The sequence below is a fragment of the Helianthus annuus genome, chromosome 11 (assembly GCF_002127325.2).
Source record: "Helianthus annuus cultivar XRQ/B chromosome 11, HanXRQr2.0-SUNRISE, whole genome shotgun sequence".
NCBI lineage: Eukaryota > Viridiplantae > Streptophyta > Magnoliopsida > Asterales > Asteraceae > Helianthus > Helianthus annuus.
Genome location: NC_035443.2, coordinates 149309735 through 149381334, shown reverse-complemented (window position 1 = coordinate 149381334; position 71600 = coordinate 149309735). Strand labels below are relative to the sequence as shown.

Here is a 71600-nt window from a genome sequence, read left to right as displayed (position 1 = left end):
ATCAATAATCAAGCTAATCAAATCGATCATCGAACTCAAGTGTGGGGATTTTAGTACTTTTATACGTGTGTGTGTGCCTTATGTGTTACTTGTGCATGTTTACTTTTATGTTAAGTGTGTGTGGTGAATCAATCAAATCAATCAAGACTCAAAGGTGAATCAAACTCAATCGAAATCGAACCCGAAATGGTTGTAAGGATGCTTGTATGTTAGATATAGTAGTTGGAACTAAAAGTAATTTGATTAGGAATTCTATCATCCTCAAACCATCGTTCATCGAACTCGAAATATCGAAAATCGTCGCGAAACACTCTAAACCAGGCAAGCCGATCGAACAGGGCAACCTGATCGAACAGGCTAGCCGATCGAACAGGCTGTTCGATCGGACAGCTGCTCGATCAGGGATGCTGTTCGATCAGCTGACCCTTTCCTCTTTTGGAAGTCTATAAATAGGGCTGTCCTTGTCAAGCTTTCCACTTTTGGAAAAGCTCTGACCGACCAGCCTCTTCTTCTCACTAAATCTCAGATTTCTCTCAAACCGGTAAGTATTTCACTCTAATCCTTGTACGTTTTTGTTCATTAATCGATTCTACATCTTTCTATCTTTCAAAATCTGAATTTCATCCATGAAATCACCAAGATCTAGGTGTTCTTGAGTGATGTCATCATGGTGTTCTTGGTGTTCATCAAGAACTTCATGTTCTTGACTTCATTCAACCATGAATAAGCTAGATTTAACCGATTTCCACATCAATAACCTAAAATCTTCCAAAGATCTTAACATTTCACGGTGGAAAAGGATTGGAAGATGGGTTTTCATCTATCTTTCAACTCTTTTACACTCAAAAAGGTGAAAACGAGACTTGAACCGATTTACAAATCAACCTAAACAAACACATGGTTCAAGATTCGGGTTCTACCGAGAGATATACCGATTCGGGTTAAACGTTAAACTTGGGTTCCAAACCGTCTCTGACCGGGTTTGGGTGATTCCTGCTCGAGTCAGTAGGCTAAGTGGGGACTTCAGTTTTGTGGTTCAACTCGTAGTCAAAATATCTCTAAAACATCAACAAATAACGGGAATAACCAAGTGTTAAGTAATAGGTTAACCGAACCGAGAAGCTGGCCGAACGGCTAGGCTGTTCGATCGAACAGCCCAACCGAACGACTACGCCAGCCGATCGGCTAGGCTAACCGATCGACTAGCACTTAGTCCCACAAACTCATGAAGTGTAGTATTGACGAGGTACTGTTCGATCGACTACGCCACTCGATTGTAAACATTACTGCTCGAATCATGAGATACTATACTTCAAAACACTTAGACTTTTCGAAACATTGGAATATCACCCGATCGAGTGACATATTTGAAAACAATGAAGTGCTAGCCGATCGGTTGGGCTAACCGATCGAACAGCTGTTCGATCGGCCAACTTGAAAGGTAGTACAAACCATCATACACAAACACATCCTTCACATCAAAGGAAGAAACAATCCACTTGAAGGAACCAGCCGATCGAGCCAGCCAGCCGATCGAATGGATGTTCGAACGGACTCTCAACCCAATCGAACAGCCCACTCGATCGAACTGCTGTCCGATCGAATGGCCTACTCGATCCAAGTACATTGTTTACTTTTTCCGCGTTACTCATCGTTGTGTTATCGAACTATTCAGGCTAACCTATTCTCAGTGCTCCCTTCAATCCACAACCAACCACTGTGAGTATACTCGATCCCTTTTTGCTTTCAGCACTTTTGGGTGTTACATACGTAATCTATCAAATTCACAAACAACACAAACTATTTGAACGCTAACCTACTTGCATGTATTACTTGTCTAAATGATTGCTGTTATTATGTTTACACGTGGAGTGCTATCTGCCTGCTTTAGCAACGTAGTACTATAGTTTGGACTCAGCACCCGTTCACACGGGGGTTGCTAAGGACAATTACTTGCATGGATTACGGTGGTAATCATGTATTGCGAACTGTCTCGGACAGTCAACTCGAAGTCGTTGGTATCGATGGTCCCATGTTGATAATTTACATGCATCGTTTGCCCTTGTGTACGTGCTTGGTTATGCGTAAACTATTCGAACTCTATATGCTATATCAAACTTGTGTACTCACCTTTACATTATATGTATTGACTTTTATTTTAACGTATGTGACAGGTGTTTAAGCTACTAGCGTGCTAGGGAAGCGAGGCAATAATAAGCTTCTAGGAGCCTGTGACCTTAGGACAGTGTCCACGTACCTGCCCCAGGGCCATAATTATCTGTAGATCTTGTACTGGCACCTGTAGTCAGTAAGATTTACGGATAGCCGTCTAGAGGTCTTAAAACTATATTTACTTTCGGTCTGTAATAATTAAGAATTTGAGTTGTCGGAACAGATCCCATATTGTTTAGTTGATTTCTATGATAACTTGTTATTATTTGGGACACGGTATGGGACGTGTTATATAACTGAATTGTATGATAGTTGTTGTGGAGACTTCTGAACAATCTGTTTCGCTCAGTGCCGCGCCCCGATGATTCCGCCATCGGTTGGGGTGTGACAGTACGTTTTTTGTTTAGGGATTCGAGGAAGGTGAACGGAAAAAATAGGGGACGAAGATTGTGTTGTTACTTTGATTCATTGTGTTGTCTGATTGTTACTCTTTGATTCACAGGTCACGTCTTCAACAACAAAACCCAGCCATGCAAGTGTGTATCGATGATGCTCTGATCTTCGTCGGAATTCCAGCCACGCAAGTGTGTATGGATGATGCTCAAGGTAACATTTTTAACGAGATAACCAACAATATTAATATTTAATGTATTGGCCGTTTTCATTCAACGTTGTCCCTCGGATCTCAATTCAAACTTATCCACGTAGCCCAATCGTTATATCTTAAACTATATGTCAAACACAATTACTTTTTAAAAAAATGTTAGTTGAGAAGTTGAAAACCCAACCCACACGAGATCTTCTTCTGGTCAAAGTGTAACTGCATCATGTACAGTACAATCATCATAACAACTATCCATAAATGCATATTTATTTTTTATTATTACCTTTTTTAAAACCTAAATGCATATAATCAAATAATTCATAAAAATAAAGATAAAATTTGCTACTTTAACCACAAAAATATCTAAAAGAAAAACATTTTACAATCTTCAAAAGCCAAAATGTTACAACTTTAAGCTGTGACAAAGGGACATCAATATATGGAAGGTTATATGTCTTCATCATCATTATCTACCTTTTTATAATATATTTCTGTTTTATGTTTGTTTTCAGTGTTGAGTACAATGTTTAATGTAATGTACACATGTGTATTCTGATTTTGCTCTGTTTTTAATGCGATATACACATGTGTATTCTGATTTTGCTTTGTTTTTAGTGTGATGTACACATGTGTATTCTGATTTTGCTCTGTTTTTAATGCGATGTACACATGTGTATTCTGATTTTAACGCGATGTACACATGTGTATTGCGTCTGTTTTTGTGATATCTCAGAAATTTTTGTGTATTGAATGTGTAAGGTTGTTGATGTACACTTGTGAATTATGCAAAGTATTAGTTGTTGAGTTTTTTTGTGCTATTACAGGAGATGTCGTTAACGAGAAAAATGGAGATGGAAGGTCGATAAGGATGATTTACGTATGAGTTCGATAAGGATGATTCACATATGTTTGTTTGCTTGGTCGATAAGGATGATTCAACATACAACGTGGCGAATAGTTGTAAAAGATTATGTTTTTTTTTTTTGTTTTTTCGATTATGTTGGGGTTATTGTTTTTACGAAACTGGAACTTGTAATTATATGTTTTTTTGATTGGTTTGGAAAACATTATGAAACTTGTAATTTGTTAAATATAAAATAGCTTTCCGGGTATTGTTTCTATGTATGTATTATGTAGCTAATTACACATATGTACGATGCTGAGTACACATGTGTACTGTTCTATTATAGCCAAGTACACATGTGTATACCGTTGAAATATGAAGCTTACGTGGATCTTAAAAATCAAAATTTGAATTCTGGTGATGAAATCTGAAATAAAGATTAATATTGAAATCTGGTGATTTGTTGTTTGTTTTGATAATTATCTTATTAATAAATAAAACATAATATGGATAATGAATTTAACATAGGAAAGATGTAACTTAATTCAATTATTAAAAGAATGATTTAAATCTAATTTTTTATATAATTACAATCCTACCCTTGACAACTAAAAAGAAAATCAAGGGTCCAGATCTGTTCACGCAGTTCATTCTTGGGAGGTTGTTCACGCTGAAACCCTACCCTATATATATATATATATATATATATATATATATATATATATATATATATATATATATATATATATATATATATATATATATATATATATATATATATATATATATATATAGGGGGCTGCTAGAATGAGAACCACCTCGAGTTATAAGAACCGCGAGAACTACACTACACGGAGCGCCGTTCGCCATGATTTTTTTTTACAAGTAGATGTGTGTATTATAAACACAGCCGTAAAAAATCATGGCGAACGGCGCTCCGTGGGGTGTAGTTTTTTACACCACAAGTTTGGTGTTTTTTAATTTTTTTTCTTTTTTCTTTTTTTTTTCACCAAACTTGTGGTGTAAAAAACTACACCCCACGGAGCGCCGTTCGCCATGATTTTTTACGGCTGTGTTTATAATATACACATCTACTTGTAAAAAAAAAAATCATGGCGAACGGCGCTCCGTGTGGTGTAGTTCTCGCGGTTCTTACAACTCGAGGTGGTTCTCATTCTAGCGGCTCCCTATATATATATATATATATATATATTATAGAATCAAAGATATCAGGCTAATAGCACTCAGATTAAATTATCAAAATGTCTAGATTTTCAAATGCAAAGATAAAATCAGATTATCATAATGCATAATGCCGAAGGTTGTCAATAACAATAAAAAATAATTAAATTATCATAAATCAAATTATGGAAAAAAGAAAAGAAATCAGATTAGCAACAAGCTCATTCACCATGTTCCTAGACAACCACAACAAATCATCAAATTGCATATTTTTTCAATAAAAACATAAAAGTGTAAAAAGAGTTGTTGCGAGGATTCGAACTACTACTTATCAGTAGACTACAATAACTATATATTTTAGTAAACAGATTATATCTATCTATATCTTTCTTTCTATACTAATAAACAAGAATCCTTTTTAGACACGTGTTATGCTCTGATAATTTCTTACTTTTATTTTTGTATTTATCTCTTTTATTAAATAATAATAATAATAATAATAATAATAAACATCAGTTTAACTAAATCTATTTATCTCTTTTGTTTTCTTAAATTGATTTCTTTTTTAACTCTAAAGTTTCAATCTTTGTCAATTTAAGTCTAAATATTCAATCTTTGGTATTTTAACCCTTTTAATTAATTTGATTTTTCACTTCTAATTCAAAAGTTTTCATCTTTTGCAATTTAACCCCTTTAATTTTTTTTTACTTTCAATCCAAAGGGTTTCATCTTTCACAATTTAATCTCAACACTTTTTTTACCTTCAACTTTAGTCTCTTATATACTTTTCATCTTTCATAAATTCTCCGTTTAGCGTGTCGTTCTAAATTTCCGAGTTAACACGCCGCAACGTGCCTGTGGGGTTCAACGTTTCATCTGTTTTTTTTTTTCCTGTTTGACATGTCCGTCGCAACGCGTCATGCTCTGGTAATTTCTCACTCTTATTTTTTTATTTATCTCTTTTATTAAATAATAATAATAATGATAAACATCAATTTAACTAAATCTATTTATCTCTTTTGTTTTCTTAATCTGAAATTGATTTCATTTTTAACTCTAAAGTTTCAATCTTTGTCAATTTAAGTCTAAAGATTCAATCTTTGGTATGTTAACCCCTTTGATTAATTTGATTTTTCACTTCTAATTCAAAAGTTTTCATCTTTGCAATTTAACCCCTTTAGTTTTTTTTTTTACTTTCCATCCAAAGGTTTTCATCTTTCGCAATTTAATCTCAACACTTGTTTTTACCTTCAACTTTAGTCTCTTATATATTTTTCATCTTTCATAAGTTCTCCGTTTAACGTGTCGTTCTAAATTTCCGAGTTAACATGCTGCAACGTGCGTGTGGGGTTCAATGTTTTTTCATCTGTTTTTTTTCTGTTTGACATGTCTGTCGCAACGCGTCTATTTTTCCCGTTTGATAGGTCTGTCGCAATGTGCGAGTTAGAAATCGACTTAGTTATTTTTTTCTCGGTTTTACACATAGGCTCGTGGTCATGTGAGAAACATTTGTCTTTCATCTAACATGATATATAACTAATAAATCCCCGCCGCATTGCGGCGGGTGGTAATTCTAGTTATTATTAAAACACAATATTGTCATATATATATTAATATGTGTAAATTTACATGTATTCGTATATTATAAAAAAAAAATATGAATGTGTAAGCTTACCATTAAGACATGTATAAGTTTTTACCATTTACGTGTATGTGTATAAATTTGTTAAGAATAATTTAGAAAATAGAGAAAGCAAGAATTAACCAATTAGAGAGATAAAGTATTTAATATCTTACAATTATATACTTTTCATAATAAATAATAATTTTAATTGGTTTATCACAGTTATCACACTCATGTTATACATTTGTACTACTTTATAAAAGATTTTAGGAGGTACAATCATAATCTACTCTCCATTTTAAGGCGCATAGTATTCATATTTGTAGATATGGTACGAGTGTTCTATGCAATAGTTTTTAATTTGTCTTCACTTCTCCTAATTAAATTGTCATTTATTAAATGTTTTATAACTAAGACATCACTTAGAAATAAAAATCGGTTTATTTTCTTTCTTCACAAGTTCAAAGGTAATATTTACAATATTTTTTTTATATTTATAATCATTTTTAACCCATTGCATAGTTATAGAAAAATTAAAAAGTTTTAAACACTTTGATCTGTTACTTGACACACATGTTTTGGCATCTATAATGTTTTTTTTCATGTTTTTGGAAGTTATTTATGCCATCATTACTCGACCGGACCTAAGTTGGTTTTGGTTATGGCTCAAAACTGAACCAAATTGTACCATGCACATCCATAAAATCACCATCCTAAATATTATGTTCCCCACCGCATCGCACAGACACCCCACTAGTATGTGTGTGTGTGTGTGTATAGAGAGAGAGAGAGAGCGCGAGAAAGATATGTGATTTTGTTATAAGGTAACCACTCTGGTGCCCCTTGCGTGTAAACGTATTGGGTACACCGCCACACACATTTCAGGTAGGGGTTGAGGGTAGAGGTCACCAATACGGATAAAGTGTGGGTGTGTATGGAGATGACTATTGTACGGAAGACGGTGGGCGGGTTCACAGGTACACCGCCGTAAGTGAGGACGGGTTCTGGTGAGTGCAAATCAAATAGAGGAGCTGTCAACGGGTGTTTGTTGATTATCACGGTCCCTATACCCTAAGTACTATATGATTAAAGAAAAAAAAGAACTTGGTCGTTAGGTAATTACAACATTTTTTTATTTCTTTTGATGATTACATGTCATTTAACAGACTATATTAGTTTTGATGACTTTGCATATTTATAAGGCTAGGTGGTGTGGAATAAAGTCCATAGGGCTTTATCACGCCAACTTAGTGCCACGTAGGCGACAAGTCAACAATGGGGCTCCATTGTTAGCTTCCACGGTGTGAGATCATAAAGCCTCTTTAAAGCCCCCTTCCAACTATTTAAAAGAAATTAAAATGGAAAGGAATCCGATAGGATAAAGCCCCACCCACCTCTCTTTAGCGCTCGCGAATTGTATAGCAGAGGGGATACCCCCCCCCCTCCTAACGCCCTTACAGCGGTGTAGGGGGTGCCATCATGCATATGTGACATGGGGTGCAGTCCGACAGCGGCCAGCCTTATTTTTCTTTCATCTATTTTGGTTATTGAAGATTTTTTTTCTGAAGGTAAATGATACTTCGTTAATATACACTTCACAAGCACCATCTACCACCGTTCACACCACTATTTGTAAATCAAATTTGACTTGAATATAAATAAAACCCAAGAACACACAAAAATTTATTTTCAAAACATATGAAAACAGACGTATGCACATGAACTCTAATCAAACACACCCACTTAGAACATAAACATACAAAATTGATACCTCAACTTCAATAGGCTGATAACATGACTAACATCAAACCGACTTGATATCACTTAGTCGTGAAAATCTTTAGTTTTCTCATATGTCGGATACACTTAAACTCACCAGGCCTATCATACCTTCTTGTTTAAAAATGTTTCTAAATGTAGTCTTACGTTTTTTTGAACGTCCAACAAAGCCCAACCACCCAAGCATATCCATAGGTAAAAGGTCACACACGCCTGCGATCGCAGACAACACCGGTGACCCAACTCATCACCAATTCCAGGGGAAACCCACCGCCCAGTGGCCAACTATGGTAAAACACCCAGTGGCCAACTATGGTAAAAACACCTGGCTCACGCATGACATTTTTGTCACGAACGAGACTCCAACCGGCCTCTTCCTTGTGGAGAAGAAAATCACATGGATACCGCCAAAGCACTGCCCCTTCGGTAACGTAGTCTTATTGTCCAACCGAATAAAAGGAAATGCATATACATTGGGTACTCGAATTAAATACCCAAAAATATATTAAAAAAGGGAATGCCAAGCCTCAAAATTGACTGGTTCCAGATCTAAAATATGTCGAATAAGTAAGCTAGCTATATTCTAGCTATTGACCTGTTAGAGATAAAAAGATAACCTTAACCAACCCGTTCACTTATTGCCACCTCTATCTAGCCAATCAGGTCCAAAGTCCAAACCATGGCAGATATAAAACACAATAACCACAACATACACATTATAAAACTATTCTATACATGTAGTCTAACCGAATAACCATCTCCGGGCTAACCTAACCTCCTTTGTGGGATTCACAGGTCCACTGACTGCACTTGATCAGATCTTACTTCTGAGTGTGTTTCCATAGATGCACTTTGTGAAACATAACGTAACGACCTTTAGATCTTAAAGTACTTGTATCCGTCTTCAGGGTTTTTCATTCCCTCTTCCCAATCACCCATTGACCGACCTCCAAAGACTACCTGTTGTATACCCAAATACCTGCCCAAGAACAACACCATAAACGAAAAAAACAAAAAAAACGTGTATATTATATGATAGTAATATGAAGAAAGATGCTTACTCGGAACTTAGTACAGTGAGGCAATTAAGCAGCACATCAAGAGCAAAGTAATCCGAAGTACCAATGTCTACCCTGTTCGACATTTATCAAAAGTTGTAACCTTTATTTTTTCTAAAAAAAAAAAGATGGCATCAATAAAAACGAAACTGTGTCAAGATTTATACCAAACCCGTCCCCAGTTGTCCTGAAACTCAACATCACCGATATCGTGAAACGAAGACGGCATCACACTGAATCCCTTATCTGCATCATAGAGAGGGTTGTATTCCATTGATGCATTTGCCAACTGCAGAATTAAAGGCCCACTTGTTATCCTTAAAACTCAGAATACCAACAATTCAAAGGTTGATGAAACAAACATGGTACTACGTTTATGTTGTTAAGGTTGTTACCTGCAAATTAGATGAATTATATGCACCCAAACGGCCCAAGACGTACCATGACTGAATAACCTGTCACATAGATAAGCAAGATTGCTTTAATCATTCTTCGTAGTTCATAGTTCGATATGAACCTAAAAACATGTGGAAGATGTGTGGAAACATACACTGCCAATCAGGTCAACGTCCCGATCAGAAGGTGGTCCGTATAACTTGAACCATATATTGGAACCAACGGGACTGAAGCTGTCAATCACATATAAAACCAAATACCCTTTTTTGGTAAATTAAGCAGGTATTTTAGAGAAAGAAAAAAGGAACAGAACAGAGGAATCGAACAAAGATCATGGTGTTCGTTAATTAATTAACAATCAAAGAAGAGTAAATATAAGAGATGAAACTAGTGACTTACTCTCTAAAGGTGACTTTGAAAGCAACAACGGAACCCGTTTTAGCCTTGTGAAAATCTCGCCCTTTTTTCCGGATTCTATCTTCGACCTGTAGAATCATGTTTCTAGGCACATTATAGATCTTCAAACAAAACAGAATACAACTAAGAAATAGCATGCAATGTGTCTACTTTTGCCAGGAATCCATAAACGGCGTGAGGTGTTTCAAGGAGCTTAACGTCCTAGATGCTGAGTTACCTACCTTAATCTTTAAACACCCATTCAGGTTATAAATTGACCCCTAATCCCTAGTGAAATAAGTAAGAAAACAAGAATAAGCTCTCATTTTTATTTCTTTGATCCCTAATCCCTACACCGACTCCATATTCACTATACAGGAAGCATTTGAAGCGGCGCCTCAATTTCAGACGAAAGTGCACGCCTTAGCTTGCTTCTCATTGCCTAGATCGCCTCATGCGCACTTTTCTAATCCCTAACCTTGAACCCTAAAGGCAAATATATGAGCAAAACTCAAACAAAACACAAAAATCCGCCCATATTCAACATCATGGAACAACTCAAACATCATAAGAGATAACTCTCATTCCATTGTGACCATGTGCTCATTTAACACATCAAGAAACAAAATTGTAAAGAAAACTATCTGCAAAGAAAGTGATTTTGACAGTTAAACAACAGAACATAACAGTAAATATTAGATAGAATATAAAGGCATAATAGACCGAACTCAAGGCTTAACTATATAATATTATCATCCAACCAACTAGTCGGACCAAAAATTGATAATCGATAATTTCACTTAGTCGGACCAAAAATCGATAATCGGTCAAAGGTAGTCAAATTTTGGTCAAAATCTTTGAAGTATTTGAAAAAACAATACTTATTAGTCCAGTCCGATTGATAAGTTTGAAAAAATATATATATAATTTTGAAAAAACTCGTATATATATGTATATGACTCATAGTTGTTAATGGCGAATAGCGGCAAATAGCGGTAAGGTACCTATATGCTACATAGCGAATAGCGATAAATAGCGGGCGGCTATTTTATAAATAGCAATACACTAGAAAAAAAAAAGTTCAAAATTTATATGTATATTATATCAAAATACCCTGGTATATATTGCTATTTATATTAAAAAAACAAAAAAAAAATTGTCGCTATTATCGCTATCTATCGCTACAACCCTAATATCGAGCCTAGACCTATACGCTACGTAGCGCACTATAGCGATCGCTACGCTCGCTATTGACAACAATGATATAAGTTTGAAAAATTACATACAATATTCCAATCCGATTAGTCCCAGTTAATTGCTAGTCGTTGCCCCACCGCCCGCTTAGCGATATTTAAACCATGCATTTACTTTTATAAAACTTAACAAAGATATGAAAACAACATCTATAACACACTATTACCTTCTTTCTCATCTGCTCTGGCTTCCCAATGCTATCACCCAACACATTCCTAAGTTCAACATCATTTTTTGCTGCATCTTCCAACACTCTGTAAAAATAAATAAAAAAATAAAACATGAAAATCACACACAAATTATCAATTATCAAAAAAACTAAATAATATTATTCAACAATAACATTACTTCGCCCAAGAAGGATAGTTATGAAGCCGATCATATTCACGTTTCCGTTTTTCTTCTCGAACCCTAAGCAATCTCCGTCCTCTCGCCGTCGTACCTGATCCTCTGACGTCATCAACCACCGAACCGCCACCGCCGTCACCATCACCGTCACCGGCACCGGCACGAATATAAAATTTTGTTCGTTCGGTTCGAAGAACGAATTTAGGTAACATTTTTTGATTTGGTGAAATGGAAGAACAGTGATTGAATGCACTGCTGCATATGTTCATAATTTAGTTTTAATTTTGAAGTTGAATAATTTGATTTTGGAAACTGATAGATATGAAGAAGAAGAAGATAAGCTGAATTAGAGGGTGTTTGGGGTTCCTTATTTTGAGGGTAAAAGGACTTTTGAAGGGCAAAAGTCCTTTTGAAAGTGTTTGGCTTTTCTTCTTATGTGAGAGGGATTTGGCAAAAGTCAGGAATTCCTGACTTATTTTGGCCAAAAGGACTTTTCAAAAGTTGAAAATAAGCTAAGCCAAACATGCACTTAGGGTTCTGAAGGGGTTTATAGTTCTTTTAACTGGATAAACTGTAGAGTGTAAGCTTGGGGATGGATTGTATATTTGTATTATCAACCCCTATGGTTTGGATATTTACATAATAGTCCATTAACGAATTAAGGGTGTAAGGAGTGGGCTCGGCAAACCTAATTGATGACAAGCGATGACCTTTGACAAGCCGGCAACCACCATTCCGTTGTTTGTGGCATGCTGCTTCGGCAATGGTTGGTGTGGCAAGGTGGTTCTTTGGATTGATTAGAATGCGGGGAGCATAAGGCTTTGGTGGTGGGACCCCCTTTGAATATTAACCAATATCTTAAGTTAGGTTTTTTTGTTAACTTAATTTAAAATTTAGTTGTGACGGAAGTTTACTAAGTGTGTTTTATGATTTGTGATTTGGCAAGTTGTGATAAGTATAACACAAGTAGTAGAGAAAGCTGATGTGACGCTGATGTGGAGGAGAGAGTAGTTATGGCAAGAATGACAAGCACTTCTTGCACCACAAATTGAACTAAATTAGTCCTCGGTATGGCAATGTGACGTTGTGACCAAGTACGGAATTAGTTGTAATTATTTTTACAAGTTTTGAACGGATATGATACAAGGTGATACTCATCGGATTAACTAAAACAAATCCCATTCTAATGGCTATTTTTTACCACGTAGGATCATAAACAAGTATACGCGAAACCTGTGCAAAATCTTGCAAACGTGATAGGTATAAGACGGAGTATGAGATATGAGTTTACAATAAGATATGAAACTGAAACTGGATCACCATAAGTCGTAACATACTCTAACCATTGTCATCCCAAGACCCAACAAATGACATTTGTACACCTAACTAACCGTTTAAGATTTAAAACTTATTAAAATAACCTAGTTTTTAGGGGTGTTTCAAAGATGCATGCAAGTAAACAAACAGTCTGTTTAGTAGATTCGACAGTAGATTACATTCTTCCTCTCGTCACATCCGGTTCATATTCTCTCATAGGATTTCGATTCATCTAATGCCGTATCAGAACTCGGTTCCAATTGCAACCGCTAAAGTTCTGCGTTCAGTTGGCATCCGCAGATGTTGCTTCTTCTTCAATGTGTATCCAGTTGGTTTTTCATATATAGTATGGCAGCCCCAGTGGGTTCTTCGGTGTAATCAGTTGGGTCTTCATGTTGTATATATGTCTCTATTAAAAATCAAGCGATATTTGGATATTGTCAGTAATGTTCAAGAATAAGAACGTGTGTTTCGTTTTTATTTTGCTTATTTTGGTTACGAATAAAGTCACGACTTAGTGCGTTCAAAGTCAAGTTTGAAGTCTGATTAATAATTGGTTTTTTGATTATCACTTGTGTATTCGATTCGACAGTTTCAACAGTAGGCATGCTTATATCTGTGTAATCAGCTAAGTAGTTTTTGCAGCCCAGGTAATATGGTAAATAACCGCTCCAGCCCATGCAACCCATCCTACATAACTTGCAAAGCCGGAACCGACCCATTAGCATACAGTTCGATTCTCAGTTCCAATGTTACCCATTTTACGGTTCTGCGTTAAACCGACAATCGCCCCTACTTGTTTATAACATCCATCACAAACATTTTCATGGGTCAGAAACTAATGTTATGAGACCAGGCCGCTGATCTGACTGGTTTAATTGTGAAATGTGAACCATGAACCATCGAGGCCAAAGTTCGGTTACGAGCCAATCAACCAAACAAGATCGAACCAAACGAACATTTGCAAACCTGCAGTTAGCCACAATCTCTTAAAACAAAACATTCTATAATCAGTACTAAGAAAAAAATTACTATGAATAAGCCGGAAAGATTACATAGGTTACACCTCGAGCATAACCAAATATTTTTGCATGTTTGCAATTATAACAAAAAAATGAATCCTTGGTTGCTACAAATAAAGCTACAAGAGACCATCATGGTTCAACAAGAGCGTGTCTAATCTCTGCAGTCAGAATGAGCTAGTTATGCAGAAGCTGCATGGTTGTGGCACAGCGTATCATAACATTAAACTACTTTGATTTTGCGTGGTGGAGGACGACGGAAAAGACTGATGAGATCATCGAGACCCTGTTGAAAGATATCATATGCACATATTGTTAAAACCGTCATATTACTTCAAAGATAACCAAATTTCTTCATGCATTGAAGTCTAAAGATACACAGACTTTCCGCTCATGTGACCTGTTTCTTGTCAAGCTATATTACTTTTTATTAAATCTTACTTGTTGAACCCATTAAAGATGAAACATTACCCGGGTCAACCCATTTATCAGTAAATGTGTCACATATACCTAAAGGGCTATGCAGTTAATATCATGGGCTATAGGTTATATTGACCGGTATTTTGGATGCCTTGGTTAAAGTAGACTCGGAGGAAGATTTTATGGCTTATGATTAGATCATGTTTCAAATATTGGTACTTTTGAGTTTGAGTAAAATGCTATTTTCATCCCTGAGGTTTGGCCAGTTTTGCGACTTTCGTCCAAAAGTTTGTTGCATCTAGATGTAAAAGGTTTGAAATCTTGCCATTTTCATCCGGCTCGTTAATTCCATCCATTTTTCTCCATTAAGTCAGGGGTATTTTAGTCTTTTTTGTTAACTTAAAAAGGCAAATAGGTCTTTTTCACATTACGTTCAAGCATTTAGCAAAATGTACAAGTATTCAAAACCCTTAAGTTGACAAAAAAGACAGAAATACCCCTGACTTAATGGAGAAAAACGGATGGAGTTAACGAGCTAGACGAAAATGGCAAGATTTTAAAACTTTTGGATCCAGATGCGAAAAAACAAACCTTTGGACGAAAGTCGCAAAGCTGTTCAAACCTCAGGGACGGAAATGCTCTATAATTATACAGATTCTGCATGATAATGAAATTACCGATATCCCACCGCGATAACTTGTATCTCAAATATCGACCCTTGACCAATATTTAATTTTGACTGCATTAACTGCATAGCTAAAGGGTTTAGCAAAGGAATACATCATACCCTGGTAGTTATCACAAGGAAACTGAAAAGGGTAATCAGGTATGATCCAAGAACAAGTAGCAAGAGCAAGTCGAATGTTACACTCGCAACCTGCAATAAGTCAATCCCGTTAGCTTCATAAAAACATCATCCACTTGATTCATAGCAATCAGAAAGAACAACTTCACCTGATAAATCTGCAGTGTATTAATTGCAGAATCATAAAAAGTGAACATCCCGTCAATCACGTCATGTTGCAAGTTCACTTCTGCGACATGATCTGCTAATTCCTGCAATTAACATATAGAATATCTTCTGAATGGATATAAAATCGAAAAAACCGATTTTTTTTATTTTTTTTCGGGCAAAACTAAAGAAATATGATAATACCTTTTTCAGTGCGGTGATGAATGCATCATCCTTTGAGAGAAAAGGTGCCACACGAGGTGTTCTTGACAAAAGGTCAAGCCATGATCGTATGTAAGAAGGATTGACTGCCAAGCTACTGTTATCTACAAATATATCGACATTTTTCCCCTCCTGACCATATATATGCCTCTGCATACAACAATAGTTAAAGCAATTTTAACGATCTTACAAAACTTGAATGAAAAGAGTTGGTATTGCATGCTGAAAGGTATTTGTAGCAACATAAATGTTGTCAACACAAATAGCAACAACATAGTAAAATAAAGGGAACTTATGCGATTCTCGGTTCTCACAGTCTCTGATTTAAATTGGTTATTGTATTAAATGTGCCCCTTGTAAAGTTATATGTAGGTGTACACATATATACAGGTTGTTAGTATACATATGTACTTATAGGTTGTAGGTGTATGTTGTATGTATGTTATGTGTGTATATGTGTGTATGTATAAACATATCCATAATTTCATATATATAGTAGCAAAATATAAAATATGTCGTAAGAGAATGTAAATAAATAATAGTTAGTATTTGTTCATAAGAGTCTTACCGCCAGACTTTCGGCAACCAATTTTACACTCCGAATAACTGCAGCTTCACTGACAAACTCTCTAAAGACAAAGCAAACAAAACAACAAACAGACAATAAGCAAAACTATTCCCTTTTGTTATATGAATTATCTGAACGGTAAGAAATAGCACGGTTCCCAAATACTCACCTGTTATCAGATATACCTCCTGTATTTTCCAGCAATTCAGGTGCAACAGAAAGTCCAGAGAGTGTAGCTGCAGTAACTCTTAACCTTGAAAACTGTTCATGCTCCCAGGCTACCTGCGTGTAGTTAGCATAATATCAGATAGCTTCCTAAAGTGTACGATTTCTAAATTACGACATCCTTTGAATTATAGTTTTGTTTTGTCTGAATTTACTTACTCGGGAATTGGAGACATTTATTTTTTTGTGCTTTAGCCCAACTTTAAGACTCAATTCGTCTGCCACTTTGGATAAACCCTGCACGGTAGATTTTAAAGCACGTGTATCACTGCTGTATCTGTTCCAACATATAGTGTTTACTAGTCAGTTTTTATCCACTTACCTCAAAAATTTGCTTCACATAAGCATTCTCTGGAGGTTTAGAAACATGAACCCATAACCCGCTGTCCCCTGAGCCAAGACTATTCAAGCAGATAGCATAATCAATACTTTCTCGTAAACGCTGATCAAAACTTCTAAGCCACTGCAAGGAATAAAACCTGATTGACGAACTTCAGAAAAAAAGAATAAATAATCATATGAAGTAGATGTGGCAAGACGTCATACGGTTTGGGTAACCGAAGAAAACAGGCCAATTATAGTACAGCCAGGTCCAAGATTAACGTGTAAACTATTAAAGTGCACTTAATATTCAACCAAAATAAAAAAGGAGGTTTTAATGTTATATGCAATGAAAATAAATTTGGGGCAACTTTCAGCTGTTTGACCTGTCCAACTAATTTTTCTTTTTGCCCGTAAAAAAAAGTAAAACCCAACTCGACACATTTGCAAGTAGTTGGGTAATAACTGCCACCTCTATTAGAAGGTTTACAAAGGAACATAAGATAGAAAAGAGTAAAATGCCATTTTCGTCCTTGACGTTTGGCCAGTTTTGCAATTTCCGTCCAAAGGTTTGTTTTTCTGCATCTAGATCCCGGGTCGTTCACTCCATCCATTTTTTTCCGTTAAGTCGTGTATTTCCGACTTTTTTGCTAACTTAAAGGGCAATTCGGTCTTTTTCACTTTATGTAAAAAGACCGAATACCCATGAAAAGGACCGAATTGCTCTTTAAGTTAACAAAAGAGATTGAAATACCCCTGACTTAACGGAGAAAAATGGATGGAGTTAACAGCCAGAGCCAGCCAGAGCCAGATGACAATGACAAAAATTTCTCACCTTTTGGATCCGGATGCCGAAAAACAAACCTTTAGACGAAAGTCGCAAAGCTGGCCAAACCTCATGGGCGAAAATGACATTTTACTCCAAACAAATAAATAAGAAGGTTATATGCAATGAAAACAAATTTGGGGCAACTTTCAGCTGTTTGACCTGTCCAACTAATTTTGCTTTTTGCCCGTAAAAAGAAATAAAACCCATTTCGACACATTTGCAAGTAGTTAGGTAAGAACTGCCACCTCTATTAGAAGGTTTACAAAGGAACATAATATAGAAAATTACCTTCTGAGTTCCATTGTAGTTATAAGGTCCACCAGATGTCAGCCCAAACAATATATTATACTTTCCTCTCGTGTTAGGATTGGAATACAATATAGAAAATAATCTAGCAATTTCAAGAAGTGCGACTACACCACCTCCATTGCTATCACTTCCAACTGACAATGCCTATAAGAGATAATGAAAGAGACAACCAAGTAAAAGTCATGTAAGTTTAGGAAGTAAATGAAAGGGTGATTTAGTAAATTACCGGAGCTGCACCAAACGTATCATATGATGCCACGATGGCAATAGTTGGGAGTTGGTTTGAACTCCCGTCAGCTTTCGATCCAGGCAACCATCCCTGCATATAATTCACTTGGTATCAGAATATTTCAGCTAAATTCATTTCAAGAGGAATAGCCCAGCAAAAGTTACAAATAGTTTCCATTACACAATACTCTTGATCGATTATAAATGTCATGGAAGTAGGAGCATATATCAATCATATGTTATCACAGACATCAAAATTCAACATCCAATTTGAAAATGTCATTAAAAGGAACCTTAAAGGCCTCTAAATGAATAACCCAAATCGATCATTCATAAGCAGACGGGTCAATAATCTAGGTTTGGGGCTTTTGTATGCAAATAAGGCGTTGTTTAATGGGCAGATTGAATATATAATATCATTAAATTTGTTTATAGTTTCTGCCTCCATAAATTGGGTATGTACCCATGTTGTATATAGCTTTTCTGTTTTGGGGTTTCTCCTAAACTACATTAGCTATTTTATTTTTAAACATTACTCAATCTTTCTGTCCATTCATGTGACTTTTAAACTATAAAAACCAACTAAAAAATGCTCTTCTTATTAATTAATAAACCACCCTTTGGTGAAATCAGTTTCACTTTTATCGGATAAGTGTTGCCAAAAACTGTTTACAATAGGTTTAATGTTTTATAGATTCTACCAAAACCTTATCTGTTTAGTGTCAGATGACCAAATTGCATTTTAATTCCTAAGAGAAATTTAAATAGCCTTCTTTCAATATGTTACTTGAAGACACATAATTACTATATGCATATAGCTTGGTCAATTCGCCATATAGGTTTTATTCAGTTTCAACTTTGTATATTCAGTTTGGTTTTTCAACAGTTTGTGGATAAAATATACTTTTTAGTTTTTACTACTGGAGTTTATTTCTGGTCTATGCTAACTAATTGTGAATAGAATATAGTTTTCATTAAGATTCACCTGTTATATACAATTGTGTTATCTTGGTCCCGCATACTAATTGAGGATAAAACGTTTACTGCAACATTCTTTTGTGGGCCCACTTCTATAAATAGAAACTTGGAGGGAAAAACTTTACAAAGACAAACCTGAATGTTTGTGATTGTAGGAGATGCAAGTTTTTTTGGAGCTGGTGACGAGACAATAAGCTTGTATCTGTAATGATAGAAAGAAATTCAACAATTATCACCACCAACATACAAGTAAGCTCAAGCAGTTCTGAGTTCTGACAATGTGAGTAAATGCATGTTGAATATGAAGTCAACACGTAACTTTAAGTAAAAATAACGAAAAGTAAAAAAAAGATCCTAACATAAGATATTAAGTAAATGCAATGTAAAACTTCTATTAATTGCGGTAAATATAAACTAACCCGCCAGTAGTTGCTGTTGCAGGCTGACCAGCGGCATCGTTTTTCTTTATATCGGCTAACACTTTATCTAAATCTTCATCTTCAAAAGCAAAATACACAGGATACTGTAAAATGAAAGCAGAATTAATAAGCAAAATAACAAAAGTGAGGCACAGAAATGCATTAAGCGCCACCTTCTGACATATGAAGAATCAAAACTGTTGATAAAACTTTTAAGCATCATAGACGAACATCATTTTTGTTAGAGAAACATGGTACGCACAAAGATAAATAACTGTTATGTGTGTATATTGTTCACTCACTTGAATAGTAGAATGTATTAGCTTCTGCTCTAAATCAGCCAATAGTCGTTTCATTTTCTCCTTATCACTGTTATCAGCATGTCCAACAACAGTTTGACTGTCCTCAGAACGAAAAAATTGAGGAAGTAGAAGTAATAAGCCCCCTAAAGGCTTTCCCTGCTCAATATATTCTGCCATATAGTCAACAATAGTTAAAAACTGAATCAGATTACTATATATTATATAAGTAACAAAAACAATGAGAAGCCTTTAACATCAAATTCCTCCTTCCAGTTGATGTCTTATATCTAAAATGCAATTAACTTAACCTCCAACTTCCATTAGACTTCAAATTCGGCCAACACGTAGAAAGCAAGAAATAACAATCCTAAAATATTATCTTTCCTGAATAAAACTAAAGCAAACTCTTCTCTCATTATTCAAATGCATCTAAATTTCAGCTTCAAACATAGCAGCAATGGTACAGAATAAACTTTGTAAACAGTTTGTGAACATCCCATTAAACTCTGGTTTAGTCAAACTCTGTATGCAAGTGAAATTAAATTGCATTAAATTTGAACCGTCCTATCTGCTACTGACCCTCAGATAACCAACCCAATCTAGAGGTAAGATCAAAGTTGATTCACTACTTTTGTAACTTCAATTCACGGCTTTCGCAAATCCGCTCAAAGAAGTATAGTTGTGAATCATCGCTGCGATAACAGTACATTAGTTTACTTCTCAAGTATATTTAGCTTCTTACTGATCCTAAGCCGCCTAATCAATGACACATGTATCAATTTCATCTTAATCAAGGTATCAAATTCAACAAACCTAAAATCTAATGAATTATGAACAGAACAGGAACACATATCATGATATTTCTCTCTCTATGTTAAAATTATTTTCAAAACACAACTAACCAAAATACTTGAGCGATGCAAAAGTAACCATTGACTCAATCTAGAGAAAGCCAGGCAGGATCAAAACAGAAAGTGAATATGCATGAGAAGCAAATTGATTCACTACTTCTGTGACTTCAATTGACATCTTTCGTACATCTATAAATAAAGTTGTGAATTATCGTTATAAAAACAGGTAATTAGTTTACTTCTCAAGTATATTTACCTTTCAACTGATCCTAAGCCAATTTAATAATAATCAAACCCAATAAAACCCTAAATTTAACAAACAACAGCACAAATCACGATATCTATAATCAAAACACACCTAATCAAAACACTTAAGCGTATTAAAAAAAAAAATCACTGAATCAACCACTACCTCTAATAAAAATTCCGTTCAACTCACGCAGAGGAAGTATGACAACAGTGAATTAGCTTACTTCTCAAGTATATGTAGCTTCTTACTAATCCTAAGCCAATTTGATCTTAATCAAACTCAATAAAACCTAACTCTAATGAACAACAGCACAAATCATGATATCTAAGTTCAAAACACAACTAATCAAATCACGTAAGCGAATGCAATAGAAATCACTGAATCAATTGCTGCCTCGAGTCGTTCAATTCACATAGATTAAGTATGACAAACTGACAACAGTGAATTAGTTTACTTCTCTTTCTCAAGTATATTTAGCTTCTTACTGATCTTAAGCCAATTTCATCTTAATCAAACTCAACAAAAGCCTAAATCTAACAATCAACAAAAGCCTAAATCTAACAAACAACAACACAAATCACAATATCTATAATCAACACACACCTAATCAAAACACTTAATCGGATGCAACTTGCAAGAGTAATTATTAAACGTTTCATTCAATTTCATCTTAATCAAACTCAACAAAACCCTAAATCTAACAAACAACAGCACAAATCAAAATACCTATATTCAAAACACACCTAATCAAACGCAAAAGTAATTATCAAATCAACAACTACCTTGAATGAACGTTTCGTTTCGTCCAATTCACGTATATGAAGTCCGACAACAGTGAATTAATTTACTTCTTACTAATCAAACCTAAGCTAATTTCCTCTTAATCAAACTCAATAAAACCCTAAATCTAACAAACAACAGCAGAAATCACGATATCTACATTCAAAACACAACTAATCAATACACTTAACCGAACGCAATATTAAATCAGTAAATCAACAGCTACCTCGAATGAAGGTTTCGTTCAATTTCATCTTAATCAAACTCAACAAAACCCTAAATCTAACAAACAACGTCATAAATAAATCAGGATATGGATATGTACGTTCAAAACACAACTAATCAATGCAGTTAACCGAACGCATATAAAATCAGTGAATCAAGAGCCGCTACCTCGAATGAAAGTTTGGTTCAATTCACGCAGAGGAAGAACGAGAACAGTGCGGGAGAGATCGGAACCAGGAGCGAAGAGAGAAGAAGCGGCGTGATGATTAATTGATGCAACACGAGATCCAAACGGTGCACCGGAGATATCGTACTGAATGAGGCGGTAAACGTCGACGACGGTGGATGCATCGCCGAGCTCAACGCAGGCGAGTAGAATGAATGCGAGTGTAATGATAGAGTAGAATGATGCGAACACGTGTTGTCGTTGATCTGAGTGTGTGTTGTTACCGGGATCCGCCATTGATGAACACGAGGACAGGTGAGGTGATGGTGTGTGTGTGAAGTGAAGTAGGGTTTAATTAATGGAAAATAATTCTCTTTAAGTATAGTGATGTCACTAAGAAGATGATGACGTTTCCACACGACTATTTTTTGGGCATATTTTGCTAAGCATTTTGAAACAACTTATTAATTTTTTAGAAACGTTCAAGTACATATTAATTTATTTATTTATTGGTTTTTTCCCATTACATACACTCTTATTGCCAAATATCATTTTATAACTTATGACTTTTTAAAAAGCCAATAAGTTAATAAGACCATGTGTAGTGTTTTAGTGAATAATATCCCCACTCTTGAGCGTTTTCCGTCATATGGCAGTCCAGTCAGCAAGGAGACATTATTGGGCGTTTTTACAAAAGGGGCGTAGTGGAATAATGCCCCAACCAATCATTACACAATTATTAATTTTTTTTAAATTAAAAACTAGTAATACTTCATTCAGTAAAACAAAAATTACAATACTAAAAAATTACATTGCAAAATTTTAGGTTTTATAAAAGATCCAAATGAGACATTTAATAAATAAAACTTTAAGGACTCATATAGCATTTTTGAAACTTGAAATGTTAAAGATTTTAAAGCTTAAAACCACATGGGGCCTAATGTGACAACTGAGCAAACTTTTAAGTCAAACCACCCGCCTCCCATCCCTTCTTCTTCTTCGTTTGACCGGCAAAAAATTCGGCTAACCACAAAACCCAAACCCAAAAATTCCATCTCTATCTCTTTAAGCCCGCATGGTCTTATCTGATTGGCCAACAACATGCCCCAACAGCGTGATTTAAAACATGTCAAAACAAAAAAAAAATGGTGAAACACGCCCAGGGGGTGGCCTTACGGCGTGATCGGGCGTTTTTGGTGGCTTTTTTGAGAAAAAAAACACATGCCCGGACGGTCTAAGTTGTTTCAAAAAGCTTAGCCAAACATGCCCTTTGTAACGGGAAGGAACGATGTGCCAACCACCGTGACATCGGGCGCTGTGGCCAAGATCGACTACTCGACCACCGCCAGCTCCTTGGCTCTCCCAGATGCGCGGAAACCTGGCCTCCACCCGCCCAAAGGCACAACAGTGTAATAATCGGTAAAACCTCGCCTCCCATCTAAGACAAACCGGCGCCACCCGTGTTCGTCATTCACCTGGATGCCGTAGAAAATAATGGGGAGTGTGGGAATCGAACCTAGATCACAAGGAACATCAAGTCTTTCACCAATCACTCCACCACTACCTCATTGGCGTTTCCACACGACTATTGAGTTGAGTAACGATCAAGTTGTTTTATGTTGGTTTTGTATTTGATAGTGTTGAGCATGAATGGATGATTGGTTATGGGATCACTAGCGGCGGCAATTCTTGAAATAACCTGTCTGTCCGATTTAAACCCGACATAAAAAAAAACAGGTTTTGGTCGATTAACACCCGTTTAGAAAAACGGGTTGGGTTCAACAGGTTGGATTCGGGATGACCCGTTAACCCGTTTAACTGTTTAGAAAAAATAACTTATGTATTTTTGTTATTATTTTTCCGTTTCTATTTTACATGGTTAGCTATAATAATGTTAGTTTTGACACATTATATTATTTACTTCTCACACTCGTGCTCATCATGATATCGATAACCCGTTTGAAACCCAACAACTCGCTTATAAATCATCAACGTGTATGACTCATTTAAAAATTTGGATTAAACGGTTCGGGTTGACCCGCATTTTATATGTGTGCGGGTTAGGATTGGAATCTTTAACTCGTATAATAATATGGGTTGGGTTCAGGTTGAACATCTCAACCCACAAACCCACAACCCGTCAACCCATCAACCCGACACGACTGACACCCCTAGATAACACTATACTTATAAACAATGAGTTTTTGTTATGAGTTATAATTGTACATTATAATTTAGCTGGCGAATGAACTCTTTGTCAAACTTACCGATAAATGTATTGTTATATTTGTTTACCAAATAGTTAAAGTTATCTGTCAAATAGTTACATTTCTATAGTATAAGCATCAGCTGGTCCACCATTTAGATGAAAAAACGCACCTCTTGTATACATTATTTCTTTATTTCTTACTCTTAACAATCTCTCTAAAGTTCTAAGTCATAACACTAATCTTGTGTTAATTAGTGTTATACTATAAACGTTTTCAACACGAGAGCTCGTATATCTTAATCAAGAGGATCAATGAAACACAAAGACATCCATCATAAGAAGGTTAAAATGAATTTTACTAGAATACAAGATCAAACACACACTATACTTCGATCAAAAAATATTTTTGTGAATTAAAACCAACAAAATGAACCATAAATAATATCATTTTCTTTTGATAAAAGGGGTTAGAAAGCTAATTTGGTATTACCAAATGTTACAAATCTTTTAATAGAGTGCTTTATTTTCCCCCAAATCAACGAAAACTTATTGAGTTTAAAAAAGATTAGTCAAGGACTATAGAGTTGGTTAAAAACATAGAAAATTCACAATATCAAAAAGATTAATTAAGGACTATACAATTGATTAAAAACATAGAAAATTCACAATATCAAAAAGATTAATTAAGGACTATACAATTGGTTAAAAACATAGAAAATTCACAATATCATAACTATAAAATTTCACAATATCAATGTTACGAACACATTTGATAATCAAAGTATGGGTCAAGTTATTCTACAAAGGCTTCTAATTGTAAGAAGTGTAAGAAGGATTTATAGAGTGACAAGTGTCCAATAACCTAAAACTAAACCCACTACATCACCACCAAAAACCTAAACACCCACCCCCACCCCAACCCACCACCACCCAAAAACCTAACCCCCCCCCCAAAAAAAAAAAAAAAAAAAACCTAAAAAAAACCTAAAAAAAAAACTAAACACCCACCCCCACCCAAAAACCTAAACCCCCACCCCCTCGGCAAAAAAAAGGGGGGGGGTTTAGGTTTTTGGTGGTGGTGGATGTTTAAGGTTTTTTTTTTTTTTTTAGTGGGGTTTTTTTGTGTAGTGGGTTTTTTTTTGTGTAGTGGGTTTTTTAGGTTATTGGACACTTGTCACTCTATAAATCCTTCTTACACTTCTTACAATTAGGATCCTTTGTATTTGATCCTAATCCATCAAAGTATATCCTGATTACCATTTCTGATCGTAACAATCAAAAAGATTAATCAAGGGCAAGTTTACAAGCCAAGCTAGCTCGTGACTCGACGAGTCAACTCGAAATCGAATAAGATGGAGCAGATCATGGTTTTAACTAATTTTGGTTTTTCCTGACATGCCGTAATACCATGAAAAGATGTTAAATGATTATTTGACTTCAAATAATATCTCTCTCCTCTAATAAATAACTAACCCATATGGACACTTGGCAAAGATTTAGACTAGCCACATCAACACAATCCTATGTGTCAATCTTACAGCCCACTTCACCTTTCTTTTAATCGGGTTAAAGCTCGGGTCCTTAGTATCTGACCCGGATCCACTGCCCAAATTAATTTGAAATTTTTATTCTGCCTTGCATCATACTACTGTCTCTCTCTCTCTCTACCAACCATCGCTCTCACAAACCCTATCTCCTCGCAGATGTGATTCAGCGTTCTCTAACCCTAACCCTCACCATCGTCGGAAGATACCAGCGATTTGATCCGTAATACAACCCTTGCATCATACCACTCTCTCTCTCTACCAACCATCGCTCTCACAAACCCTATCTCCTCGCAGATGTGATTCAGCGTTCTCTAACCCTAACCCTCACCATCGCCGGAAGATACCAGCGATTTGATCCGTAATACAGTATGTTTTCATTGCCAATTTCTAGGTTTTCGATTTTTTCCTATTTGTATGGTTGTGGTTAAAAGAAATTAGGGTTTTTCAACAAAAAATTCAACTCACTTCATTACTCGTATGGCTATTTGTTTGTTTGATTTTGATTCTGCTTTTTGTTTTTCAGTTACAACTGTGATGATACCCTAATGGAATAGAGTGCCTTGATAACGATTATGGTTTGATTTTTCTTCTGGCAGTTCATTTGCTTTCAAAATTCAAGATAAGAGGGGTCGTATGCACATATTTATTAGTGGTATGCTTTTTATTCTGATTCAAACATTTAGATTTTAGACGTTCAGAAACCTTAAACGTCTTGTGCGCTTGCCCTGCTAGATTCTCATAGTTTGGCGGATCATACAATGGCCATAATTCAGTTTTATATGTTTTCTTTCTATAGTTAGATTCTAAATACTATTTTGCTTTATCTGGTTTTTGGACTTGACAACAATAATAAAGAAGGTGCAATGGATGTTGTACCTTTCTCAGCTGAAAAAGAAGGCTGGCGGAACTCTTGCGTTAGTCAAACAAGGTCAAGACAAGATAAAGTCAACCCCAGCAGGGGAATATCTTACATCGGCTCTGAATGATTTTGACCTGGAACATTATGATGGTCTCGCAGCTATTTCTGATGGAACAAACAAGCTACTAATGCTGGTACGATTGCTGTTATTTTTGAATTTTGTAATCACTTCATATATTTATGAACTTTTAACTTTTAATCTAACTTTTAGGTGAATTTGATTTGAATGGTGCAGGTTTTGGCTGCTGTTATTAAAGCAGGTGCTTCACGAGAACATGAAATACTTGCTGAACTTTTAACTTTTAATCTAACTTTTAGGTAAGTCCGATTCTTTTTTGTAGTTTGGCTTCTTTTTGTTGACTTCATGTTCTCATTTTGTTTGTAAATCATGTTGTACGAGTATGATGTTGTAGTATCCCCACCTGTTACATCAGTCCGCTAGCCTGGGCCAAGTCTGCAGAGAAAATGGGACCCGGATTGCATGAATACCGCAACACATATGACAAGAACTACTGTTTAGGGCAGCTCATATTTTGGCATAACCAAGCTTACGCAGAGCCTAATGCTAACCTCATCAAAGCAAGCAGGGGTTGCTTATCGTTACCGGAAATCGGATCATTTTATTCCAAAATCCAGAAGCCATCATCTCAACGTGTCTATGGCCTGAGAACTGTGAAATCCATGCTTTCTAGGATGGTCAGTTCTCTCTCTCTCTCTCTCTCGACATATAATCATTAAATGATTTGCTCCAGACACTTTACACTAAATGTGGCAGAAATGGGTTTGACTTCGTATTAATGAAAACTGATACATACTTGGGTGATTTTTATAAATAATTAATGGATTAATTATGATAAAAAAAACCATTTTGTTTTAAAGTTTCAACCCATTTGACCCTCTCCCCTTTTAGGTATATATATTTATTTGACCCATTTGAACCATTCGAGATAAAACAGTAGGTCGGGTAACAGGTAGGTTTGGGTCAAACGAGTGGCTGATGTGCAAACACTTTTTTTAGATTGTTTACAAATAATTAATGACTTAACTATGGTGACAAATGCAATATTATTGTATAATAATAATAGAGTCCTTAAATAAAAACGATATAGAAGGTTGTATGCATCAAAATAGACTTCGGGTAGGTTTGGGTCAAAACGGGTTGTTCTACCCACTAACGGTTTATTGTCACTTAAATTGTTTTAAATTAATAAATGCATTAATTTTAATCACAAAATCAATATTATTACAACACTACTCTACATTTTTTAATAAAACGAAGACAAACAAGCATTCAATGAACGATAAACAAACATATATTAAAAGGTATGTAATATACTATACACTAACAATTATTAAATGCATTTTATTAGTGAAAATTCAAAGTATTTAAATAAAAATATAGAAAGTAAAAATCCTAATGAATTATCGAACAAAAATGTACATATTACCGAACGTTCACGAACATAAACGAATAGATGCGATCTCTGTTCGTGTTCGTTCAGTTAACTAAACAAACGAAACTTTTTGTTCGTGTTCGTTCATTTATCAAACAAACTTCCTGTCGAACGGTTCACAAACTGTTCGCTGAACGTTCGGTTCATTTGCAGCCCTATTTGAATGATATAGATCTATCATAATACTAAATTTTCGTTTATAATTTTTGTTATAGGTTATGGAGCAGCTGGTGGATAGACTAGACGTTGCAATGTTTAATGCTATTCTTCGTGAATCCGCTGAAGAAATGCCAACGAATCCGTTATCAGATCCGATTGGTGATCTTAGGGTTCTTCGTATTCCTGCTGGAAAATCAAGCTTTGGAGCTGGAGCCCAGTTAAAAAATACCGTGAGTGCTAAACCCTATAACTTACAAGTGGTGACTGACCGGTTGACCTATGAGTGGTCAATCTGGTAAAATTAATAAGTTGCTTAAAGTAAAATGGAACAAAATTCAGCCAAACTGTAGTTGTAATTCATAAATCCTAAATCATTTTATTCATAAAGTTACCATTATTGAAATTTTATAATTAGTTTAATCACATTTTACACACTGACTATTTATGATAAAACTAAATTCTTGGACAGGTAGTGTTCGGATCAACCCAACCTGACAAATACCAAAATTTACATATTTTGCCACCTGTAATACAATTCACTTTATATGAAGCGCTAAGCTTTTTTAGCATTTAGCTTTCTGTATCCAGAATACCTCAGTGATTTAGGAAAAGAGCTCACGTTAACTTTTGAAGTCAACCGATTACATTAGAAACGAAAATTTTGTAAGATTTTATTACTAAAATGTCACAGACCATTACTTATGCTTATTTTTCCAGTTTAGATCATTAAACCCTAACTTTTGTGAGTTCACTTTTTGGCATGTTTAAAGTGGTTAAAGATATTGTCTTTGACTGAGCCTTAACAAAACCATTTTTAAACCACCCCGTTCCAACCCACACATGATGTTGAAGTTGTTAATGGGGCGAAGATGTTCATCTGAATAAGTGAAGATGGATATGCTGTTGCCATCTTTCTTCTTTGGAAAATAACATTTTTGAACCAATCCGTTCCGCGAACCCAATTTAACCCGAACCAAAGCCATCATTTTCTAAGCGACCTGTTTTGACCCGAACCCGGATCAAAACAGGTTTTGACAAAATTGGGTTCGGTCAAAATAACCTTTTTAAATAGTATCAATCTGGGGGGGTGGGTGGGTTAGGTATCAGTCAAGCATAATGGAATTAAAGGTCAAATGTAAATTGGTCAACTTCATATTGCCTAACATGTCCACATCATAATCATTGATGTCTATGGATGGGAGTGGGGCATAATTCGGTAGTGGTTTCACATTTCCAATATTGACTTAGCATGTACATTGAAATTTCCATCTCTTGTCCTTTATTTAATCTGATTAAGTCTCAAAAACACTTAATTAATAAGATGAAACAAATATAAAGATTTGAGGCAATACAAGACAATGAACTTCACTTTATTTGCTTAATCAAAGCACACTTTAGCATTTAAGGCACCACCCTATCTATAAACTACTGATCATTTCTTGTACCCTAATTCATAACTTGAAGAAGCATGTACCTTTCTACTACTCTAATATTACTCATTACTGTATTGGATAGGTGAGGGATCGTTTGTCGAGGAACTTATTCAATGCATTGCACCTCATTTGGAAGATGGACACCTAAGCGAAGTACGGTCCAGCATTCGGGCTCACGACCCATCTTCTTCCGATGATGTCCTAGGGGCTCTTCGAAACTCCTTAATATGGTAAACAATGTTGTTCCTCCCAAAATGGGTTGGGTTGACGGTTTCCCCATCAACATTTTTACCAAGTTATTTATGTCTTACAGGTTGCGGGATGAGGTGCGGAACCTTCCTTGCTCACCAAAATGTCGACATGATGCTGCTGCAGACTTGATACACATTTATGCTCACACAAAGTTCTTTTTTTAGAGTGCCGGTAAGTCCAAAGCATAATAAAATCATGGCTATGGTTATTATCCAAAGTATAATGACAAACTAAGCTTGTGTATCATCTCCTGACAAGGTATTGAACGTTTTTTATCGTCTTACTCATCATTTTGTAGAATCGGGTTGGTTGACTCGCTTAACACTTTTCGTGTTCTCTTTTTTATAAATAATTACTGGATTAATTATGATAAAAAAACCATTTTGTTCTCTATGTTCTTCTTTTAGATTCTATATAATATTGCTCAGCCATCTCCATGTGGAATAAAACAATGATCAAGAATTACGTCGGTTGATTACTTGATTAAAATAGTTTTTGACAGCTTTACGTGAATCACGATCTTTGTTATTAAGACGTGCTGCAAAATTTGTTTTTAGGAACATATTATTCAAACCGGCCGTGGGTCCGTGTCTGTAATCGTGTATGGAGACCAAGAAAAGCCACCCTTGATTACATATCCAGATTTAGCTCTAAATCGTAAGAATCTGTAACTCTTTGATTCTTTTCATGTTGTTTTATCGTACTTTTGGTCTGATTAAGGTTCAATTTTGTGGACAGATATGTTGTGTTTTCAAGGGCTATTCTTCTGTCCCGAAGCCGCTTCATTGCTTCTTCATAACTTCTGCATTTATCACATCAGTCCACCTGGACATGAGGTCTGTGAACGGGCTTATATTAATATAGGGTTGTTTGGATGTTCATTTTGAACTTGATTACTTGATATTAAATAATCAGAATTAGATGATAAAAGTTGGTTCTTAGAGGGTCTTTTGTAAACTTGAAAATTATGACTTATTATGAAATTAATAGATAAAATGACTAAAATCACATTTTTGTAGAAGATGGGAAGACGTTTTGTTAATTAAGAGTAAAATTACTTTGATTAGCTCATTAGCTTAAAAGGAAATAATTTTATTTTGAGTAAAATGCCAAAATCATCCCTGAGGTTTGGGCACTTTTGCCTGTTACATCTAAAATAAGAATTTTTTGTAACTGGAACCCTTACGTTTCATTTTTGTTGCCATTTCCATCCAAATCACTAACTCAGTTAAAAGACTTCGTTAACTTGGACAATTTTGGCAATTTACCCTTTTGTTGTTTTGTTCATTATTTTTTTAGTTTTCTTTTTTACCTTTAAATAAAAAACAGTATTTATAACTATAATATATTATACATATACACACATTTATATATGCACACCTATTTTTTCTAATTTTCTTTTTTACCTCTTTATATATATAAATCATGTGTATATGTTTATATACATACACACACATTTTTATTTTCTAAATTTAATTTTTACCCTTAAACAAAAAGCAATAAAAATAATTATATATATACATAGACGTACACCTTATTTAATAACAAATAGTGCTAGCATAAATTACAAAAAGCTAGAATCAGTAGCAGAATCTATTTAATCAGTTTTCAAAACACAAATCCAATCACCACCCTTACTCTCATTATATATATATCATTTTTTTTGAATTATATTATTAACGTAATGTTTCTCCTATGGGATTTGTACAAGAGTTGTTGCAGTTAGGGGCAGCAGCCGTATGTCCCGATGATCCTATTCTATCTGTCGACGATCTTTGTGATCAGATTCTTGAGGTCTTCAATTATTTTTGGTAAGTCATTTATCATTTAACTTTGTACTAATATTCTTTAATCATCTTAAAAATATTTAAAATATATTTTCTGGTTATTTTAGGCTTGGTTCCGTGATGTGCATGGGGGCAATGGCGGGTGCATATATTCTCACTCTCTTTGCGGTGAGACTACTTGTGACTTTTGTTCGTAATTTAGGCGTATAAATTGATTGTTTGTAAGTTTTAAAATGTTTGTTTTTTTGTTACAGATAAAGTATAGAGACAGAGTTACTGGTTTAATACTTGTTTCTCCTCTTTACAAAGCACCTTCATGACCGAATGGCTTTACAATAAGGTTTGTTCATTTTAAAAGTTATTAACCGGTTATGTGACATTGAGTAAAACGGGCATTGATTTAGTAGTCCTCAACATACTTACCCTAATGCAACAACCTATTTTTGATATAGGGGAATATTGTCAACACATATGACAACAAAAGACAAAGGTCAAAAAGCTGAAATGAACAGTGACACGCCAGAAAGCAGTGTTCAGCAGTAACAGCAGGCAAATGTCAACTATAAGGGACAATAAGCATTAATATCTTATGAAAACCCTTGCACCAAAAAGTTTAGTACTCTCCAAACACATAATCCATACTCATATGCTAAAAAAAAGGCTTCTCAAAAACTGAAAACCCTTTTCACAAAAAAGTATAGTACTTTTCAACACAGGAATTCAAACTCATATGCTCAAAAACAGGCTGCTCAAAAATAGAATTGTTGTCTTATATCCAGCAGTCTAGAAAATTCCTCAAAAATATTGAGGTGCCACCCCTATATAATCCATGAAACAATTTGGACAATCACACTTAACTCTATTCTTCATTCTCTCTTCTTTAACAAATGTCTAAACCGGATACCTCATCTGCTTCTGCAATGTCAAAAAAGGATTGCTCATCAGCTGCACCATTGCCTTCAATGTACGTGGTTAATTACTATTTGGACCCTCTAATTACATTATAAGCATATTTATTATCCAACATGTATCATTTATCATTTACTAATGTATATGTTTGTTTGTTTTTTGCCTTAACAGCATACCTCCATCCGAGATTACTTTCTTGAAGGATTTACATCCTTCAAGGTCAGAGTTTACCATCAAAATCCGTGTCCTAAGAGCATGGAATCGAATGAGTTTCAAAAATGAGAACGAAATTTATGCTCTTGAGATGTTGGTGGTTGATGAAGAGGTACTCCTTAACCTCATGATGCGACATTTTTATATCTGTCATATTTTTACTTAAATAATCATAACTTATCTTCATTCTATTTTCAGGGTACTCGACGTCAAGGGACATGTTTGAAAACTTTTCTAAAGAAGTTTGGTCCCCTCCTTCAAGAAGGGTCTACTGTGATAATCAAAAATCCTACTCTTGGGGACAATCTCTCTTCGTTTAAATACGTCGATTGCCCTCACAAGATATGTCTTTATTATGATTCTAAAGTCATAAAATGCAATGACTTTTTGGGTTCTGATAATGGGTTTTCATTCACTCCATTTTCTTCAATTTTGGACAAAACATTTCAGAATACTCAACCCATAGGTCAGTATACACTTATTCAAATTCTAATAAAAATTTACATAATTTTCTTGAATATTTTTATTTATAACAAATACTTCTTTTTGAAGATGTTATTGGAGATGTTTGTGTTTGTTACGACACGGAATCTTTCACCGGTAAAAATGGGAAAGAATCAGTTAAAAGAACTATGCAGCTTGAAGATAAAGAGTTTGTCATATCTTTTAATGTCTATTTGAATATTATTTTACATATAAATGTTACTAATTCATTTATTTTAGGGGCAATAAAATATATGTGACTCTGTGGGACTCATACGTACATCAGTTTAATCATTACATCTCACAAAATCCTGGTGTTACCCGTGTTGTTCTAATTATCCAGTTTGGCAAGTTGTCTTGGTTTAAAGGTAACTTGATTTTAAATTCTTTAATTACATTCATGTATTTTATATATCTATCTACACATCCCACATATTAAGATATAATTTCTTATATGTTCTCATACCAGATAAACCGTATGTCTCAAATTCATATACGGTAACAAAGGTATTCATAAATCATGATTTTAGTGAGATTCAAGAATTCAAGACAAGGTATTGTTTATATTTGATATTAATATCTATCTACATAAGATGGAAAAAGGTTTTATTTGTGTTGTAATTGGCGTATTTATTGAGAAACTGAATTTATGATTCCAGGGGACCGTATCGTACACCGGAGATAACCAAACCCCTAATGATGCTGCTGACAAGAGCATAGGAAAACGCCCGGTTAGTTCAGAAAGCAATGAAACTAAGAAAGATGCTCGTCTTGAACTCAAACGAAATCTGAAAGAGGTGTACGATGTTGAAGATAATGATTGTGCATCTGCTACAAAAGCTAGCCCAACGATCCAGCCTATTCAAGTTCAAGATGGCAAGTTTGATTTTCTCATTCCCAAGCTGGAAAAATAATTATATCAAGTGTGGTTGTGTGGTTGTTTTGTTTATGTGTTTTTTTCCAGAAGACTTATTTTAGGTTTTGGGATTTGTGGCATTTTAACTGTTGGTTTTTGAAATGTTGAACAACTTATGATCGTTATTGTTATTTCAATGACTAGCAATCTTGTATTGCGTTTGGTGTGTTACATGTTATGTCTATGGATGCAATATGTTTCTTACTATCTTTATTACTTACATTTATTAGTAAACAACTGTGTTTCAAAAATGTGTCAATATTACAAATTATAGTAAAGATATTTGTCATCTACAAAACTCATTTCTAACAACCACACAACTATAAGTTATATAATCGACTCAAAATCTAATACTTTTCAGTACAATTATTAAAAGAACATTTCACATTCAATTAACATCTAGCATTTTCCATATATTCACCATAAAGACCAACCTTTTTATCAAATTTATACATGATTATCAACGTTCTATCAACTTATCCAATACATGGTTATATTCTATATACTTGTATCCTATATTTTTTCTAAGTTTTGTTCACACATAACCACTTATTTACCTACATTTTATAATAACCGTATAAACAATGAACATATAAACAATATATTTGCTTTGTTCCCCAGATTCCTATAAACGAATTCGTGCCGTGACTGCTAGACAAAACCGACAACATCGAAAACGATGTTTAGAGAACAAGAAAATTTCACATGCATCAAAGTTGACTACTTCTAATGTTTCGCAAGTTTTACACGGTAATCTTATACTTTAGTTTTTTACTTCTTTTTTTCATTGCATATTAAAGTCATAACTTTCGTATTTGTTATCAATGACTGTTGTAATTCAATAATCACGAGTTACTATCTTTTTATTTTCTCAGATTCAAACATGTTTACTATTCAAGCTAAGCATAACAGAAACTTGAGAAAGCAACATTTAGATTCCAGGAAATTTAATGCAACGTCTACGAATTCCATTGGTATCTATTTTTTATTACTACAAAACACGTTTATTAATATTGTCAAATAATATTAATTGATTTAACCTAACTTACATTAATATACTTGCATCTTATTATATAACTAATTGTCTTGCAGATGTTGGAAAGGGTAAACGCAAGTTATCATCTTCCAGTCAATTTACATTTTTTGTCGACCAGAACGAGCATGTAGGCCCACATATTTCTGTGGATTTTCAAAAAAAACGACTTGCTAACAACACGTCAAATATAATTCGTTCAAGCCCATTATCAGACATAACTAATGGTATTATCTTTTACTTACGTTTCATTATTAGTAAATAGCAATGATAACTCTACGAAATTCAGAAAAAATATTAATAAATATAACATACGGAATTTTGCAAAACATGTTAATAATATATATCAACCTAAATTTTGACAATTAGTATCATATATATTGCATACATATAATTACAAAAAATAAACAAAAGTGTGTAAAGGTTGCTATTGTCTGCACATGCTCAATGCATAGCATCTTCATATTTGTGTATTTGATACTTGGTTGCAGGTGTTACAAAGGGTAAAGAGAAGGTATCAACATACACTAATCTACCATTAAAAAATGCTACTCATGAAGAGAATAGTTTTCAGCGGACGTCTCTTAGATTGCAACAAAAAACTATTCAAAATAAGAGGCTTAATACAAATCAATCAACTCCATTATCAAGCATCACTAACGGTACATTTTATATTATTTACAAATATTATTAAATTAAAACAAAGTTACTGATTTTACAAATTTTCAGTCTATGCTACTTTTGATAACAACATCGCGACACCACCATCGTTTACTTCCAATCTGATTGAAAGAATCTCTATTTCTACCGTCAATAATGACTCTTTATTGACCAACCGGCACTCCACTAAGCGGAAGTTCAATCCCGTTGGTTTGGATATTCCTCAATTTCCTACAGATGAATTGAACTCAGAGGATGAAGAAGTAATTAAAGGAATCTCTAAAGGTATGTATTTAAAAGTATGCGTTTATAAATTTCATACATCATTATACAAACATATATAAATATTAAGTCAATTGTTAACCGTTATGTTTTCTAGATTACTTGGATCATCTTGATCAGGATAATGTATGTCAAATATGTAAAGCTAAATTATGGAAAGCTGAAGCTATTAGAGGTCAAAAAGATGAAAAATGTTTTTCTCTTTGTTGCGGTTATGGAAAAGTTGAGCTTCCTCCGTACAAACAACCTCCTACAAGTTATTTACAGCTATTTGTTGGTGGTGATAAGAAAAGCAATTACTTCTTAAAGAACAGTCGACGTCTTAATTCAATGTTCTCCTTTACCTCGATGGGTGGCAAGATTGATAAATCAATTAATAAAGGAAGGGGCCCAAACATTTTTAGAATAAGTGGTCAAAATTGTCATTTAATGGGAAGTTTGCTTCCTCAAGATGGTTCTAAGCCAAAGTTCTCTCAACTTTACATCTATGATACTGATAATGAAATATCAAACAGACAGAATGTTTTCGGGTATGCTGACAAACTCATTTTTATTTATTTATTAGTTTATTTCACGACCTTATTTTAATCATTCAACAATCATAACTTATAGTTGTTCTATTATTATACAGTGTTACTTCAAATAAATCTCAAGTTGATGAAGCCATTGATGTGGAGCTTATACAACAAATTAAAGACATGCTGGATTTAGAAAATCCTTTTGTCAAGATTTACAGGATGGCTAAAAATTGTTTTCAGGAAGACCCTCATGTGAATCTTAAGTTACAGCTTATTGGTAAAAGAGATAAAGACGGGAGGACATACAACATTCCGTCATGTTCTGAAGTAGCAGCATTAATTGTCGGAGACATTACCGATTGTGTAGACAGACGTGATATTATTGTTCACACACAAACAGGCAATCTTATACGTATTAGTGAACTGCATCCGTCTTATCTTCCTCTTCAGTATCCTTTGCTTTTTCCTTTTGGAGATGATGGTTATCGCGTTGATATCCCACATCGAGAGTTGCCTCCTGACAAAAAGAAACCCAAGAAGCGTAACTTGTGTACAATGAGGGAGTTTTTTTCATACAGAATTCAAGACAGGGAAGGATGTTTTTCACTTATTCATAATTCAAGAAGGCTATTCCAACAGTTCTTAGTGGATGCTTACACAATGATCGAAAGTGAAAGGTTGTTCTTCATACGTGGCCACCAGAAAAACCTACGTTGTGAAACGTTCGAGAATCTAAAGAATGTAAAAAACGGTGGAGGTTTAAACGGCTCAAACGTTGGTACACCTGTGATATTGCCCTCATCTTTTACTGGTGGAGCTAGATACATGATGCAAAACTATCTAGACGCGATGTCACTATGTAAGTGGTTTGGGTACCCAGATTTTTTTATAACCATTACCTGTAATCCCAAATGGCCTGAAGTCAAGAGATTTCTTAAAGACACCACCTTAAAGGCCGAGGATAGGCCAGACATATTATGCCGATTGTTTAAAATTAAACTTGATGCTTTTGTTAAAGATTTGAAGGACAAATCCATTCTTGGAAAAGTTCTAGCCGGTAAGTAACTTACGTTGTGTACTTTTTGTAGATATTTTACTGTTTACAACAATTCTATATGACTGTTGTTTATTTTTTTTTTGTAGTTGTTTACACTGTCGAGTTTCAAAAGCGTGGACTTCCCCACGCTCACGTGTGTTTGTTTATGCACCCTGATGACAAGGTTCCTACAGTTGATAAGATCGATCCCGTGATTTGTGCTGAGATTCCTGATGAAATCGAAGATCCAGAATTGTATTTGCTTGTAAAGGAACACATGATGCATGGACCTTGCGGTGCTGATAATTTCAATTCTCCATGCATGATAGATGGAAAGTGTTCAAAAAAGTTTCCTAAGAAATTTTTGGAGCATACCTCAATTGACGGTAATGGTTTTCCAATGTACAGAAGGCGAGATTCTGGTAAAGAAATTTACAAATATGATGTTAGAAAGGACAATAGGAATGTGGTTCCATATAACAAAACCTTGCTTAAACGATATCAAGCACATATAAATGTCGAATGGTGCAACCAGGCTGGTTCTATCAAATATTTGTTTAAATACATAAACAAAGGTCCAGACAGAGCTACCCTTTTGTTGAAACAAGGCAACAACGACGATCCCCTTAATGAGGATACTGATGAGATTAAAGAATATTACGATTGTAGATATGTATCTGCATGCGAAGCGTCTTGGCGTATCTTTTCTTATGATGTTCATTATCGGACTCCGTCTGTTATCAGGCTACCTTTCCATCTTCCAGGACAACAAAACGTTGTTTATGGTGCTGAAGAAGATATAGACGACGTTTTAAGCAAACCTTCAGTTGCTTCTACTATGTTTTTAAAGTGGATGGAAGCTAATGCAACATATCCAGAAGCACAACATCTAACATACGTTGAATTTCCAACAAAATTTGTATGGAAGCTTGAAAGAAAATGTTGGGAACGAAGGGAAAGAGGCTTCTCTATTGGTAGAATTCATGCTGTGTCACCCGCTCTTGGTGAAGCATACTTTTTAAGGATTCTTTTGAATAAAGTTAAAGGCCCAAGATCATTTGTTGAGATTTTGACAGTCAATAAACAGATATGCAAAACTTTTAGGGAAGCATGTTACAAACGAGGTCTTTTGGAGGATGACACTGAATATATTGAGGCTATTCAAGAGGCAAGTCACTCAGGATCTGGGTATTTTCTACGGTCTTTGTTTTCGACAATGTTGCTTAATGAGACTTTATCTAGACCTGAATTTGTTTGGCAAAAAACATGGCAGTTCCTATCTGACGACATTCTCTACAAACAACAAATGCTACTAAAAAGTCCAGGTACTATAATTTATTTTTACAGTTTTAGTACTTACATCATTAAAAAACAAGATTTGCATTGACATTACGTTATATAATTGTAACATGTTCTATTTGTAAAAACAATCCATGAGTTGCAATAAATGCAATTACAAATCGCATATGTTCATGAGTATGTAATAACCTTTTAATGACCAATGTATTTTTTTTTACTTAGTTGACCCAAATCAAATGTACCTGATATATATACTAAATTGGCATTCAATCTATGTCTTGCGTATAATGATTAATCTATGTTTTCACTAATTTGACCCATAGGATATCCATAATCTCAACATTTATCCATATGTTTTTATTTTTCTATGGATGAGAAATATAACATTAAATTGTAGGTAAACACTTTGTAGGTCTTTCCTTACATTGTTGCGTGTTTGAAAATTGACTGTGCACTTAGGCATATTTGTTTTCAGTTTAACTTTTTCTTATTGTTGCTAATATTGATTTCCGTTTACATTTGTTAAGGATTTATTAAATATTTATTAAATTGTCTTAAGTTAATAAGATTTCCATTTACATTTGTTAAGGATTTGATGAAACCTGCTAATGAGCATATAGATTTTTCTTTATGTTTTAAATTCTTATTATGCAATTTCCGAGCTGACTTTATTATAATCCACATTTGTCTGTTGTAGAGTTATCACTTACCGACAATCAAATCAAGAACCTTACACTATTTGAAATTGAGAGAATATTACTTCGTAATAACTCAACTTTGAAAAAGTTTCCAGCAATGCCATTTCCTGATTCTGATTTTGTTTCAAATTGCAACAATCGATTGATTACCGAAGAGCTATCTTATGATATCGATAATCTGAAGACCGATGTTGTTACTCTCATTAGTGCGTTAACAGATGAGCAAAGACATGTCTATGATAATATTATGACATCTGTTACACGAAATAAAGGAGGTGTGTTTTTTGTATATGGTTACGGTGGTACTGGAAAAACTTATTTGTGGAAGACATTATCAACAGTACTCAGATCTAAAGGAAAAATTGTTTTAAATGTAGCTTCGAGTGGAATTGCATCTTTGTTACTAACCGGAGGCAGGACCGCACATTCCCGTTTCTCTATTCCTTTAAATCTAACCGAAGACTCTATGTGTTTTATTAAGCCAAATAGTGATGCTGCAGAGCTACTAAAAAAAGCCTCCTTGATTATTTGGGACGAAGCTCCAATGACTCACAAACATGCCTTTGAAGCCCTAAATAGAACAATGAATGACATTTTGATCTCTGGCAATCATAGCAGCTCAAACATCATGTTTGGAGGTAAGGTCGTTGTTTTTGGTGGAGACTTTAGGCAGATTCTTCCTGTGGTACAAAATGGAAGCAGGCATGACATTGTTAATGCGTCATTATGTTCTTCTTATATTTGGTCAAACGTCAAAGTCTTACGGTTGACAAAGAACATGAGGTTATCTTTAGGGATCGACTCTACAAACATCAAGGAAACTACTGCTTTTTCAAACTGGCTATTAGACATCGGAGAAGGAAAAGTTGGTGAAGCAAATGATGGTGAATCAACTATTGATATACCTGAAGATCTTTTAATTGGTGATTCTTCTGATCCTATTATTGATTTAATTAACTTTGTCTATCCTTCCATTCTTGATAGATTCCATGAGCCTAACTATTTTGACGATAGAGCCATTTTAGCACCTACAAATGAGGTTGTTCAATCTATCAATGATCGCTTGATGTCTTTGTTTCCTGGCGATGAAAAGGAGTACTTAAGTTCAGATTCAATTTGTCAGTCAGATCATGTAAACGAAACTTTTGATGAAAAGCTCTACTCACCGGATGTTTTGAATGGACTTAAACTTTCAGGTGTACCTAATCATCAATTAGTTTTGAAGGTGGGTGTTCCAATAATGTTACTTCGAAATATTGACCAAAAGAATGGTTTGTGTAATGGTACAAGACTACGAGTACTTTATCTTGGTAATAGGGTGATTGAAGCTGAGATTATATCTGGTGCTAATATTGGTACAAGAACTTTCATCCCTCGCCTTAGTCTGTCACCATCTGATAAGAAAATTCCTTTCAAGTTCAAAAGAAGACAGTTTCCGGTTGCTGTTTGTTTTGCAATGACTATTAACAAAAGTCAGGGACAATCATTATCCAAGGTTGGATTGTATCTCAAAGATCCTGTTTTCTCACATGGTCAACTTTATGTGGCACTATCAAGGGTTAAAAGTAGAGCCGGTTTAAAGATGCTGATAACAGATAAAGATGGCCATGCTACAAATAAGACCACAAATGTTGTATACAAAGAAATTTTTGGAAATTTGTAGTCTTTTTTGTTCATTTATCATTTGTTAAGGAAACTTTTGCATTTATTTTATTTAAACTGTTTTGAATATAAAGTTATATATATGTGTTTTCTTTTTTTACCGTTCAATCCGTGTGACACACGGGTAATAACCTAGTTGTTTGTATAAATTACTTCAATCTTGGTCACTAACTGGTTATCCACCTATAATCTACATCATTCACCACATAAAATTACAAGCTAAACTACAACACCACCAATGATCAAACCCGCCGACTCGTTAATCACGAGTCTCGGGGTCCGTCACCAGATTGAGTCTTTCTCAAGTTCCAATGCAGGCCTTCATGAATGCTGTGCAAGAAGTCATTGGTGGAATCCCCTCTACAAGCTGTGGGCACAGGCCAGATAGACATGCTGCACACAAGTGCATCACCTTGACTCAATTGTTTTCGATCTTTCCCATCAAACGACACCCATGCAGGACCTCGACTATTGAGGGCGACTTGGATTCTAAGTGTTACGTACTCTGGTAATATTAGAGGTCGGAACGACAAGGAATGTGGACATATTGGGGTGAATAAGATGCCAGGAACCTGCGTGTTTTGTTTAAGTCGTGTAAACAAATAGTATACGCAAATTGAGTGCAATCACCCCATTTCATCTCATCAATGACTGAACCAGAACCTCTCACAGTTGGGGTCCACTTTTGTACATACGGTACGAAAACTCATGTTTTTTTTTTCTAAAAAGTACTTAGGTTTCCTTTTAAAAAGTGTCTGGGATTTATTTAATGTGTACATATTGTGTAAAAGTTTATGTTTCCATTTTAAGAAATCACGTTTTCTCCATTAAAATCCAAGTTTTCCTAAAAATTCATGTCTTCAAATTAATTATTGTAAAAACATAATAAAAACTAAAAAAGTATATGTAGATTGATGAGTTGCGTACATGTAGTTGGCGAAGCTACATATATGTAGCTCATATGTGGTATATATATGTAGTTCATGCGTCACATATATGTAGCTTGTCAATCTACATGTAATTTTTTTTTAATTTCCATAAAGATTAATGACATAAAAAAGTAAAAAACAAATTAAAATAATTTGCTTGATTGATGGAGGTTCTCTCGGTTCTCAAATAACCTTCTGGTTCTCACATGATCCCTTCCATGTATATATGGATATAGAATATAGATAACAAATTCTAGCGAATTTCAGGACCAAAGAGACAATTATCTATTATGTTATATATAATTAGAAATATATAAAAATAATCATACATATAAATAAATATAGTTAAACAATAAATGAGTCAAGTACGAGCCGAGCTCAAGCTAAGTCGGAATCCATGCTCGGCTCAACTCATTTACATCAGTCCTTTTATTCAATATGACAATGAATTTTACTGATTATATAAGGATGAATAGATTGATTATAGACTTAACTTCCATTTTACAAAAAAAAAAAAAAAAAAAAAAACTCCGTATTTTTCACAAAAAAATGTCATTTCCAGTTATTTCATCTGTTAAATCCTTATATAATAAGAATTTGTCAAAAACCTTATCATCTTACTATTATAAAATCAACCCGTGAAGCACATTGGGACACTAGTGTTTTGTTATAGATGATTATCTAATCCTGATAACTAATAAACGCCACGATACTCAACACGCAAATGAATAGCAAAAGTTAAATAATATAGTGCATGCAGCATACCTGTGGATGGACCATGGAACCTCCGGCGGCAAGGGAGTATGCAGTGCTTCCCGAAGTGGTTGATAAGATCAAGCCATCTCCTTGTACACACGTGACAAATGAGTTATCACAATAACATTCGAGATTTGTAAGGAATGATGAAATCCCACGGTCAATGGTAACCTCGTTTAACACGAGTATTGGCTCTTCGGTCTCGTCCTCGGTTTTAGCCGATTCACGAATCACGTGGCACTGCAAACGATGTCGAAGTGTGATACTAATTGGACCTTGGAGGATTGATTTAAGACATTCTTTGTATTGTTCACTATCTTGTTAAAGTTAAAGATCACTTATGAACCAAATTCAATAATAACACTTTTTTCGCAAACTGCGATCGGAGCATAAGTTTGTTGGGTTATGAGGTCAAACGGGTCAGAAGTCAAACACCTCCAAAATCATTTTTTTAAGTTATATTATCATTACAATTATATAGTATTCATAATCAAACTTAACTCCTTAACTATTTATATCAATGGACAAAGAAAAGATTATGGGTCAACCCAACCTGACCCGTTTTGAGTTGTTTCAATCCGAACCCCTTTTGACTTGTTACCCAAACCAGCCCGACCAGCCCATTTAGCCAACTTTACTTATTAATCATAATAGAACATCGAATTTGAGGAGAAATACTATTTTCAAAAAGATCTAGGATACGAAATGGAGTCATAAAGCCCAACGAGCCCAAAGAAAATGGCACAATTGGAGGAACCGGGCCTTTAAACATTGATGCTGCCTGCAGAAGATAAGCGAAGAAGAAGTTATTTAAGATCGCTCAGGTTGGAAATCGCAAATATCAACACTACACTTCCTTGACATTTGTATACTAGAAAATAGAAGAAAAGAAACATACCGTGTACTATTGAATTAATTAAAACATCACATATGAAGATTTCTAAAATCATTTGATTTTCAAAGACGGAAACAGAAGCTCATACCCAAAGCACGGTTCCATCCCCGCCAAGAGTTACAACAAGATCAACTTTCTCATGCAGAAGCAAAAAGCCATCATCTGTCAAGTAACAAGACGAGAATGATTGACAATAGAACCTTCTAGAACATATGCTCCAACTTTATGACAATAGAGAGTTGCATGTCTCACCATCTTTCCAAGTCTGCACAAAGTCGTAGTATGCGGACTCCGTTACGAGTTCTGTTCTTACCCTTGGTTCCACATAAATATTTAACTTCTTCTCCTTCAACCACCTGAAACAAACATGGTTGTTAGATTTCTATGTGTTTACTTATCGTTAATGAGTCGATTTGAATTTGAGTAAATTACAAAAATCGTCCTTTATGTATGTCACTTATTACAAACTGTGTCCTTTATCTTCAATAATTACAGAAAACGTACTCGATGTTTGCAAACCCTTGCAAGTTATGTCCTTTAGCCCTAACTCAGTTAATTTTTTGTGGTTAAATCTGACCAAATGGACCTCACATGAGGGTATTTTGGTCATTTTACTCTCATGTGGGGTCCATTTGGTCAGATTTAACCACAAAATACCCTCATGTGGGGTCAATTTGGTAGATTTAACCACAAAAATTAACTGAGTTAGGGCTAAAGGACATAACTTGCAAGGGTTTGCAAACATCGAGTACGTTTTTTGTAATTACTGAAGACAAAGGACACAATTTGCAATAAGTGACATACATAAAGGACGATTTTTGTAATTTACTCTTTGAATTTTAATATCTCTAATGGAAGCAATATCATATTTATAATATCGGATCTTACCTAACCATTTCTGCACAAATAACTTTAACAGAAGTCGAATTTGGTTTTGTCAGGATGAGAACAGTCTGTGGAGGAGATTCCCACTTCAAACAAATCTGAAATAAAATACGATAAATACACCAATTACAGCAGATTTAAACAGATCAAAATTCAATATGAATATGTTACGGCTTACGATGTTGGCCATTACATTTCAGTTTTCTAATATTCATTTTAATTGGAGCGTGCCATACCTGTTTGCTGCTACGTTCTGCTGTCGTTATATTTCCCTTTTCAAAGGAGACAATATCGTGTTTATGTTGATCGTTCTTTTCACCTTTACAATACCATTGTAGCTTGAATGATGCCTGTGATAGGGATATATTCGTTTTTCAGTCACGGTTTCCAACAAAGTGAAACGGGTTCAGGTCAAAACAGGTAGCTTTGGTATGGGTCAGACAGGGTTAGGTTGACCCAAACACTATTTTAACAACAAAAACAACTTTTGTCAAATATAGTTTCAAATTTATACTACTTCAATAAAAATGTAGGATCGTTTACGGATCCGAACGAGTCGTTCAGAAGAGTTTATGCTCAATACGAAAGGCGGAAACAGTCGTATTGAGGTCAATTCAGCAAGATATACTCATTAACTGTCGATATTATTGATTTGATGACAAATTACAGCGAGACGACACTTCGGCAGCAGTTCGGCACTGAAACCGGAATCGTTACAAATGATTTCGCTTGAAGGGGTATTTATAGGCTCTTAATTCTGTTTGAAAGGGTTCCAAGCGAAATTAGATTCCAAGCGGAATCTAATTCCGCGCGGAATTACATGAACAAACTTTCAAGCGGAATTACCTTGTTCAAGCGGAATTACATATATCTCGAACTGTGTGCCCTAATCTAACATTCTTAGTACAAGACTCGATACAAGACGAAGTCAACAGCCGCATGCACCAACAAAAAATCTACTTTTTAGAATAAAATGATCCTTATAAATAAATTTTGGACGACTTTTGACCCGTTTGAGCTGCTTTTTTATTTTACTCGTATGACCTATTCATAGATAAACGGGTCGAAAAATTGCCACCTCTAGAAGATACCAGCTTCAAGTGTATATATAAATGTTTATCTATATGCATATGCGTCTATCACGGTACCTTCCTGATAAGCTTGCCATGAACATTGGAATACGCGTTATGCTCCCTGTCTCGAAGAACCTCATGAGAGTAAATTCCATTTTTTTCATTACAAAATTGAGATGGTTCATCGGTTTCAGACATGAGTTTAAGGTGGTCTGCTGAGTTGTCACCTTTCTCCACAGTGTAGTTACTGTTAAGCTCTATAGATGTCAGAAAAACATATGTTACTGTCGGTTTTAGGATTTTAAAGCATCATCTAACAGCAATGAGTCTTCTACATATGAAGTGTTTGGATTTATGTTAACAAATAATGTTGTTCGTATCTTACACCTGTATTTTCCAACTGTCGATTCCGTTCTCTCTCCAGTTCATATTTACGTTTCCATTCTGACGCCTCAGCTTGAGCAGAAGCTTTCCCCTCTGCTGCTCGTCTTAAGACCTTACTAACAGCTATACATCAAACCAAGAAAAGTATATAAAAAAAGATCGTTATCGTTTGTCATTAACAATTTTATAAAATTTGAAAAAAAAAAAAATCATACTTCTCATGGCCTCTGAAAACTCCACAAGATGATCATCAATCCCTTCAACAAGAGGCGGTTGGATGACTTCCTTTACGGCTTTCTCAGAGTTTACAATAGACAGTGAATCAAGAAAACCATCCTCCCATGGCAAATTAGATGCATTGCCCTATTAAAGAATGACATACATAACATGAACATATAAATAAAAGTAATTAAAAATATATATGAAATATGATAGATATTAAAATTATATATGAAATATAATGCACCCAAACACGACTCGTGTATTTTGCAGGTTGACACAATGACGATCCATTTAACCTGTTTTGCATATTACTAATCTAAAATTACAAATTTACAACCAAAAGCACAAATATCTATAGAACAATTGTGTTTAAACTACAAAAACCGACACTCACTTCTCTTTTAGCTATTAAGTTTTGACATAAAATACCCAACTAGATTAAATTATAACATAACACACATTTTCTAGAAGATTTATAGATATAAACGGGTCATAACACACTCTGAAATGATTGGCGGCGTATTCATAGATTTACATGAACACGACCCGTTTAACCTGAGATCCTTTTGCATATTACTACTCTAAATTACAAATTTACAGCCAAAAACACAAATATCTATAAAACAATTGCATTATACAATATTACAAAAAACGACAACGGCCACCACTTGAACTAAATGAAGAGACGCGTCTCCTCATTTGCCACCTTTTCACTCAATAGGAAAAAGTATTAGGTGTTGTGAATTTAGATATACATTTTCTTGTTAAAACTACAAAACCGACACTAACTTCTCCTTTAGCTTTTAAGATTTGACATAAAATACCTAGCAAGATTAAACTATAACACAACACACATTTCTAAAATATCTATAAAAGTAAACTGGCCAATCTGCAAACCCGACCCGTTTAGCCAATCGTGTATACGGGTCCCTTCCAAAACTAACCCGCGAATTTCTTGTTAGATTCATTCATGAAACAAATTCACACCCCCCAAGTTATTACAACCACAACCACATGTGTTTTTTAGCAACTAATAAACACACTCAATAAAGTCCAAAGATGTCAACTTCAATCTTATCTATGATCTGTGATTCTGTTCCCACAAACCCTAAAAACCAATTATAACTCTTTCCAAAACCCAATCACTAATCAAACTACAATCAACTGCAATCAAAACATATATATAAACAACAAAACACATAAACAAATAAACCCTAATCAGAATCAACAACATATTAATCAAAAACACAAAATAAGGTTAAAATAATCATACATTAGGGTTGAAATTCTCGGGAGCCATTGATGGACGATGAACTCAGCTTACACACAATTCAATTCGATTCGATTAATGGATTGAGAGTTGATTTTGGGGGTTTTATAGGGGTGGGTAGGTGGGGTCCATGGGACACGTGGCATATCGTGGAGGATGAGATACGAATGGAGTGATGGAATCTGAGACTAATTCAGTTACTCTCCTCACATGCAGGAAGGATTACGGTGGAGACGACGCCAGCAGTGATGTCAGCGAGCCTCGGCTCGGCTCGGCTGATGGGGTTTTGTTGTTGTTTTTTTTTTTTTTTTTTTTGCTTTAAGTCAATGGTTTTATGTGGGTTGATCGAGTCAAGTCAAAGGGTAGGTTGGAGTCAATGGGAAGAAAGAGATTAAGTCACGTACAAACGTGAAGTTTTGTACTTTGTATAGTTTAAAGGGCATATGTAGAAGTAGTGAAGTACACACAATTGGGCGTAGTAATAGTAGTACACGACTACACGTGTTGAGACTGAGGCGGAATTCAAGTTTTACATTTCTTTTTCTACACTGGTTGGAACAATAACTTCTTCCTCCACGTCCACCGGTACGGTGGACCTTCGACAAATCGTCCTAAAAGTGTTGTCACGTTGCTGGGGGTTCAGCTTCCTCCACGGCTTTGACATGAAGTAATACGTATGGTCTTACAGTTAATTTTATACTTGTTGGTTTTTAAATTTAAGTTTTATTAACATAAGTAATAGTTACTTTGTTTTATTATATTACTAGTTTATAGTCCCGTGTAGTACACGGGATTATGCATTATAAAATATTTACAATGAAAAATTACAAATTAATGTTACACTTACAAATCTCGAATAACTTCTTTATAGACAACATTAGATGTCCTACTCGAAAGATTATCATTTTTATTAGTAACTGATAGTTTAATTCTATCTCTACTTTTGATTATGGAAAAAGTCATGTACAATCTATGTGAAAACACTGGTTGTTTTAAAAACAAACCAACTCTCAATAGCAAATGTCCTTCAATTTATTTATCGTCATCGAGAAAACTGTTTTCTTTGATCTCGCGTATTACAATGAGGCTGAATAAGTATATTTTATTAATGGTTTTTTATAACGATACAGTTTACTCCTACTCTACTACACACCAATGATCCTAAATTATTCTTCCTAGCCCAGACCTCCCCTCTAGAGGCTTATGCCTCTACAAGTGGGTTATTCCTACGTTACCATTTATTGATGATTTTTAAACTGATTTTTTCTTAGCATATACTTTTTTATATATAATTTAAAAATATTATTAAATTTAATAGTGACCTTCTTATTAAAGCAATATTATATAAAAGATTTTAAATCTTCATAAATTATAATATTGATTATTTGACTTACCAGGAATTTTAGTATTGAATATTATAAATTAGAAAAAAAAGTTAAAAAGTTTAAGTAAAAACTGTAATGTTAATTGAAAAAATATCACATGACACTAACTGGAATCGTTTATTAAAATAAGATTTTCAAAAGTACTTGTGGCAACATGACACTAAATGGAATCGTTAGAATGAGATTTTCAAAAATACTTTTGCCAAAAACAAATTATATAAAACAATTAAGATTTTTTAGGATGACAAATAGTCATTATTTGTTTATAATCTCTTCAAATAAAAATCATGTCCTATTCATAAATAGATGATAGCCATGACATCAATCCGTAGAAAAGTTGAATCCATTTAGAAAATATCTGCATTCTTTTTAGGCATTAGAAAATTTTGGGTTTTATCCACCATTAAATCGGGAAAGAATAATTATTAAATAGATATATAATTAATTAAATTAAATTTAAAATCTATACTATATAATAAAAGAAACCTGTTTTGCGACACTTGTCATTCTCTCATTTAATTGATTAAAATTATTAATAATACTAAAAATAATAATATTTAGTCTAAATTAATACAAATTCTTATTATTAATAATATTTAATCAAATCTAAAATCTAATCTAATACAAATTTTTATTATCAATAATATTTAATCAAATCTAATAAGAATGCATACGAATTCCAAAGTTAATATTAACTTTCAAATAATTAAAAAAAATCCGTCTAACATCACAAATGTTTCTGTTAAATTCGATTAATTAATTTGTTCAACAATCATTATTATCTTTATCATTCAGTACGGTTAACCGATTTATCATAATACAACCTCCCACCTATTCAATCATATGATTTTTCAATCTTATATTAACTAAATAAATAAAAATTAATATTCAATCTTATCCTACTTTAAATATAAAAAAATCCGTTAGTTCAGATTAATATTCAATCTTATCCTACTTTAAATATAAAAAAAATCCGTTAGTTTTTTTAAATATATTTTTTTATTATTTGGTATATAAAATCATATTTATTCAATCCATGTAATACACGGGGGTTTTTTAAAATATAACTTTTTTTTATTCTTTGGTAAATAATGTTACATTTCTTCAACCCGTGTAATACATTGGTTTTAAAGATATAATTTTTTTATTATTTGGTATATAATATTACATTTATTCAACCCGTACAATACATATGGTTCTTATAGATATAACTTATTTTATTATTTAATATATAAAATTACATTTCTTCAACTCGTGTAATAAAGGAAGCTTTTAAAAAGATAATGTTTTATTATTTGGTATATAAAATTCATTTATTCAACCCGTGTAATACACGGGGTTATAACCTAGCAAAACATATATAATAATTATGAGGTTAGAGGAGAAAATGACATGTGACATTATTTGTAATCTTTTATTAATATTTAGATTTATCCACCATTAAATCGGGAAAGAATAATTATTAAATAGATATAAAATTAATTAATTTAAATTTAAATTTAAAATAAAACATATATAATAATTATGAGGTTAGAATAGAGAATGACATAATAATTATTAAATAGATGTATATTTAATTAAATTAAATTTAAAACAAAACATATATAATAATTATGAGGTTAGAGGAGAGAATGACATGTGATATTATTTGTAATCTTTTATTAATATTTATATTTATCCACCATTAAATCGGGAAAGAATAATTATTAAATAGATATATAATTAATTAATTTAAATTTAAAATAAAACATATATAATAATTATGAGGTTAGAGTAGAGAATGACATGTGGCATTATTTGTAGTCCTTTATTAATATTTAGATAGGTAAATTGGATTTAAATAATCCCAACTCACTGTTATTGGCCAATAATAATCCCAACTCATTTAATCACCAATAATAATCCGAACTATTCACTTTTGTTTGTAAAATACTCTCAGTTAAAAAAACACTAACTAGGTTAAAAAATTGCTGATGTGGCATGCCACGTGGCCTGCCACATCAGTTGCCACATCATCAAAAATGCCACGTAGACAGCCATGTCAGCTGCCACGTCATCAAAAAATGCCACATCAAGTGCCACGTCAGCAAATTTGCTTATGTGGCATGCTAGGTCACCTGCCACATCAGTAATTTTTTAACCTAGTTAGTGTTTTTTTAACTGGGAGTATTTTACAAACAAAAGTGAATAGTTCGGATTATTATTAGTGATTAAATGAGTTGGGATTATTATTGGCCAATAACAGTGAGTTGGGATTATTTAAATCCAATTTGCCTTTATTATATAACATAATACCACATTTTGTTATTAATTTTAAATACCAACTATTAAAATCAGGATAAAAAACAATTATGGTCTACTAATATTATATAAACTAATAATATTTTAACCTCATATGTGTTATATGGTTTTTGAATCTAATCTAATCTAATTTAATTACTATAATAAAAGAAACCAACTTTTGGACACGTGTCATTCATTGAAGGTGTCTTTAAATTTATATTTATCGAAATAAATAAATAATAAATTAATATTAAATCTTATCACACTTTAATAAAATATTATCCTCAGATCTAAATTGTTAATTTAATATATTTTTAAAACAAATAACTCTCTTATCTACTTATCTTATATTAAATATATAAATAATAAATTAATATTAAATGTTATCCTAATTATTTAAAAACATAACTTTTTTTTATTATTTGGTATACACAATTATGTTTATTCAACTCGAGTAAAACGCGAGGTTTTTAAGGATATATTTTTTTTTATTATTTGGTAGATTTTTCAACCCCACTATACACGGGCTTTTTAAAGATACGGCGTTTTTAGTATTTAATATACAAAATTACATTTATTTAGGATATAATTTTTTTTTTATTATTTGGTAGATTTTTCAACCCGACTATACACGGGTTTTTTAAAGATACGACGTTTTTAGTATTTAATATACAAAAATACATTTATTTAATCTGTGTAATACACATGGTTTTTAAAGATATAACTCTTTTTTATATCTATTCAACATGTGTAATATACGGGGGTTTTAAGCATGTAATTTTTTATTATTTGGTAGATTTATTTAACCCGATTATACACGGGTTTTTTTAAAGATACGACATTTTTAGTATTTAGTATACAAAATTACATTTCTTTAATCTGTGTAATACACATGGTTTTTAAAGATATAACTTTTTTATTATTTGATATATAAAATTACATTTATTTAACTCGTACAATATATAAGGTTCATAAAGATATAAACTTTTATTTTTTAATATATAAAATTATATTTATTCAACCCATGTAATACACGGAGTTCTAACCTAGTGTTATATAAACTAATAGTATTTTAACCTTTTAACCTAATATATGTCATTAGTCATATATTTAATATTGGTCATATATCTATTAAAGTTACCATAAAAAAATATTATGTTATTTGAATATTATATAAACCAACAATATTTTAACCTAATATGTGTCATAAATATTATCTTCTTTGAATATTATATAAACTAACAGTATTTTAACCTAATATGTGTCATTGGTCATATATCTATTAAAGTTATTAAGAGAAAAAAAATGTGGTCTATAAATACCATTTAAACCAACAATATTTTAACCATATATGCCATTAGTGGTATGTCTATTCGGATATATAACATCAAATCATATCATGAAATGTTTACTTTTCTTTACTAACTAGCATTAATACCCGTGCGCGTTGCGGCGCGGATTCTTCGCAAACATCGAATGGATTAGTCCAAACGTTATGTGATGCGTTAACCATATGAAAACACACATTTTGACGTATTTGATTAAACTCAATGTAACCTATATAAACATTACGATTGGATCAAAACATAAAGTAGATCAAATTATAGAGTAAAATCATAACGTATTATATATGACCCGAGTCATACATAGAAAACGTAACAGGTATAACGCAAAAGTTGACAAGTATAATGAAAAGAGATTAATTAGAGCTTTTAAAAAAAGGAAAAAAGAAACGACAATTTGACTCCACTTGGATTCAAACAAAATTTACAAAACATTCATAAAATAATCACGAAAACATATTATATTTGATCCGACTCGTTTTGTCGTGCTCGTTGTAGATTTTCATGAGGTTTTTTAAGATATAAAATTACTTGGATCCAAACAAAATTTACAAAACATTCATAAAATAATCACGAAAACATTATAAAAGCCTTTACATTTTAGGACCCGCGCGTTGCGACGAACTTGTCAAATGGAGAAAAATAGGCGCACTGCGATTGGCATGTCAAACGGGAAAAAACATTGAACTTCACACGCACGTTGCGGCGTGTTGACTCGCAAAATATAAAAAGAAACGTAAAACGAAAAACTTGCGAAAGATGAAAAATATGGGGGATCAAAGTTGAAAATATAAAAGTGTTGGGGTTAAATTGTTAAAGATGAAAAACTTTGGGTTAAAAGTAAAAAAGTCAAAGGGGTTAAAATGTAAAAGATAAAACATTTTGGGTTAAAAGTGGAAAATGCAATTTTTTTTTTTGAAAAACCCCCAATGCATATATTACAACAATATAAAGCAACAACTTGTTGCAAATTTATAATATGGAAATATGGTACATGTGTTATGCAACTGAATTTTAATTATACATAAACAACTAAGTTATTACTCGGGATTGCTTCCCAAGCTAGAGAAAGTTATTTTGATAAATCATAAGTGTATAAATAAAATAAAATATAAATAAAGTGCCATATTGCATAAATTAGTGACAAAATGGAAATACAATTTGGAGATAGTCGAGTCCCTTTGAAAATGCATATTCTTAAGTTGCCAAAACCTTTTCTTGAATAAATCAAGTCCCTTCTGTAAAAAGAACCATCAAAGGTATGAGGATAGTCTTTTAATATATAACTAAAATCATACAAAGAAATTGACTTTGACGTATTAACCTGTAATTCTTGTATGCTAGCATGCCATTAGCTTTTAATCAAAGAACAAAAACTGATGAGAACACCTTCACAAACAAATAACATGCCCAAAAATCAAAGCAAAACAAACATATATATATATATATATATATATATATATATTAAAAACTCCACTCAAATCAAAGCAACTAACTTTACAATGTTAAACTATGCATATTATGTTGCCATGAGAATCTTTGATAAGTGGCAAGCATACTGAAATCTTTACAAAACTTTTAACAATCTAATTATCGCAATCAGAAACATGAGCAGCGCATGTTTTAATTAACATAATTAGAAGTAAACGTAGTTATCATGGCTGAAAGGCATTGCAAGCTTGCTGGCCTTATTCGTCTTCTATCATATTTCTTAGTTTTAAGGGCCGCAATCGTCGGTTGGGGAAACAATTGTTGATTATATCTATAAACATGGGTCAAAAATAGAACCTAATCATGTTTATTCAATCATAACGTAAATATAGATACCAAGTTAGAGACACTTACTTGTGGGAGTGGTCATCTTTGAAGACGAAGATAAGGCCATGATTCCCGTTATGGTACCTTGGGTTGATGGATCACCTTAGAGAGAATTTTAGTGTTGGTGTTCTTAAGGAGTTTTTCATACCTTTTTATCAAATACCAATGATCAATATATAATGATCATAAGTGATGGTAGGTTATGAAAACTCTTTACATTCTCTATTAAAGGTACCTAAAGGGAAATCATAATTGCCCCTTAAACTAATCAATAATTACAATTACTACCATCAAGTAATTGTCAGGGATTAGTTATGTCATATTGGTAATGTTACAAAATGATCCGTAAGGCCACATCAACGGGTTATTTCTAACATTCTCCCACTTGGCCGAGTGATCATTTTTGATAAGTATAAGTAAGTTTGGCCAAGTTAAAACATTAATCAATGTTTCAAATTGAAATTGCAAAAGAAAAATACAGTCATTGAGTTATTCTCAACTCAAGACACCCATTAATCATGTTACAACCCCAAATCAAAACATACGTAAATTTAAGACCAAAATGACTAAGGTAAGCCCTTTAAAATTAATTTGTATAATTCTTGTCTATACGTCATTAGGTGCACATACGTATTTATAGACAAACAAATTGTATAATTGAGGAAAAAATAATAACTAATCATTCATATGTACGATATGCTATTATGTAAGGCCTTTAGTAAAACCCGTCTTTATTATGAGCTCTTAAAAAGACTTTGGGTGTAGACCTTAGTTATCGGATCCGCAAGCATATCATGAATGTAATGTATTTGATACAAATAATTAGTTTCCTCTTCTTGTTCATAAACGAACAATAATTTTGTATCGAAGTTTAATGCAGCACCTCTCGAACTGTTACTGTTCGAGGAAATAAGGTAGCTGACTTTTCACAGTAAGTCTTCAATATAGTATTTATATGGAGTTAATAAGTTTATGAGTCTACTGATAAAATTTCAACAACATTTAGTGACAATTGCGTTGTTAATTAACAACATATTATGTCATTATAATTTAGGTTGTTGTTAACAGTTTCTTATGACTCCTCCATAAGATAAATTTGTCTGCAAACATAAGGATTTCCCCAAATTGACTTTTAAGTTCTTTTGAATATTACAAAATCAAGGTAAGAATAATCAACCCCTTCTTTATAGTCTTTCTCGTTTCTTAAAGATATCGTAAGATGTTTCACAATAATCTAGAGTGCTCTAATGTTCATCAATGTGAGCAATATCTACACAAGTATAGACTTGAACCTTCGTAACGCTTCTAATTAATGAAGCACAAGGAAATAATCTCATTTATTATTTTATCCTCTAAAGGAGAGCTATATTGTTTGTTACACATGTAAGAGCACGCTTTAGAGTAAGGCTTATGGGACGAAACTAATGTCCCATTGGGTCTATCTCGGTATATTTTGATATCTCTCACGTAAGTGGTATTTCCGAGATTCATTATATCAAAATTTATGTGAGAAATTATTTGACTTGTGTAACATATACTTATCCAAAAAGTGCTATCTATATAAGGATACGTTTACATTAGTTGCTCCCACTCATCTTGAGGTAGGTACATAAATCCACTTAATTCTTGATGAATATAATGCATTAAGATTTCATAACATTTTGATGTTTGCCTTAAACCCATACATGGAATTAATTGACATACAAAGTAAGTGTTCTTGACCTACAGTTTAGAACTTTCAGGTTGTTTTATGAACATGTAAGTCTTTGTTTAAGGAAAGTTGTTTTAATGTTCATATAATGTAGCTCTAAATGATTATGAGCCACTAGAACAACAATGGTCCTCAAAGAAACATCTTGTAAGAAAGATAAGATGATTCTTTGATAAATAATTCTCTTCTGAGCATAACCTTTAACAATCAATCATATTTTTAGTGTCTTAACGTTTGCATTCAGATTTTGTTTAGTGATGAACACCCTTAGGTAATTCAACCAAATCCCAAACGTTAAAATCAAATTTGCTAATAACAATTCTTATTCCATTTAGAAAATTGATTGATGCTAATGGCTTAATTAGAGGAAGTAGGACCAGTAAACTTTCCAATATCCATTTCAACTTCAACCAAGGAGGATTTAAACATAGATGACCTCTGTAGTTGATTATTGGGTTGTATTATGAGTTTCAGTTTTATGGATTAACTCTTGATTAAGTTGCTATCACTTTCAAGATTCTAAGTGTGTAAGAGTTGGTGCAGTATGGTGTGCAAGAGGTGTAATCGGAGTAAAATTTAATAGGTCTCTTCCCCCCGCCTCTTGCACTTCTGGCAAGTCCTGATAAGGACTTTTATTGCTCCCACTGACTTAGAAATCTTTAACAATTTAGCATGATTATGGTCAACATTAGAAGACCAATAAATTCTAATAGAGAAACAAATTAAAGAAGTTACTCATTGTAGTTTCTCTGTTTGAGGATTACAAGTTTGGCAAGAAATCTGAGTGTGCCCACGTTTAAGCAACAATGAAACTTTTGTTAGAGTAGCAGTATATTCTTAAAGAGAAAAGTTGTGAAGGAGCAATGTCTTGTACAAGAGGTGCAAATTGAGGTAGTAACAAGTTTTCACTCCCCTACCTCTTGCAACTCTCGCAAGTTAAGATAAAGACATTTAATGTTCCCACTAACCTTTTACATCTCTAGAAATGCTACAAGATAAGTTTCAATAATTTACGTGCTGTGGAACATGTCATATATGTTAAACTTAATTTCCTTAATGTCCAGATGTTTATAAAAATTTTGAGGGACATATTTAGAAGGAATCATAGTATATATGAATTAATTTCTTTAATGCCTTGATCCATTAGGGACATATTAGACACAAGTAAATATTATGATAAATGAATAATGCCTGAATATTCCATTTTGGGATAAGTTCCAATGAAATATAATTTCTAATGGAACTTAATTTATTCCCTTAGCCATTAAATATTAAGGCTTATACACATGCTCATAAGTCTCTAAGAATGAGATTTGATAATATTTCATCCTTCATTAAACTAGTCATGATTTCTCATGAAATTTGGTCTTAATGGATGGAATTTGTAAGTCTCATTTTTCTTTTGTTAAATTTTTATTTTCATGATAACAAAAGGTTGTGGAAAGTGTAGCATCATCTAGTTCTATCTTATAAGGTTTCTATCCTGATTGAGATGACCAACAATATGAGAGTTTAAGGTAAGAGTGACTTTGTTTTAACCATGCAAACCTCACAACTGTCATAACGTAGCTTTAATATTGATACTAAATTCTGAATAATCTACAGAATATATAAGGTATCATAAAACCCAATTATAAAACATTTTATTATGGTTCTTATAGTCTTAACATAAAATTTTGCCACTAACTCTCATATTAATTATTTGTTGATTTCTGGTAAGTAACCGTATAGAACTAGACTTAACCCATCATGTGTTAATTGGAATATTATCATTAGCAGACTTAAATATCATAAATATCTAACTACTTATCTTAGCCAGCTGTCCCATTGAATTATGGGTAGTCGTGATGCTCATGCCTAGTTTAATGACATAAGTCTGCAGTGAGACTTTCCTTTGACGAAACTTATAGCTGGAAGTAGAACTTGTACACTATCTCCAAATCTTAAAAGTATCCTCCTTTTAGGTTTAGTGGCGGTGAGATGAACAACATCTAATTTTCCAGTTTCATGCATTCCTTTTCCTGTATATATGCTGCTAATCAACACACTCAATTTCCTTTGGTACTCTTGAGTGGTATAGATGATTCTTAAGGCAACTTATGGTATTTATGGAAAAGTTATATGTAATGCACCGGAAAAGTGTACTGATTTCCATGTGTAAACCTTTAAATTATGGATCATGGTATTGTACATGATGATGTATTCACATATGCCACTAACTTTATAGTAAGAATCTAGAGTAATGCATGCGTCTTAGGAGTTATTTTGATTCTTCCAAAGAAAATAAATTAGTCTTAGGAAATTTAGAATCTAGAATAGCTCACATGATAGCAATAATTAAGTGGGTTCTTGATTATCATAAGAGATATAATGTTTGACTTATCCCACTAGTCATGCTCTAGTTTTCTTCTGTATAACTTTTATCAGAAAAGAGCAGTAGAATTATCATATCTTAAGAAATAATCAACAATCCAACAAGAGGAAATTTTGTAGAAACTCTTTAGTAAGCAAAACATTTTAGGTTTTGAAATTAGAGTGGATAAAACAGATGAGATACAAACTTAGGAAGAAACTTGGAATGATTTACATTATGGGGTAATCAAGTAAGGCAGACACAAATTATTATATTGAAGATATAGTCTACTATAACACCAAAATAACAGACTAATATAAGGTTCTACCTGAATTTTGGCTTCGCTTTGGCTTTGACCAAAATTCAGACATTATGAACGTACATAAATAACAGATTGTCTTGATGTTCTAAATAAATTTGGCTTCGCTTTGGCTTTGACCAAAATTTATGCATTATGAACATACATAATAGATTGACTTATTGTTCTACATGAACTTTGGCTTCGCTTTGGCTTTGACCAAATTTCATGTATTATGAACATAAATAAATAAAACCAACTTAATGTTCTGCCTGAATTTTGGCTTCGCTTTGGCTTTGACCAAAATTCACGCATAATGAACGATATAAAATAATAGAGTCTTTAGTGTTCTACATGAACTCTGGCTTCGCTTTGGCTTTGACCAAAATTCATATATTATGAACACACATAAATATAGACTGTCTCAATGTTCTACATGAACTTTGGCTTCGCTTTGACTTTGACCAAAATTCATGTATCATGATGAACATACATACACAATAAGGTAAAACACATAAATATAACATAACACCTTTGGGCCAGAAATGAAATATTTATGTAAATTATGCTAATACAGATAATTACATAAGATGGCATAACTAAAGCTCCAATGTTTAATCAAATGATATCCCGTTGGTTCAATCATCGATCATTGAAGTTTGCCATTTAACTTGCATACTTAAGTTGGACCATTCACAAGTTTGTCCCATATTAGAGCAAAAATAAGTAAATAAATAAATAAGGCTTGCAAACCGATTTTGACATCTTTGCAAAACGATTTCATAATTTGCAAGATAATTTTGCTAAAATAATTAACTAATTAGCCGATTTCAATACTTTTCATCTATACCAAATTAAATCACCATTAATAGGTTTGTTGGTGTGTGATTGAAATAAGTCACCAACATTTAGAATAAATTGATTTAATCGATCATCAATATATTTATAAAAAATAATGCTAATTTAGTGATTTGCAAATTATGCCTTTTTAATATTCATGAAAACCGATTGTCATATAAACGATATGCAAAAAAATTAAATCGATTGCAAAATAAAATATCTCAATTGATTAAATCCTTTTTTTTTTGCAAAACTAAATCCAATCAAAGAAATAATCCAATTGATGGATTCTTGTTGGCATGGAAGTTTACGTAAAGTTAAAAATTAATATACCATTGATATAAAATTAATATACCATTAATCACTAATTAATCACATTGAATAAAGAATTGCAATAATTAATATACCATTAATATAAAATTAATATACCATTAATTCACTAATTAATCATATTGAATAAAGAATTGCAATAGAGTATTGTAAAACCCAAAAGATGTGGCAATCAATTATCCACCTCTTTAAACATAATACAATAGGAAACAAATTCCTTTCTCTAATAGATATCAAATTAATGTCAAAAAGAATTAATTAAATTCCATAATCCAATAAACTGTTCGATGGTATTTTAATATTTTCAAAGAATGAAAAGCCTTTTGAATATTTGACTAATATTAAATGACATATTGATACTGATGAAACGTTAGTTCAACTTTACAATCTTGATTATGAATTATGAATAACCAAAATAATCTAAAACAATTAATCAGAATTTAGTTTGTATAAAATTGATTTGCTTTATCTCATTCTGATATAAAATATTAAAACAAAGAAAACAAATTAATTTTATATAAAATATCCATCAAACAGATTGATCGAACTCAAAGGAATACATCGATTCATGTGATTGAATTTTGATATAATCAACATTGCTCTGATACCACATGTTGATTATATCTATAAACATGGGTCAAAAATAGAACCTAATCATGTTTATTCAATCATAACGTAAATATAGATACCAAGTTAGAGACACTTACTTGTGGGAGTGGTCATCTTTGAAGACGAAGATAAGGCCATGATTCCCGTTATGGTACCTTGGGTTGATGGATCACCTTAGAGAGAATTTTAGTGTTGGTGTTCTTAAGGAGTTTTTCATACCTTTTTATCAAATACCAATGATCAATATATAATGATCATAAGTGATGGTAGGTTATGAAAACTCTTTACATTCTCTATTAAAGGTACCAAAAGGGAAATCATAATTGCCCCTTAAACTAATCAATAATTACAATTACTACCATCAAGTAATTGTCAGGGATTAGTTATGTCATATTGGTAATGTTACAAAATGATCCGTAAGGCCACATCAACGGGTTATTTCTAACAACAATTGCTGCAATCGCATGTTTTAATTAACACAAGAGACGTTTCAAGAAATTAGCATATGAATCAAGTATGGTCGAATTTGGTACTTAACTATGACTAGGTCAAAAGCATAGCAATTTTCCTAATTCCCTATAGTTATGGGTCTGATACTAATCTATCACACCCCAACCGATGTCGGAAACATCGGAGTAAGGCGAAGATAGGTTGCTCATCACACATAACGCTAATTGTGACAGTAGAATTAATAATAAATTGATTTCATTCATAACAAAATGTTACAATACAGGGAACTTGAAATACAACGTGTTCGATACAAGAAAACAATACAACAAACAAGTACGAAAGTTATACAACGTATTTAAACCTAAAACGTCTAAATGTGTATATAGGCATCATCACTACTTCAGTTTCATAGCATCGTCATCATCAACCTGTAACATGTTAAAAAGTATAGCTCAATACACATATGTATTGGCGAGTATACAGGTTTTCATACATAGCATAAAAAGATAAGTTTTAAACAATTCCACATGACAAGCTACTGAAACAAGATAAACAATAAAATCGGCATGTGTTTAACTAATCAAACCAATGATGAAACGCAATAAGCTCTTAACATAACCCAAAGTTTACAGGTGGTGCGTTAATCCTATAGCGCTATATATGTCAAGGATAGGCTCGTACGAAGTTAATGATGAGCCTAACACAAGAAGTATAACCCCAAGTTTAAAGTATCAAGTAATCAAGTATGCATGCATGTATAAGGAATGTTTGTGCATTATGAATAAAGTTTAAGTGTAACTTAATAGATAACATGTTACACACCAAAAGTGGTAAATGAAAAAGGGGTTCATGTATACTCACAAAATTGATACTTCTTCCGATTATCCAATTGTTGTCGAGGGAATGAGTTTAGGAGGTTGAAGGTATCCGGGTTGGAGTTCAAGGTATGATTAGAGTCGGAATTCAAAATATAAAAAAAACACAAAGTATGTATGTATGAAAATAATATCTAAGTTCTAAGAGTTTATTTATGACACCATATCAAGTGGTTTCAAGGGTCCTAATTTGCCCATTGGAATCATAACAAGTACTCTAGAATCTTCGATATGTTAGCTTAGGTTTATGGTGATTAATCATAGCTTGATTAACACCACAAACTCAGCCATGTTTCTATGTAATAATAGGTGTATTCATAAGGTAATAATATATCCTAGACTATGTCCAATCAAGTATGGAGGTTAGAAAACCTCATTATAAGATTCACCACTACATACACCATCTTGAAGATGGTGGGAGGGTCATGAATAACGATAAAGTAAATCTAATCTAATCAAGTCATAAAAGTGTTCAAATGAAGGAGTAGAACTTAGTTTGGAAGGCCAAAGCCTCCATTTGTTCACACTTCACAAGTCACAATTTCATCATATAGAAGATGATGACTTGTGCTTGTTTTCATCATTTGATTATCAAGTTTATACTAAAATTAAATGGGTATTTGAGACCAAAACTTTGATGGAAATCCCCTAAACTCAAACCCACTACCATAGACTAAGTTGTGAGCTTGGTGGGAACAAGATTCCATCAAGTTTTATATCAAATCATGAAGATTTAAAAAGATAAAAATGGGCAGAATTTAAAGTGCTCTTTGGACCTAAAAAATGGTGAGGTTTCACCTTAGTTTGCCCAAGCAAAATTGTGAAAACCTTCCTAGAGGTTATCCAAGTGTTAAGAATAAAGAAACAAGAAGAAAATTGAAGTAGAAGTGAGTTAAAACTCACTTTTTATGGCTGGAACTTTCTGATGTGTTGTTGAAAACTCAGCTGAGTTTAGAGAGGTTTTTGAGAGTGTTTGAGGGTTGTAAAAGTGGTAAAGGGGCTGGACATAAGTTGGTATTTATAGAGAATGATTTAGGGTTAAGTTGGTTGCCTTTAATTATAAGTAGTTGGTTGTTTAAATAATAAAAAAAGCAATAAATCTGCCAAACATGGCTGTCCGATCGCAAGGCTGATTAATAGCCATTCACTTCCTTTTTTTTGTTTTGTGGCAACAAGGATTAGGTAAAGTTATGTTATTAATTAATCTTATGGCTACCTATTTAATTAAAAGTAGTATTAGGAGGTTAAGTGGTTTAAGCCTTCAAAAAAAAAAAAACAATTAAATGTTCATCTATGTTGTGGCCGTAAGGGCTGTTATTCAGCCACTAACTTTCCCCTTTTTTTGTGTTTGATATTTAATAAAGGTTGATATTTGTTACATTAAAAACAAAACACTACACAAGGTAGTTGCATGATGTCATAAGTAGTTATAATTAACAACAAAACAACTAAATGCATACATGTAGTTGTGGCCGGAAGGGGTTGTTTATGTTCCTTTTATTTTTTGACAAAATGGATTCTATAGTTACATTATATTAATTAACTAGAACATAAATTAACATATTTGAATAAGTGCAACTTCATATGGTTAGGTGGAAATTTATTATTAGAAAACAACAACTAACATGCATCAACATTTTCGAACGAAACTGTTTGAATTGTTTAAATCTTTTTTTATATAAGGAATTTGTTATAACCCAAGGTGTTATATGATAATTAAAGGTGTAATTGACATATTACTATGCCAAAAAGAACATGAAATCAAGTGTTCTCTATTATGTAAACATGGTTCTCTTGTGTTGTAAAAAACGTATGTGATGTATTGTAAAGCATATCATTAAGTATCAAATAAGTATAAAACTTAGAGTTAAGCCCTGAAATCGAATAACCAAATGTTTTGTTTGAACGTTTAAGAAGTACGTTTGAGAGGATTACGAATCATGTACATACAAGTGCACGTATCAATGTATAAACATGTATGAACAATGAATATTTCACACAAAAGACCAATTTTATTACGGTCGAAGTCTCAGATTTACAATGGTTATAAACGAAATACGATTATAAGAGAAGCAAGGTTTCCAAAAATAGATATATAAGACGAGCTTTCTAATTTAGGAAAATTATGAAAAAGCGAGGCGTTACAGTCTCCCCTCCTTTAGAAAATTTCGTTCCGAAATTTATTCAAGATTAAAACTTGTAAAAAGGTATTTTGGTTAAAGGAATGATTGTCTAAAATCGAGACTTGGAAGTTTGAGACGTGTTGAAAAGTATAAAATTTTGAGGAACGAAAAGATAGGTTTGTAAAAAGAGTCTGTTTGACTAAAAAAATGATTTGAGGCATTGAACATAAGTAAAACGTGCATGTGTGTGTATAGACGAGCGAGTTTAAACAAGTTTGAATAATTCAATGAAGAGGTATTTTAAAATATGATACCTAAGAAGGAAAACTTTCGTATGAAACGGTATGTATTTTGATGAGAAGTGTGGCCGCACTGTAAGTTGTAAGAAAATTTTCATTGGCTTTAAGGGTAACATTAAATCACAAGTTTGTAGAACACCGTTTACTGATGAGAAACAAGTTAGGCATTTTAAAAATGGTTTTGGAGGTAATAGACAACTAAGTATGTTTGCGCATAAATAAAGGATGGAAAATAGTTTTAAAAGTAAGAATGTATTTTAGGATTCGAACGTTTAAACCGATTGATTGTAAATGAGGTTTGTATAAAAGACAAGAATAACTGGGAATAACGGAGGTACGAGAGTGAATGATTGATCTAGTAAAGGAATGCAAGGATAGGGATGTTATGTGTGTTGGATAAACAAAGGTGATACGTTAAGAATGAGGTCTCGTCATGGATAATCGGATATCGCGCGTTTAACAATGCGTTTGTGAGCTGTTAAAGTTTGTATCGGGTCTAAATAGGTCTGCAAAACATCGAATCTCTCATGGCACGTTTTATGAAAGTTTGGTAACATGGTGAAAACACTTATATATAGGAAGTACCAGCGGCGTATCCACCATGCTTTAACCATGTTAGGTCCGTTTCGATGTTTGGTGTCATGTTACGTTCCGTGTCCTACCATACACAGTAGTACACTCCATGATTCTCATGCGCCTATCACTATAATCCCGTGTGCACCCGCGATTATATTGATCGTCACACGATCCTCATAGCTTGTACTGTGTTTGAATTAGGGTATACATAAATTTGAAAATAAGAATATGTGCATATAAGAATGTAGTATATAAGCATGTTTATGTTTAATTAAGTATGAGACCAACGTGAGCGTGTCCCTCGAGCCATGCTCACGTATAGGTACGAATGTATGAATATGAGTATAAGTATGAGCATGAATACGAGTGTGAATATAAGTATGCGTGTGAGTATAAGTGTAAGTATAAGTATGAATACAAGTATGAGTATAAGTATGAATAATAATGATTGCGTATATAGTATTAATTGAAACATAACGAATTTAAGCAAATAAAACGATCAAAAAGTTTGAGTATGTAAAAATGAACGATATAAGTTAAATTGACGTGAGATAGTGACTAAAACATGTATGATGATATGCATGTATAGTTGTTTGAGCAAAACGTTGAGTTTATCGAATCAAAATAGATTTGAGTTTGATTTGGAATGTAGAATTTAGTTTGTAAATGTAAAAGGAATATAAAGTACCTATTGGTTATGCAAGGTGTACCTTGTAAAAGAACGGAGATGCTACTCTCGTTTTAAAAGAATTTACGTAAGTTGAAGATTGTCGGTTCCTATGAAGTTTTCTTGCCCACGTGTTTTGAAATTGGATGACGTATTGAGCGGTGTAGGAAGAGTTTTTTTTTTTTTTTTTTTTTTTTTTTTGAAAATAGTACGTTTGCATCATTTTAAAGGATTTTGCATTAAAATAAGAAATTTGAAATTTGGAGGTTCTCGTGAAAACGTTGATCCTAAAAAGAAATTTAGCATAATGAACTTAGTGATCGTCGAAAGTGTTTTAGCAAAATGATTTATTGATTTTGAAAAGAGTTTTAGTAAAACGATTTTATAATATGTACAAGATCTTATAGCCATGTAAGAAAGGTTGGTTTGATTTCCGATTTAGAATGAAAGTCTTTAGTACGATGATATAACGTGAGCGTGTTCTAGTGATTAAGTTGAGTATGAAATTTGTGGGCAAGGGATTCATTAGACTGATTAAGTTGATGGGTAGCATTTCATATGTCACACCCCCAAAATCCACCTGCGGATAACACCCGCTTTGAGGGCGTGACTGACCAGGATCCAGCCACCAATTATACTAAGCGTTGGTTAATAGTAAAGTAAAATGTTATCTTGAATAGTTTAGCAACATCTTAGCTTAAGTTTGATAGTAAGTTTAAATAAAACAGCGGAAGCATAAACCAAATAGTTTTAAAAGACAGTTCATGGTTCGAGATAAATAAAACCCAACACACGGGTTTTTGACGAACACTACTCATTCCCAAGCAGCAGCTCCACAGTCACTGGTTACCTGCAAAGCATACAGTAAGGGGTCAACAATAATGCTGAGTGAGTTCACTAGTTGTCCAGTTTTAATTACCAAAAACTTGTTTCACCAGTTAATTTATCCGTTTATACATGCCATGGGGAGCTACCCCAAAGGTTAGCGACTAAACTGTTTTTCCAATACCGAACACTAGGTAACCGTTTGCGTTTCCGTAGGATGCCCCGATGTCAATGTTCTATCATCATTGACGGATGCCTGAGTACATTAGTTCACGACCGATCCCATACCATGGCACGGTGTGAAGTTGGTAAAACCTAAATAGCGCTATCAACTAATAACCCGTTCGCCTGGCTCCGGCGACTAATCGGTATTATGTAGTAGGGACTTGAGTGATAGAGTTGCGTTTAGTGTCGTTTGGTTGCATTCCGTATAAACAGTAATTAACTAAAAGGTTTCCCAATACAAGGGAAGGTAAAATAAGTTTGTTCCCAGTAACTAGGGAAGGATTGTAAATGGTATCCCCTTTACAAGGGGATAGGGTTGTTTTAGTCTCGTGTCCCAAACCACCGGGACGCATGCTTTTAAGTTGTGAACTCACCTTGGGTTGCTCGGTAGATATGTTACCCGGTCAAGTATGTTGGTCACCACGTCCTAGCATGGTTACCAAGTATGGGTCAAGTCGGGTACAAGTAAACACATAGCGAACACGTATGGCAATACATATAGCAAACACGTATAACATGCGAATACACAAACAGTTGGGTTATTGGGTCAGCCCTAAACATATAATCAGCAGTAACAAACATGCAGTCCAGTCAACAGAAAGCCCAACAGTCAAAGCCCAAAAACAACAAAGTAGCCCAGTCGAGACAAGGGTGGTTGCGACTCGCAACCGAGGTTACGACTCGCAACCGAGGTCTCGGTCCATCACGTTTTGGTTACGAGTCGCAACCAGAGGTTACGACTCGCAACCGAGGTCTCGGTCCATCACGTTTTGGTTACGAGTCGCAACCAGAGGTTACGACTCGCAACTAGCGGTTCCGACTTAGCAGCAGTGGTTACGACTCGCAACCGGATTCGACTCGTGTTGATTGCGACTCGCAACTGGGAGGTCTCGACAAAGCTTGATGTGGTTTCGAGTCGCAACCGAGGGTTCCGACTCGCAACCGCCGTTGCGTGCACCTGAATCCTTCTAGAACCTGTGCAGTGTACTATCCAATGGTATTGCATTTTCATGTAATTTGTGTACTATTCCCACTAACATGTTTTGTTGTCTGAATTTACACCAAAACAGATCAAACAAGCAGAATTTCAAATATTCATCATGTTCATAACATATTCAAATTGTTCATCAAAATCACCAAATGTTCATCATGTCTAGACTATCCTTTAACCGACCCAAAACAAGTATTTTCCACCTTTCATTTGCAATAATATCGGCATTTCTAGCAGCCCTATGTTACACACATCCGAAACATTCGAAGCATGCCAAGTTACCCAACTAGATTTCATACTTGATCCTATTTCTAGCATGTATGACACAAGAACATAAAAACACATAATATTCACCCTAGCTTATATCTATATCATTTAGTTATTTCAAGTCATGCATTTAGCTCACACAACACATTGTTTGATTTATCATAACAATCTATCACCTTTCAAACAAAATAAACCAACATCCAACTACTCAAAATAGTTTAAGCATCAAGAACCATCATTTTGAGGCAAACAACTATAGTATACTAACCGGTTAGATATAAGGGTGTGAAGATCCGATGAATCGACTTTCGGGTGGTGATCTTGAGCTCGATCCGGGGGTCTTGGTGTCTCCGGTTGGTTCCGAGTAGGAAGAGGAGATGAGAGGAGGTTGATGATCTTAGGGTTTTAGGGTTTAGTGAGAGGAGATGATGGTAAAAAAAATGGTAAAAGGGTGTGAGGGTTGGGTTATATAATGTTCCGAGTTGGGCTAGGGGGGTTCCGGATTGGGTTTCTCGGTCACAAGGCCCAAACCGGCCTAACGGTTGTTGTTCACTCGAGACTAGGTGGTCTCGAGTCGGGTCTCGGGTTTGGTTGTGGTTTCGGCTCACTAATATAACACACGCATATATATATATATATATATTATTGGCACATAGCACAAGGAAATCACGACTTCCATTTAATAACACACATATACGCAAAAATGTAATTACAAGGTGTTTGCTCGGAAAACCTAGAGTGTCACATTATCCCCAAGTTCTAAGAACTTTCGTCCCGAAAGTTAAGGCAGTCACTGTCAAGCTAGTGTAAGTGAGAACGTTTCAACGGGGTGTCACATCATCCCCCCGTTAGTTTGGAATTTCGTCCCGAAATTCGGCTGTAGTTTCAGTGCTGGGGTTTTCGTTTGGGAACAACTGGGGATACTTGTGCTTCATCTGGTCTTCCCGCTCCCAGGTAAACTCTGGGCCGCGTCGCGAGTTCCAACGGACTCGTACAAGAGGTATCTGGCTACGTTTGAGGATTTTGATCTCTCGATCAGTGATTTCAATCGGTTCCTCAGTAAAGTGTAGCTGTTCGTCAATAGTCAATTCCTTAAAAGGAATCACAAGTGTTTCATCCGACAAACACTTCTTCAGGTTAGATACGTGGAAAACGTTGTGTACCGCACTCAGTTCTTCAGGCAGGTTCAATCTATAAGCAACCTTACCAATCTTCTCGGTAATTTCGAATGGTCCGATATAACGCGGATTAAGCTTGCCCCGTTTACCAAAGCGAACCACACCCTTCCAGGGTGAGACTTTAAGTAGAACCCGGTCACCGACCTGGAATTCCAATGGTTTCCTACGCTTATCAGCGTAACTCTTCTGACGGTCACGAGCTGCCGCCATGCGTTGTCTGATCTGGGCAATCTTTTCCGTTGTATCTACCACCATCTCTGGGCCCGTGATTTGACTATCACCGATTTCCGCCCAGCAGAGAGGTGACCGGCATTTACGACCGTACAATGCCTCAAAAGGTGCTGCCTGAATACTAGTGTGGTAGCTGTTGTTGTATGAGAACTCTACTAACGGTAGATGCTTCTCCCAGTTCTTGCCAAAATCGATCACACACGCTCTAAGCATGTCTTCTAGAGTCTGGATGGTACGTTCGGACTGTCCATCCGTTTGCGGGTGATAAGCAGTGCTCATGTCCAAACGTGAGCCAAAGGATTTGTGCATAGCTTGCCACAATTCTGAAGTAAATCGAGCGTCTCGGTCGGAAATAATTGAGGTTGGCACTCCGTGCCTCGAAACTACTTCCTTTAAGTAAATTTCCGCCAAGGTAGAAAACTTGTCTGTTTCCTTAATAGCCAGGAAGTGCGCGGACTTGGTCAATCGATCTACGATTACCCAAATAGTATCATTTCCGCGTTGGGACCTAGGTAGCCCTGTAACAAAATCCATGGAAATTTGCTCCCATTTCCATTTCGGGATTTCTGGTTGTTGGAGTAGACCTGCCGGCTTCTGGTATTCTATCTTGACTCTTGCGCAAGTCAAGCATTTGCTGACGTATGCTGCTATGTGGGCCTTCATGCCAGGCCACCAATATGTAGTCTTCAAGTCGTGGTACATCTTGTCCGAACCAGGATGTACGGAGTAGCGGGATTTGTGGGCTTCGTCCATCACGAGTTCACGTAAATCTCCATAGAGAGGGACCCAAATGCGCCCTGTTACATAGTAAGCGCCATCCTCTTTCTGTTCTAGTCGCTGTCTCGATCCTCGCAAAGATTCAGCCCTGATGTTTTCCGGCTTCAATGCTTCAACTTGAGCATTTCGGATCTGGGTAGGGAGGTTAGACTGGATGGTAAGTTGCAATGCTCGCACGCGCTTTGGTATAGTGTCCTTTCGGCTGAGGGCGTCTGCCACGACATTGGCCTTGCCCGGATGGTATTTGATGGCGCATTCGTAGTCATTCAAGAGTTCGACCCATCGACGTTGTCGCATGTTCAATTCCTTTTGCCTAAAGATATGCTCGAGACTCCTGTGATCGGTGTAAATGGTGCACCTGGTACCGTACAGGTAATGTCTCCATATCTTAAGAGCAAAAACCACTGCTTCTAGTTCCAAGTCATGCGTAGTGTAGTTCCTTTCATGCGTCTTGAGTTGTCGAGAGGCGTAGGCAATAACTTTCTCGCGTTGCATTAACACGCAACCGAGCCCATGAATAGACGCGTCGCAGTAAACCACAAAGTCGTCCGTGCCTTCAGGTAACGAGAGAATAGGAGCGCTACAGAGGTTATCCTTTAGCCTCTGAAAGGCCGACTCCTGAGCTTCATTCCACTTGTAAACAATGCCTTTCTGAGTAAGAGTTGTGAGGGGTTGTGCAATCTTTGAGAATTCCTGAATGAATCTGCGGTAGTAGCCTGCCAAACCCAAGAATTGGCGAACTTCAGTGGGAGTCTTAGGCGTAGGCCAGTTCTTTATTGATTCGATCTTAGCGGGGTCGACGTGAATTCCGTCCTTGTTGACCACATGCCCAAGGAAATGGACCTCTCGAAGCCAAAAGTCACATTTCGAGAATTTGGCGTACAATTGCTCCTTGCGTAAGAGTTCCAGAATAAGGCGCAGGTGTTGTTCATGCTCTTCTTGACTTTTCGAATAAATCAGGATGTCGTCGATAAACACAATCACGAATCTGTCGAGGTAAGGCTTACATACGCGGTTCATAAGATCCATGAAAACCGCAGGTGCGTTAGTCATTCCAAAAGGCATAACGAGAAATTCATAGTGACCATAACGGGTCCTAAATGCAGTCTTGGAAATATCTTCGTCACGTACTCTCAACTGATGATAACCTGACCGTAGGTCAATCTTAGAATAGTAGCTCGATCCTTGCAGCTGATCGAATAGGTCGTCGATGCGCGGGAGA

The 71600-nt window shown here is 34.2% G+C and overlaps 6 protein-coding genes across 10 annotated transcripts; 3 read left to right on the top strand and 3 right to left on the bottom strand.

The window, feature by feature from the left end:
* Nucleotides 1–8769: 8769 nt before the first annotated feature.
* Nucleotides 8770–12201, bottom strand: LOC110890799. Of its 2 annotated transcripts, XM_035979191.1 has the most exons (9): nucleotides 12187–12201; nucleotides 11658–12003; nucleotides 11476–11563; nucleotides 10059–10144; nucleotides 9814–9892; nucleotides 9659–9718; nucleotides 9431–9552; nucleotides 9267–9338; nucleotides 8770–9184 (listed from the first exon to the last, which is right to left on the bottom strand). In XM_035979191.1, the coding sequence occupies exons 2-9, from the start codon at nucleotides 11924–11926 to the stop codon at nucleotides 9082–9084; spliced, it is 879 nt and encodes a 292-aa protein (XP_035835084.1). In that variant the 5' UTR covers nucleotides 11927–12003; nucleotides 12187–12201; the 3' UTR covers nucleotides 8770–9081. The 2 variants fall into 2 exon arrangements, with proteins under 2 accessions (XP_035835084.1, XP_021994136.1); XM_022138444.2 differs by lacking the exon at nucleotides 12187–12201 and having other exon boundaries at nucleotides 11658–12100.
* A 1778-nt stretch (nucleotides 12202–13979) lies between these two features.
* Nucleotides 13980–22393, bottom strand: LOC110890797 (nicalin-1). The gene is made up of 14 exons (XM_022138443.2): nucleotides 22044–22393; nucleotides 19770–19939; nucleotides 19468–19571; nucleotides 19184–19250; nucleotides 18069–18161; nucleotides 17822–17986; nucleotides 16706–16846; nucleotides 16543–16620; nucleotides 16328–16440; nucleotides 16159–16219; nucleotides 15573–15740; nucleotides 15371–15472; nucleotides 15204–15293; nucleotides 13980–14282 (listed from the first exon to the last, which is right to left on the bottom strand). The coding sequence occupies exons 1-14, from the start codon at nucleotides 22336–22338 to the stop codon at nucleotides 14220–14222; spliced, it is 1710 nt and encodes a 569-aa protein (XP_021994135.1). The 5' UTR covers nucleotides 22339–22393; the 3' UTR covers nucleotides 13980–14219.
* Nucleotides 22394–26021: 3628 nt separating this feature from the next.
* On the top strand, nucleotides 26022–30099 carry LOC110890794. 2 transcript variants are annotated; one of them, XM_035979190.1, is made up of 8 exons: nucleotides 26022–26163; nucleotides 26321–26449; nucleotides 26653–26850; nucleotides 26952–27034; nucleotides 27130–27412; nucleotides 28386–28559; nucleotides 29845–29992; nucleotides 30076–30099. In XM_035979190.1, the coding sequence occupies exons 3-7, from the start codon at nucleotides 26665–26667 to the stop codon at nucleotides 29908–29910; spliced, it is 792 nt and encodes a 263-aa protein (XP_035835083.1). In that variant the 5' UTR covers nucleotides 26022–26163; nucleotides 26321–26449; nucleotides 26653–26664; the 3' UTR covers nucleotides 29911–29992; nucleotides 30076–30099. The 2 variants fall into 2 exon arrangements, with proteins under 2 accessions (XP_035835083.1, XP_021994133.1); XM_022138441.2 differs by lacking the exons at nucleotides 29845–29992; nucleotides 30076–30099 and adding an exon at nucleotides 28803–29066.
* Nucleotides 30100–30552: 453 nt separating this feature from the next.
* LOC110890793 (replication protein A 70 kDa DNA-binding subunit A-like) lies at nucleotides 30553–34493 on the top strand. Its single transcript, XM_022138439.2, has 12 exons — nucleotides 30553–30671; nucleotides 30753–30850; nucleotides 31737–31825; nucleotides 31909–31969; nucleotides 32056–32141; nucleotides 32254–32765; nucleotides 32882–33035; nucleotides 33122–33389; nucleotides 33476–33575; nucleotides 33647–33774; nucleotides 33876–33960; nucleotides 34066–34493. Exons 6-12 carry the CDS (start codon nucleotides 32689–32691, stop codon nucleotides 34124–34126), a joined length of 873 nt encoding a protein of 290 aa, XP_021994131.1. The 5' UTR covers nucleotides 30553–30671; nucleotides 30753–30850; nucleotides 31737–31825; nucleotides 31909–31969; nucleotides 32056–32141; nucleotides 32254–32688; the 3' UTR covers nucleotides 34127–34493.
* A 524-nt stretch (nucleotides 34494–35017) lies between these two features.
* On the top strand, nucleotides 35018–41511 carry LOC110890796. The gene is made up of 9 exons (XM_022136245.2): nucleotides 35018–35072; nucleotides 35198–35296; nucleotides 35415–35582; nucleotides 35847–36017; nucleotides 36085–36300; nucleotides 36395–36827; nucleotides 36929–37872; nucleotides 37959–39176; nucleotides 39848–41511. The coding sequence occupies exons 2-9, from the start codon at nucleotides 35206–35208 to the stop codon at nucleotides 41509–41511; spliced, it is 4905 nt and encodes a 1634-aa protein (XP_021991937.2). The 5' UTR covers nucleotides 35018–35072; nucleotides 35198–35205.
* Nucleotides 41512–41642: 131 nt separating this feature from the next.
* LOC110890792 (NAD(H) kinase 1) lies at nucleotides 41643–48229 on the bottom strand. Of its 3 annotated transcripts, none has more exons than XM_022138436.2 (11): nucleotides 47928–48229; nucleotides 46648–46795; nucleotides 46436–46555; nucleotides 46124–46305; nucleotides 45212–45325; nucleotides 44979–45073; nucleotides 44343–44446; nucleotides 44179–44252; nucleotides 43898–43976; nucleotides 43205–43512; nucleotides 41643–42082 (listed from the first exon to the last, which is right to left on the bottom strand). In XM_022138436.2, the coding sequence occupies exons 1-11, from the start codon at nucleotides 47952–47954 to the stop codon at nucleotides 41774–41776; spliced, it is 1560 nt and encodes a 519-aa protein (XP_021994128.1). In that variant the 5' UTR covers nucleotides 47955–48229; the 3' UTR covers nucleotides 41643–41773. The 3 variants fall into 3 exon arrangements, with proteins under 3 accessions (XP_021994128.1, XP_035835081.1, XP_035835082.1); XM_035979188.1 differs by lacking the exon at nucleotides 47928–48229 and adding an exon at nucleotides 47557–47656; XM_035979189.1 differs by lacking the exon at nucleotides 47928–48229 and adding an exon at nucleotides 47599–47656.
* Between the last annotated feature and the right edge of the window lie 23371 nt (nucleotides 48230–71600).

Excerpts from the sequence above, each read along its gene's own strand:
- LOC110890792 (XM_035979188.1), bottom strand. The coding sequence starts at position 47,622 with ATGAATCTAACAAGAAATTCGCGGGTTAGTTTTGGAAGGGACCCGTAT. Across the intron at positions 46,556-46,647 it reads GTTTTCAGAGGCCATGAGAA|CTGTTAGTAAGGTCTTAAGA; the intron begins GTATGATTTTTT and ends TTTGATGTATAG. Across the intron at positions 43,513-43,897 it reads GGGCTTTATGACTCCATTTC|ATAGTGAACAATACAAAGAA; the intron begins GTATCCTAGATC and ends AACTTTAACAAG.
- LOC110890793 (XM_022138439.2), top strand. The coding sequence starts at position 32,689 with ATGTCTAAACCGGATACCTCATCTGCTTCTGCAATGTCAAAAAAGGAT. Across the intron at positions 33,390-33,475 it reads TCAGAATACTCAACCCATAG|ATGTTATTGGAGATGTTTGT; the intron begins GTCAGTATACAC and ends TTCTTTTTGAAG. Across the intron at positions 33,961-34,065 it reads ATTCAAGAATTCAAGACAAG|GGGACCGTATCGTACACCGG; the intron begins GTATTGTTTATA and ends TTATGATTCCAG.
- LOC110890797 (XM_022138443.2), bottom strand. The coding sequence starts at position 22,338 with ATGGCGGATCCCGGTAACAACACACACTCAGATCAACGACAACACGTG. Across the intron at positions 18,162-19,183 it reads CTACAATCACAAACATTCAG|GGATGGTTGCCTGGATCGAA; the intron begins GTTTGTCTTTGT and ends AATTATATGCAG. Across the intron at positions 17,987-18,068 it reads ATACGTTTGGTGCAGCTCCG|GCATTGTCAGTTGGAAGTGA; the intron begins GTAATTTACTAA and ends TATCTCTTATAG.
- LOC110890799 (XM_035979191.1), bottom strand. The coding sequence starts at position 11,926 with ATGAACATATGCAGCAGTGCATTCAATCACTGTTCTTCCATTTCACCA. Across the intron at positions 11,564-11,657 it reads AACTATCCTTCTTGGGCGAA|AGTGTTGGAAGATGCAGCAA; the intron begins GTAATGTTATTG and ends TTATTTTTACAG. Across the intron at positions 9,893-10,058 it reads TTCAAAGTCACCTTTAGAGA|CTTCAGTCCCGTTGGTTCCA; the intron begins GTAAGTCACTAG and ends TGTGATTGACAG.
- LOC110890796 (XM_022136245.2), top strand. The coding sequence starts at position 35,206 with ATGTTTACTATTCAAGCTAAGCATAACAGAAACTTGAGAAAGCAACAT. Across the intron at positions 36,301-36,394 it reads AATTAAAGGAATCTCTAAAG|ATTACTTGGATCATCTTGAT; the intron begins GTATGTATTTAA and ends TATGTTTTCTAG. Across the intron at positions 36,828-36,928 it reads AACAGACAGAATGTTTTCGG|TGTTACTTCAAATAAATCTC; the intron begins GTATGCTGACAA and ends ATTATTATACAG.
- LOC110890794 (XM_035979190.1), top strand. The coding sequence starts at position 26,665 with ATGTTGTACCTTTCTCAGCTGAAAAAGAAGGCTGGCGGAACTCTTGCG. Across the intron at positions 26,851-26,951 it reads CAAACAAGCTACTAATGCTG|GTTTTGGCTGCTGTTATTAA; the intron begins GTACGATTGCTG and ends TGAATGGTGCAG. Across the intron at positions 27,035-27,129 it reads ACTTTTAATCTAACTTTTAG|TATCCCCACCTGTTACATCA; the intron begins GTAAGTCCGATT and ends ATGATGTTGTAG.